Raw genomic sequence first — 72,089 nt, 5'->3', positions numbered from 1 at the left:
GTGATAAAAATGTGCTCATCATTTTCATTATACCTATATTTTTTTCCATTTTGTAAGTATTTAACACTGGCAAGCAATTGAATTTGCAACAAAAACGATCAAGAATAGCGGTTTTGTGAAAATTATTTATTATTTTTATTAGATTATTTTACAGAAAGTATGGCCAACAATTAGGTTATAGAAAGTATTCCCAACAATTATCTTCTCTCTCATAAAGTGAAATTTAATGCAATCATCATCTCCATCAAATGAATTGTCCGAAGGTGGAATTTGGCCCTAGTTGCCGATTTTAACACTTTTGATCTTTCAATGGTCTTAAGTTCCAAATTTCACTCCACTAAAACCTGAACCCTTAGTAATGATGAGAAAGTTTTAAATGGGGGAGAAAGCATAGTATGAATTCTATAGAAAGTTTGGAATGATCCCTCATTACATTTTAATTGGGATGGAAAGAACATTAAACTAAGGAGATAACTCCCTATACTTTCATACAAAGGAGATAACTCCCTGTACTTTCATGGAATTGTTTTCAAAGTTTCAATTTTAATTTGAGAGCCACTCTTATAATCAATCACGTGCATTCTAAACTTCTCATTTAAACAAGACACAACTTTTCATTTAAACAAGACAATTTATACTTTTCATTTAAAGAAGACACTTTATTGTTTTTAAAGTTTCAATTTTAATTTGAGAGCCACTCTTATAATCAATCACATGCATTCTAAACTTTTCATTTAAACAAGACAATTTATACTTTTCATTTAAAAAAGACACTTTATACTTTTGTCAGTGAGTGTTGAACTTTTATCATAGTGAATGTGGAGAACTTTTATCATAGTGACTTTAAAACATTTAATGGAGTATGAAACTTTTTAAAAGAACATATTTAATTTTTGTGCCAAAAAAAATGTGTGCAAGTTCCTCCAATAGCTAAAGTGAAGTTTTAACTCTGGTAAAAATGAAAATTTACCTCAACTAGGTGAATTAGAAGATATTTTGAAGTTGATGTAGAATATCTTTTTTTATATTGAAAATTTTAATTTAAAAAAAAAAAAAAAAACAAACAAACAAAAAAAACAAAAAAAAAACCAAAAAAAAAAAACAAAAAAAAAACAAAACAAAACAAAACAAAACTTGTTAAATTGAATATTAGTTATAAAAACCACTCAAACCAATATTTTCATCATTATTCAAAAGGAAAAATTACACCAAAAAAAAAATTGGAAAAAATAATTAAATAAAAAATAAATTGCTTTTAAAGAACAAAAAGCCTATGTCTATTTTGTACATCTCTCATTTTTTCTTATATTTTTTTCCCTCTTTTGGGCATATTTGATGGTTAGATAGTAGAATTCTCAAATTCTTACTCATTGAAATATTAGGTAACTTTAAAAGTTTATAACTGCAAAATATTATGAATAAAATTGAGTTGGTTCATTGCATGAAGGAAAAAAACACATTAACAATTAGCCATCACTTATTATTAAGACCTATAAATAACAAGACCTATGAATTTTGACAAGTATAACATAGCTTGTTTGGTAGAAATGAGAATAAAATGTTGATGTGAATTGGCATAGTATTACTACATATAGAGGTCAGAACTAAAATAGAAACAAAAAAATGCAGATGTGAAACTCAAAATAATAGAATCAAAGCAGAAAAAAAAAAAAAAAAAAAAAGACAAATTAGTTAGAGGCACCTTACATCCAACTACACTTCCTGTACAAATCCAAGTTGTCTGGAATTCTCCAATATTACCTTGATTACCTTGTTGAAGTGACAAAAGTTACACAGGAAAAAGGGTAAACTCCATTTGTATATAACAAGTGAAAAATCATAACTGTCAAAGTCAGTCAAAGTCACTAATAAGAGTTATTGAACTCTTCTTAAGGACCTAAATATAGAATATTATCAGAAAATAATGAGCTTACATGGTAGCTCATAGTCTACTATATTGTATCTCTATATTGTACATTTATCCAGCTTGAGTTTTAGGGAAATGAAGATTTTTCTCCATTCTATTGTAAACCCAATATGACCAATGTCCAAAGCTCTAGTTAAGATATCTATTGGATGGAGTACTCTGAAACAAGTTTTACAAATGCAGAAAATTTGTCGCTGAGTAGTTTGGATGGAGTGTCATACTCAGCAATTTGTCCTGATTCAAAACAAATACAAAGTAAGTAAAAAATGAAATGTGTCCAAAAAAATAGTAACTGTAACAAAACACTAGAAAATAAACAACTTATAAATGTTATACCATCCTTTAATAGGAGAACCATATCACTCTCAATAACAGATGGAATCCGATGTGCTATAGTAATGACTGTGCAGGTAGAAAATCGGTGGCGAATTATTTGCTAAATAAACCCATCAATTACAGTGTCAACTGAGGCAGTTGCCTCATCAAGGACCAGTATCCGACTTTGTTTTAGTAGTGCCCGTCCCAAACAGACAAGCTGGCATTGACCCACACTCCAGTTTCCTCCATTCTCAGACACTGTACAAGAGATCATTCCATTAATTCAATTCTCAATTTTCATTTAAAAAAAAGGGGTCCTAGAGACCAGGTAGGTCTCAAGGACACCAAAAAATAAACAAAACATGAGCACTAAGATGGAAAGCAAATAGCAGAAATAGCTACTGTAAAAGGTTTTATTTTTCTCCTTCAGGACTTCCATTGAATGTGATAAAGACACACAGACCTGAGGAATCAAGTTTCTTTTCTTTTGCTCGTACAATCTCACCAAGTTGGCACTTGTCCAAAGCCTGAAAGCACAAGCAAAATCGAAGTAGATTCATAAACAATAAACTTAAAGCAAGATCCTCAGGGAAATATCTATATTCTTCAAGGCAAGAATAATTGGCGCTAAAATTGATACTAATGCTTATAGAATATGAAGTAGAACTAACCTCCCAAACCTCATCATCCAAGCAATCTTCGAGAGGATCCAAATTATTTCTTATAGTGCCTTCAAACATTGTTGGTTCTTGGGGAATAATGCTTAATTTGGATCTTAGGTCATGGAGGCCTATGGATGAGATGTCAACTCCATCAATGACAATTCTGCCCGTTGTTGGTTCCACAATGCGAAAAATGGATTGAATAAGAGTAGATTTTCCACTTCCTGTCTGCCCCACAACTCCCACCTTCGTGCCTCCAGGGAAAGTGCATGTAAGGCCTTTCAAGGCAAGCGAAAGATGTGGTCCATAACGCACCTGATTGTATGGATCAAATTTATAGATGAACTGACATGCAAATTACTAGCATTGAATGCGTGAAAAAGAGTCTATTTGTATTGAGTTCTGACCTGCAAATGAGTTAGATCTATCGTTCCTCTAGATGGCCAGTTGGACTTTGGTCTACAATTCTCTATAATCACTTGTGACTCACTGGGAATTCGTGAATACTGCATTATTCTCTCCGTTGAGATCATGTTTGTCTCCACATAACAAAGGCACCATATTACCCATGCTTGTACCATGTTCAGACTTAGACTATATGTTACTGCCAACCCTGCAGTGCCTGTTAAGGTGCCATTTCATTTACTTTCATATTTCATTATAAACAATATGTCTAGTCTACTGAGATCAGTTTAGGAAAAATAATTGTAAGCCAAGATAGTGCTTCTGTACCTACTTGGGCTAATTACATCTTGAGGCAAGCGAATGAGGAACACCAAAAAGAATGCAAACACAAGATTTGACAGAAAATCCATCCGAATGCCAAGCCACTCATTGGCTCCAACATTGTGGAGACTAGGTCTCATATATATATATATATATATATATATATATATATATATATATATATATATATATATATATATATATATATATATATATCAACTCGAGATTTCTTTCCATGAATCGAAATTCCTGGTCAAAACTTCTAATGGTGGCTGCTCCAGAGATTGATTCTCCAAAATGTTGTACGATTGGAGCTCTACAAACTGATGCCAGCCGAGCCAGTTCCCTAGCTGATGTTATGTAGTATTGTTGCATGCAAGGAAGGTCAGAGGAGTTACAAGAATTCTCTTATTACTATAAAAACCCAAAAGAATGGAAACAAAGAAATACAGATAAACTGTTGTCATGATAGAATCCTGATGCAACTTAATCTATTTGATAACATCCTTTTCAATCAGATTATTGGATCTACCTACAGCAAACCTTGAAGTAGAAATCAAACTCTCTTATCGCCAATTTATGTTCCTCTGAGAAAATTAAAATTTGCAAGTTCGTATTTATTATTATTGAGAAATATAGAGAATACCTGATACCATATACAACTTGCACCCACTGGTATAAACACAATGAAGACCTGCCAAGCAATATGAGACATGATTGCAATGATCCCAGAAAATTAAAATTTGCAAGTTCGTATTTATTATTATTGAGAAATACAGAGAATACCTGATACCATATACAACTTGCACCCACTGGTATAAACACAATGAAGACCTGCCAAGCAATATGAGACATGACTGCAATGATCCCCAAAAGTTGTATAAATGCAAAAGCCAATTCTCCTAGTTGAGAAGGAATCAATGTGTCCACTGCACTCTGATCAGTTGATGCCTGCCAAGAAACAGAGAGCTTGTTACTGACCCGATTTAGCTAACACCATGTTATGTGCAAAGAGAAAAATATGTGAAAGTCTGAAAGAATGTACAGAACATTTTGCCATAGTTTATACGATAGGAAATGCAGTAAACATCTCAACTTCACGTAGTTTTTTTTGGATAAATGTGGTCTTGTTATCAACTGACGCCGTTGAAGTGGGGCATTTTTAAGTCGATCACAGATTCCCAGAATATTCAGGAATTGGATAGACATGGTGTCCGTCCAATTCCCGAATATTCAGGGAATCTGCAATCTACTGAAGCTCAGGGGTTGAAGTGGGGATTCACATGTTGTTTGTAATGGATAGTCAGTAATAACTTGTGAGGGTCTTATTTACTTTTAGGATATATGGTATTGTTGTCATATATTGTTTTTTGGAATATATAATAAGTATACATAATAGGCAGGGAATTTATAAAGTAGTATAATTATATTAATAAATATAGTTGATATATGTTATATTGTTAATTTATTTGAATTTAAAATAATATAATTTGTTTTAAATTTAAATTTCTCAAATAAAATTATCAATCACATAAATTTTCTATTGAGCCATCAAAATTTCCATTCACAAATCTTAACTATCACATAAATCTTTCAATATAAATTTTCTATTTATCAATCAAAATTTCCATTCACAAATCCCAACTATCTTTAAGTCTTATTATATACCTTATTTTCAACAAACACTTATTAATTTATTGCCAGACTCAATTTAAAAAAAAAAAATATATAATAATTCCCGAATAAAATGGAATTCTTTGGCTTAATCACTGATATGTGAAAAAATGTAACACTTATGACTCTACATAATGCTTAAAATGATAAGTATTAAAAGCAAATAATCATCATCCAATTTTGACGTGACAACTTGAACATTTTGAAATTGTAGGACCTGTCGAAATATAAGATGCCATGAGCGTTTCCGACTGTTCATTTGATTGATAATTATATGCATGTTCCTGAACCTGAAGCCAAGCCCTGGTACGGATCCCGAGTTAAATCAGAGTTAAAAAAATGGTCACCAAACCAGTACTGCCATTAAATTATTCTTTCTCAATCGGTTAGCGAGAGCCGCTCCGGCAGAAGAAGCGTTCGAATCACCTGATTCAAAAGTCAACTAATCAACTCAATTAAGCGCTTAATGTAGTAAAATAAATTATTTTTAAATTAAATATGTTATGTTTTGATTTTAATGGAGTTGTCTATAATTTTTTGGACGGCCAATGAAGATGAACATGGTGATCATAAATTCACAATAGAACAAATATATGCAAAAACAATACATTCTTTCATAAAGGCTTACAGGTACCTACATTAACAATGGGCAAGAGAAATTTTGATGCAGTAGTAGACACAAGCAGAGATGAGCATCATCTCTAATCTCTGTTGGGAAGAGGTATTCAGAAAACCACCTCTAAAACCAAGAAAGATGATAAGATCCCTATAAGGGTGGCCAATCACATTATTTGCAAGACCATAGGTAAATTGATGGGAGTAAGAACACAGTGTTATGAGATCACTCCTCATAAAACATTTGAAGTCCTTAGATTACCTAGAAAAGCTTATTGGGCATTGCTTGGAAGATCTTGAATATATGCAACGAGAAGAACCAGATGTTTCGATAAGGAAGACTTCATTTTCAAAAACAGCCAAAGAAATGTAAAATCCCACTAGATAAAAGTAATGTGGTAGTGGAAAGTGAAATGGATACCACAAATATAGACAGGCCATCAGGACCAAAACCCAAATGGAACACACTTGTATATGATGTGGAACCCAGGCCATCAGGAATTTTTATTTTCTGAACAGGGTTTTCATCATTTTCATCTTTAGCTGGATTTTTTTACACTTTGCTAGAGGGTGGGATGACCACAGTGAAGAAATTTCTAATAGGAAAATGTAAACTGTTGTTAAATTACGTTGTTCTGAAGGTGAACATCTGTTTGATAATATATCAGTTTGTGGAGTGACTGATAATTTGTAACGCTGATAAGCCACTCATTTTGTACACACTGAACCTTAACAAGACTAAGGTTACAATCTTCAATACCAAAAATAGATTATGACAGTGAACCCTAACAAGACTAAGGTTATGATCTTCAATACCAAACATAGACTTATCATTGTAAACATTAACAAGACTAAGGTTATGATTTTTAGTACTTCTAAGAACAATCATACTTCCATTTCATATCTACAGGGGATGAAGTAGAGAATCGAGATCGCTACAGCATATACCTATGTGGGGTTCCAATTCACTGGCAAGGAAGAGGCCTCAAAAAGATACAAGCCTTGACCTAAGTGATAGAAACTCAAGGGACAGAAAAGTTAAAAGTAAAGGGGCCAAGTCTTGCTCAAGACAAGCATTCCGTGAAAATGGTATATGGATTCCTTGAACCCCTACTAAATGCCAATGAAGATGAACATGGTGATCATAAATTCACAATAGAACAAATATATGCAAAAAAAATACATTCTTTCATAAAGGCTTACAGGTACCTACATTAACAATGGGCAAGAGAAATTTTGATGCAGTAGTAGACACAAGCAGAGATGAGCATCATCTCTAATCTCTGTTGGGAAGAGGTATTCAGAAAACCACCTCTAAAACCAAGAAAGATGATAAGATCCCTATAAGGGTGGCCAATCACATTATTTGCAAGACCATAGGTAAATTGATGGCAGTAAGAACACAGTGTTATGAGATCACTCCTCATAAAACATTTGAAGTCCTTAGATTACCTAGAAAAGCTTATTGGGCATTGCTTGGAAGATCTTGAATATATGCAATGAGAAGAACCAGATGTTTCGATAAGGAAGAATTCATTTTCAAAAACAGCCAAAGAAATGTAAAATCCCACTAGATAAAAGTAATGTGGTAGTGGAAAGTGAAACAGATACCACAAATATAGATAGGCCATCAGGACCAAAACCCAAATGGAACACACTTGTATATGATGTGGAACCCAGGCCATCAGGAATTTTTGTTTTCTGAACAGGGTTTTCATAATTTTCATCTTTAGCTGGATTTTTTTACACTTTGCTGGAGGGTGGGCTGACCACGGTGAAGAAATTTCTAATTGGAAAATGTAAACTGCTGTTAAATTACGTTGTTCTGAAGGTGAACATATGTTTGATAATATATCAGTTTGTGGAGTGACTGATAATTTGTAACGCTGATAAGCCACTCATTTTGTACTGGCATCTTTATATTAACAGAATCCAAACTATTGAGTTAGTATTTTCTAATCTCCATGGCATTTGTTTTGCATAGCTTTTTTTTACATATATTTAGTATACTGTATATGTCATTACCCCTATCAAGTTGTATACTCTCTGGATCTTCTAAAATTGACATATTATATATATATATATATATATATATATATATATATATAATCTAATTTTAGGTCATGACTTAACCAGACATCAAATCTGAGATTTACGAGACCCCCTTGTTTCTGGGACAACCCATAGATGTATCCTGGTCTTTTTTCCAACTTCTAATACCTGAATATCACAACTCTTTGTTAGTATCTGTCCTCGAACAAAATTTCCAAGTAAGGTTTTCTTGGGAGTTAGGAGAATCCACCAACAACCAAGTAGAAGTGATGACATTTTAATATATTATCAAGGTCTAGAAAATATCTAATCAAGGGGAATCAGAAATTAATTGTAATTGGAGACTCCTCAATCATAATTAGGAAGAGATGTGAAACCCAAGTTAATCCAGATTGTTAACAGGAGGTTAAGGGATCTCAAACAGTTTTATGTTTATAGAATAATACCAGGTTTTGAGGGCCTGCGATAGCCTGAATAATACCATAGAAAAGGAGATTGTGAAAATAAGTGTTGGAATGCTGAGTATAAATGGTGGGGGTTCCTATCAAACTCTTACCTCCCATGATATTAAGTTCTACAAACCATAGGATATGAATGCTAATGAGATTATGGAAAAATGGTGTGTCACTTTTGAGTTCATCAGATGGGCAGTAAATTTAGCCAGACCTTATCTTTCATTCCTACGTGTGTGGGGGAGGAACGAATAATTAAATGAAATGATGGCTCTGAGCAGTGAAGGTGGGATTTTCTATTTACTTATGTTTGATATCTGCAGGCACTAAAGGAATGACAACTCAGTTTGATTTTTAGATTTAATATTACTTTCCTCAGGTCAGTAGTCTGGTAAGGTCCAGTGGTTTGGATTTAACCCATCTTTCCAAGTGAACTGGGCCTCCAATATTGGATTCCACCTCAGTGATATGACCTCGTTTGATCCATCAATGGTATGTCTAGAAGTCACCGAGTACTTTCATTGGCATTGGGAATTGGTTCAACATGAAGGTTATAAAAACAATGGAGGTCATAGGCACTATCTATTATGAAATTCTAGACTTGCTTCAAGATCAGAGGAGCACACGCCATATTGAGGATATAAAAGTGGCATTTTCTCACTACAGTAGCAAGATGACAAGCCCTATTGAATTTCAGCGATACAAGAACACTAACTTATCAAAATTCGTGGCTCATCAAGACAAGAAAATAGAGAAAACAAGTATAATTCAATATGATTGATGAATTAGTTTTGGGTCTTGCTAGGAGCTCACATCCTCTGACTTCTCTTCCAAAGATTCTATCGATTCTGTTAAAGATAAAGAAATAGTCCAGCAAGTGAAAAGAGATATTGCAAATGATAATGTAGCCCTAGCGTTCAACTTTTAGGTAGACTATGCCCTTAGTGAGCATGTTTTCTTCTAAATCCAAGTCTTACTACACATTGTAAGGAAGTTGTTACCAACTCAGTTTATCAAGATTGACCATATAAATCTTTTTATTTACGTTGCCATAAATGTAATAACTTTTGAGATGGTAGGCATTCATTTTGAAATTTCAGGTCATTTTGAAACCCCTAATATCAGACAGAAATTTTTCTTTATATTAATTCACCTTACAGTGTGACTACAACCTCCTTTTAATGAAAATGACAACAATTTTAGTTAACCAAAAAAAAGTGTATTGATGCTTAGAATACCAACTTAACGATTTCATAACACTTGAAAATAAAGAAGAAATGTATGGAAACTAGAGCACTAATCACTGACTTGTAGTAGCAATTCCAGGAATGCATTTTCACTTTACATGATAAGCTAGATAAAATATATTAAATCTTTTAATTTTTATTATAAATCATATTTATCCTCACATTCAAACACCATAGCTATAAGTTATAACCAATTATATTTAACCACATTGAAAAATTATATATAAATACTCTAAAAACACTATTCTAGTATTATATATAAATGATATACTAACATTGTTTTATTATAACATATAAATATTGTAATATTTATGATAAAGCATATTTAGCGTTGGATTCAAACACCATAAATGTATATTATAACGAATTATATTTAACCACGCTCAGAAGTTATATATAAATACTCTAAAAGCACTATTCTAGTATTATATATAAATGATATACTAACATTGTTTTATTATAATATATAAATATAAGTTTTCTTTATAAAATTTTATTAAAAAATAATTCAAAAACATATGATTATATTATATAAACAAATGAAAAATACATACTGAAATTTAAATTTTTATAAAACTATACTTATTAACCATTATTTTGTATTTAAATAGTTTAATTTTTTTTTAAATGAAACTCTTTAAATCCCTCTTAACCATGAAAAAAATGATTACCCAATCAAACCCGAACATTAATAATCAAAATGATTACCCAATCAAACCCGAACATTATAATCATTATTTTCATGTTTATTATTAAATATATTAAATCCTTTACATTTCTATTATAAATCACATTTCTTTAAAATTCAAATACTATAAATGTAAATTACAACGAATTATATTTAACAAACCTCAAAACTTATATATAAATACTCTAAAATCACTATTTTATTATTATATATAAATGATATACTTATCATAATATATAAATATTTAAAAATATAAATAATATAACATTGTTTTATTATAATAGGTAAATATTTATTATTATAAATGTTTGTGTAATTTTTTTTTAATTTAATGTAATTTTTCATAAAAAATAATTTTAAGATGATATAATTATATTATATAGAAAATTGAAAAATACTAATAACAAAAAATTAATTTTCTGAATAACATAATATTTTTACTTAAATTTTGTTAGTCACTATTCATTATAATAAAGGGGTCAATAAAAGGTTCAAACTAGTAATTAGTGCTTTCAATAATATGATTATGTTCTAAATCAAGTTTAATTTATTTTAAATTGTAATATTTATTTAAAATAAGATTTTAAGATAATTTTTTATTATTAAATTAATATTGATTTTATTTTTAAATTTTATAATATTTTTTGAATTGATTTTTTAAATAAATATGCATTATAAAATGATAGATGCATATATTTTTAAGTGTATTTAACTTAATAACATATTATTTTTAAAGAAAATATAAAATTTTATTTAAACTATTAAATTACTCTCCAGATATGATGTAACTTACATTGATAAGTGGCATATTAAATTATTAACTTTTCTTTAATATATTTACCCCACCCACTCAATCCTGGATTCAGAAAACTCATAGGCATTTGAAGCGGCAATAGAAATATTGGAGAAATAGGTCTTATTGTTTTGTCAAATTGCATAGAGAAGATCAAGAGGGTAAGAAATCGATACCGGATTTCTTGACTTAGACATGAGAAGGGATAGTGGTGAATAATTTGAGAAAAAGTGGCAATAGAAATATTGGAGAAATAGTTCTGGTTGTTTTGTCAAATTGCAGAAAGAAAATCTATAGGGGTTTTCGTGACTTGACATGAGAGGGGATAGTGGTGAATAATATGAGAAAATTGCAGAAAGAAAATCTATAGGGGTTTTCGTGACTTGACATGAGAGGGGATAGTGGTGAATAATATGAGAAAAAATGTAATGAGAAATATTAGAGAAATAAGTTTTGTTGTTTTGTCAAATTGCAGAGAGAAGATCAAGGGTAAGAAATTAATAAGGGATTTTTTGATTTTACATAAGAAAGATAGTGGTGAATAATTTGAAAAAAAAATGATTAAAAAAATGATCTCATTCAATAAAGAGAAAAAAAGATGAATTCATTCAATAAAGAGAGAAAAAATTGTTTTATTATAACCTATAAATATTTATTACTATAAATGTTTGTGTAATTTTTTTTAATATAATGATAATTTTTAATAAAAAATAATTTTAAGATAATATAATTATATTATATAGAAAAATGAAAAATACTAATAACAAAAAAATAATTTTCTGAATAGCATAATATTTTTACTTAAATTTTGTTAGTCACTATTCATTATAATAAAGGGGTCAAACTAGTAATTAGTGACTTCAATAATATGATTATGTTCTAAATCAAGTTTAATTTATTTTAAATTGTAATAATTATTTAAAATCAGATTTTAAGATAATTTTATTAAATTAATATTGATTTTATTTTTAAATTTTATAATAGTTTTTTGAATTGATTTTTTAAATAAATATGCATCATAAAATGATTTCAAGATACATATATTTTTAAGTGTATTTAACTTAATAATATACATTTTTAAAAGAAAATAAGAAATTTTATTTAAACTATTAAATTACCCTAAGATATAATCTAACTTACATTGATAAGTGGCATATTAAACTATTAACTTTTCTTTAATCTATTTACTCCACCCACTCAATCCTGGATTCACAAAACTCATGTTGAAAATAATACTGAGAGGGGGGGTGAATCAGTATTATCTAATTCTTTTAACAAATCTTCCTTATTTGTTCTTTGAATTATTTTTGCATGTCAGTACCATAAAATAATGAGCATGAACAAAGAAAAACAGATAGTCACACCAAAGAACACAAGATGTAAGGTGGAAACCCAATGTGGGTGAAAACCACCTGCTGCAATATGTCTCTATCTTCTTTCAAATTAGAAACTTCTTTTACAATGGTTTTGTACTGGTGCAGTCATTTACCAGTACGCAGGCTGCAACCTGCAGAGAGCTACAACTCTCTCTCTCTCTCGTTTTCCAGTCTCTCCTGGAAGGGAGCTACAACCCCCTACTTCTTTTCATAAAGCATCAAATGATCATCAAGTACATAAAAGTTACAGTCCACTACAGTTATCAGATCAGCAATAACAGAACTGACCCATAACACCTTATCAATAGAAAAATTCAATCAACAGAACAGATACGCAGTTTTCCCTTCTATGGCTTGCGTCGCTACGCAGTTCACCTTCTGCTTCCCTGCGTATACCCGCAGAGATCCTTCTGCCGCACTGCGTGCCCACGCACTGTTCCTTCAACCGCACTGCGTACTATTACTGCAGGGACACACCCAGAAACATTATCGCGCCGCGTACTGTTACTATGAGTACGCACCTGAACCTTAGACGCTCTGCGTACCCACGCAGTTCTCCTTCTTCTGATCTGCGTACCGACGTAGGTCTCCTTCTTCTGCTCTGCGTACCGACGCAGGTCTCCTGTTTCTGCTCTGCGTACCCACGCAGCTCTTCTGTTAAACACCTGCGTCCTTCTGATTAGGGCCGAATAGGCAGTCCACCAGAGTGGCACAGTTGCTCAGATCTGATCATGCGCTCGAGAGATCACCCTTCACAGATTCGCCTTCAACTTCCCTTTCATATAGATCAAGCTTTTAAGACCATAACCCAATATTTCAGATCTAAAGATATTCAAATGCAAAAAGATGCTTAGCCAAGTGATCTCCTTTGCTTTATATAGGCAAGCTCCTCCTAAAATCATGGAACAATACCACGAGCCGACACCATAATAACCCAATACCGTCGGCTAAATACCAAGAGTAACACATAAGAAAACCCCATATGTGAATTTCTTTGCCTTGAAATGTGTGCACTGGGGGTACGCACCTCCTGAACGGCTGGCCTGCGTATCTGGACGTGGTCCCTGCATGGTGTACCTGCGGGTACGCACCTTCTGAACTGATTTCCTGCGTACTTCTTAATTTTCAACAAATTGAGTGCCTTGCCACGGGAGTTGCCATCAAGTACAACATCTGTAACATATAGCCATACCAGAAACATAATGCCAACAATCTCCCCCTTTGGACTTGATGGCAACCTTACAAACTTCGGCTTCATTCTCCCCCTTTGACATCAAGGGCAAAGGGGTATGCTCCCCTTAAGATCATGCTCCCCCTGAAAATGAACCAGATCTGCAACAAAGAACCATAATCCACCATGAAAGAGATAGAGACATATTGCAGCTATTTCCAAGATCTCCTTCTGACCATCCTCCATAATGCCAACAATGCATTATATGCTCCCCCTGAACCTGTACCATCAATCAGAAAAGGTTCAACAATAAGATGATGCATCAACAACCCCCAGCTTTTGCCTGAGGTATTCAAAAGTGTCCCTGGGCAATGGTTTGGTGAGAATATCAGCAACTTGTTCCTTAGAAGGAACATACTCCAACTTGACCTTCTGTTCAAGTACTTGTTCCCGGAGAAAATGGTACTTGATTGGTATGTGCTTGGTTTTTGAATGCATAACAGGATTCTTTGAGATGCTGATTGCACTTGTGTTATCACATAAGATGGGGATTGGTGGTTTACAAGTGATTTGAAAATCCTGCAAAGTCTGCATCATCCAAAGGAGTTGGGTACAACAAGATGCAGCAGCAACATATTCCGCTTCAGCTGTAGACAAGGCAATTGAACTCTGTTTCTTGCTGATCCAAGATACCAGTCTGGAACCCATAAAGAACGCACCACCACTTGTGCTTTTCCTGTCATCCACGCTTCCGGCCCAATCTGCATCTGTATAAGCATGAAGTGTAAGATCTGTATCTCTAGGATACCATAAGCCATAATTTTGAGTCCCTTGAAGATATTTGAAAATTCTCTTCACTGCCTGAAGATGAGTCTCCTTCGGATTTGCCTGAAATCTTCCAACTATTCCAACTGCATTCATGATGTCCGGTCAGGTACCTGTCAAATAAAGTAAACTTCCAATCATAGATCTGTAGGTTGGTTGATGTACTGCTGCAGATTCATCATTTTCACTGAGGCTACATCCTGTGACCATGGGTGTACATACTGGTTTTGCATCTTCCATACCATATTTCTTCAAAATTTGTTTGAGATACTTGGTTTGAGATAAAAAGATTCCTCCTTCCTTTTGTTGGATTTGCAAACCAAGGAAATATGCCAGTTCTCCTAGTAAGGACATTTCAAATTCTTTCTACATGACCAAGGCAAATTTTTGACTCATAGCTTCTTCATTGCTCCCACAAATGATGTCATCTACATACACAACAAGTATTAGCAATTTGTCATTTTCAACTTTTATATAAAGATTGCTATCTGCCGATCCTTTTGAAAAACCTTGTTGATGAAGATATTTGTCCAAACGGTAGTACCAAGCCCTTGGAGCTTGTTTGAGACCATAGAGAGCCTTTTTCAATCTGCATACAAGATTTGGATCATTTCCAAGAATGAACCCATCTGGCTGTTCAATGTACACTTCTTCTTCCAAATCTCCATTCAAAAAGGCTGATTTCACGTCCATTTGAAATACTTTGAAGTTTTGAAAACTTGAGAGAGCAAGGAACATTCGGATGGCCTCAAGTCTTGCAACAGGAGCAAAGGTTTCTTCAAAGTCTATTCCTTCTTGCTGCGCATACCCTTTACAAACAAGTCTGGCCTTGTTTCTAATTACTTCTCCATTTTCATTCAATTTTTTTTTGAAGACCCATTTTGTTCCGATAACATTCTTATCCTTTGGTCTAGGAACCAGCTCCCAAGTGTTGTTCTTTTCGATTTGCTCAAGTTCTCCATCCATTGCTTTCACCCAACATTCATCTTTGCATGCCTCTTTCACATTTTGTGGTTCAGTGGAGGAGAGTAATGCCAAGTAGCTTGAGGCTTCTGCGACTGTTCTTCTTGTTTGTACACCTGCTCCTTTCTGCCCCACAATCTGAGATTCTGGATGATTCTTCTGAACATATATGGATGGGGTTTTCTCTTCTATTCTTGTCTGCTCCTCTGGTTCTTCTTGAGGTTCTTCTTCAGGTTCTTCCTCTTCATCATTCTGTCTTTGAGGGTAGCCTTCATCTTCTTCGATGTTTTCATGATGTATTTGCCTAGGAATGTATCCCTTCTCATCAACCACTACATCAATGCTGTCAACAATTCTGCCAAGTCTTTTATTGTAGCATTTGTATGCTTTGCTATGTGGAGAGTAACCAAGAAGAATGCCTTCATCTGCTCTAGGTTCAAGTTTGCCAAGCTGCTCATCAGTATTCTTGATATAGCATTTGCTCCCAAAGATTTTGAAGTGCTTTACCGAAGGAGTCTTACCACTCCAGAGCTCATGAGGAGTTTGAGTGCTGTTCACCTGGACATTTGTTTTGTTGAGAATAACAACCGCAGCATGTGCAGCTTCACCCCAGAAAGTTGCGGGAGTTCCTGATTCATCAAGCATAGCACGAGCCATTTGTTGGACTGTTCTGTTCATTCTTTCCACAACTCCATTTTGCTGAGGAGTTCTAACTGTAGAGAATTCTCTTCTTATCCCATGTTCTTCACAGAAATCGAAAAATTCATTTGAGGTAAACTCCCCACCTCTGTCGGATCTGAGGCACTTAATTTTGTGACCTGATTCATTTTCCACCAAGGCTTTGAAGGATTTGAATTTTTCGAATGCTTCATCTTTGTGCTTCATAAGTCCTAGCCAGACAAACCTGGAGAAATCGTCAATGAATAATATCAAGTATTCTTCTCCTCTAGGTGTTCTTTTCCTGAATGGACCGCATGTATCTGTATGAACTAGCTCAAGAGGCATGCTAGCTTATCCTTCCTTCTCTGGAAAGTTAGTTCTGGTTTGTTTTCCAAACTGACATGATTTGCATATGGTGTTGTCAGGAATTTTGATATCTGGAAGATCGCGAACTGCCTGATATTTTCATGCTTTCCTTATTTGTGAAAAGCTTAGATGCCCCAACCTCCGATGCCATAACCAGTGCTCATCATCCTTGCTCAGATAGCATTGTTGTTGTCCTTCTTCAAATATGTACAGATTATTTGGAGTTCTTTTGCCTTTGATCACTGTTTTACCTGTATCAAGATCACGAACAAGACATCCATTTGATCTGAATATAACCTCGGTTCTTTGATCACACATCTGGCTGACACTTAGAAGATTATGCTTTAATCCATCAACATACAAAACATTTCCAGCCTTGACCTTTTCTTTTAACTGAGCAATGCCTTTTCCTTTTATAGTTGCAGGAGTATCATTTCCAAAAGAGACTTTCTTTCCCTTTTCTAAAGCAGAGTAAGACTCAAGTTTTTCTTTATCACCTGTCATATGCTTCGAACATCCACTGTCAATGTACCATAGATTTTCCTGTCCCTCTGCATAAAATGCTATCCCACATCTTTCTGTTTGTGGTTCCTTTATTCTCCATGTTTTGGTGCTTGAGGCGTGTTCCTTTTTCTGCTGTAACCTGCTCCTGCATTCAGAGTCTTCATGACCAAAGTTATTGCAAATAGAGCATTCAACTTCATTTTCAAGAACCGAAAAGTTGTTATAGGTTCTTTTTGTAATTCCTGTCATACTTCTTTGTTTTTGCGCTTCCCTAGTCATGATTGTTTTATATGCAACACATTGAGCTGCTTTGTGACCAAAGTTATGGCAAGAAAAGCATTGTCCATTGAAGAAACTTCTACGGTTATCGAATCTACCAGCCAACTGATTGTAATTTCTATTTTCATCTATTCTTGAACCAAATTGAGAAGATTTTACCTGTGGCTGGTTGTAGCTTTTGTTCACCCTTAAGATGGATTGCCCCTGATAGTCTTTGTTTGTAATTCGTCCCTGCTTTACCTGATGATCTTCATTGTGCTTTTGCTCATTTCTTCTTGCTGCATCAAGATAACTTTTTGAGGTGGATGCTTGAGAAGTTTCTCCATTATAGCCCAGACCTGTCTTGTTTAGTGGAGACCGCTGCACATTGATAATCTCATCCAAAGTTTCAGATCCTTTGACAAACTTGAGATTAATAGGTTTTGTTTTCTCAATCTCTTTTCTAAGACCAACAATTTCACCTTCTAATTTTTCAAGATGTTTTTCCTTTTCATCAATTTGAAATTGTAGAGTATCAATGATCATGTTCTTTTCTTCTATACATCTCTTGAGTCTAGTAATTTCATCATAAAGGTTATCCACATCTATAGCATCCATATAATCATCATCTTCAAATGCCATTAACAACTTATATTCATTACCTTGTTCATCTTCATCACTGTTTGATAGACCATCACTATCTTCATGAGTGTAGTAGCTTTTCTTATTTGCGTTATGTTTCTTGTTCCATCTAGCAGGTTCCTTTCCTTTATCCTTATAAGGACATTTTGCAGCATAATAACCTACTCTTCCACAAGCAAAGCATTTAAAAGGTAACTTACCTCTGAACCTTCCAGAACCCCTTTGAAGATTTCTGACAAAATTTGATTCTTCTCCCTCTTCTTCTGGGACGTGGCTTGCTTCATAATAATCTCCTTTGCCTGATGCCTTGAAAGCAGCTTCTCTTCTGTCTGATGGACCTCCCTTTCTCATTTCATAAGCAGTTATAATTCCATGTAGCTGAGACATAGTAAGAATTCGTAGATTTTCCTTTTCTTCTATTGCAGATACTTTAGATTCAAACTTGGGGGACAATGATCTTAGGACCTTTTCAACCACAATAGCCTCTTTTATTTCTTCACCCAAATTTTTCATACAATTAACAACCTCATCTACCCGAAGAAAATAGTTAGCCACACTTTCATCATTATACATTTTGAGAGTCTCATACTGAATTCTGAGAGTTTGAAGCTTAGCACGTTTTACCTGATCGTCTCCTTCATAGCTTGTGACAATTTTGTCCCATATCTCTTTTGCGGATTTATAGTGCATTACCTTCATGAATTCTGATTGAGATATACATCCTAATAGAGTACTGACTGCTTTCGCATTTGTTTCATACTTCTTTTTCTCGGCTGCATCTGTAGGAGTAGCTGAAGGAAAAGCATAGCCTGTCTCTACGATGTCCCAAACTTCTGTACCAAGAGATTGAAGATAGGCAGTAACTCTTACCTTCCAATAATTGAAGTTTGTCCCATCAAAAACCGGTGGCCTGATTGATGCTTCTCTCTCGTAGTTGCTCATGATGAACGATCTACCTTCAAGCGATCAAGCTTCTTTGAAGGACCTGCTCTGATACCAATTGTTGAAAATAATACTGAGAGGGGGGGTGAATCAGTATTATCTAATTCTTTTAACAAATCTTCCTTATTTGTTCTTTGAATTATTTTTGCATGTCAGTACCATAAAATAATGAGCATGAGCAAAGAAAAACGGATAGTCACACCAAAGAACACAAGATGTAAGGTGGAAACCCAATGTGGGTGAAAACCACCTGCTGCAATATGTCTTTATCTTCTTTCAAATTAGAAACTTCTTTTACAATGGTTTTGTACTGGTGCAGTCCTTTACCAGTACGCAGGCTGCAACCTGCAGAGAGCTACAACTCTCTCTCTCTCTCGTTTTCCAGTCTCTCCTGGAAGGGAGCTACAACCCCCTACTTCTTTTCATAAAGCATCAAATGATCATCAAGTACATAAAAGTTACAGTCCACTACAGTTATCAGATCAGCAATAACAGAACTAACCCAGAACACCTTATCAATAGAAAAATTCAATCAACAGAACAGATACGCAGTTTTCCCTTCTGTGGCCTGCGTCGCTACGCAGTTCACCTTCTGCTTCCCTGCGTATACCCGCAGAGATCCTTCTGCCGCACTGCGTGCCCACGCACTGTTCCTTCAACCGCACTGCGTACTATTACTGCAGGGACGCACCCAGAAACATTATCGCGCCGCGTACTGTTACTATGAGTACGCACCTGAACCTTAGACGCTCTGCGTACCCACGCAGTTCTCCTTCTTCTGATCTGCGTACTGACGCAGGTCTCCTTCTTCTGCTCTGCGTACCGACGCATGTCTCCTGTTTCTGCTCTGCGTACCCACACAGCTCTTCTATTAAACACCTGCGTCCTTCTGATTAGGGTCGAATAGGCAGTCCACCAGAGTGGCACAGTTGCTCAGATCTGATCATGCGCTCGAGAGATCACCCTTCACAGATTCACCTTCAACTTCCCTTTCATATAGATCAAGCTTTTAAGACCATAACCCAATATTTCAGATCTAAAGATATTCAAATGCAAAAAGATGCTTAGCCAAGTGATCTCCTTTGCTTTATATAGGCAAGCTCCTCCTAAAATCATGGAACAATACCACGAGCCGACACCATAATAACCCAATACCGTCGGCTAAATACCAAGAGTAACACATAAGAAAACCCCACATGTGAATTTCTTTGCCTTGAAATGTGTGCACTGGGGGTACGCACCTCCTGAACGGCTGGCCTGCGTATCTAGACGCGGTCCCTGCATGGTGTACCTGCGGGTACGCACCTTCTGAACTGATTTCCTGCGTACTTCTTAATTTTCAACAAATTGAGTGCCTTGCCACGGGAGTTGCCATCAAGTACAACATCTGTAACATATAGCCATACCAGAAACATAATGCCAACAACTCATAGGCATTTGAAGTGGCAATAGAAATATTAGAGAAATAGGTCTTATTGTTTTGTCAAATTGCATAGAGAAGATCAAGAGGGTAAGAAATCGATAGCGGATTTCTTGACTTGACATGAGAAGGGATAGTGATGAATAATTTGACAAAAAGTAGCTATAGAAATATTGGAGAAATAGGTCTTGTTTTTGTTGTCAAATTGCAGAAAGAAGATCAAGAGAGTAAGAAATCTATGGGGGATTTCGTGATTTGACATGAGAGGGGATAGTGGTGAATAATATGAGAAAAAATGACATGAGAAATATTAGAGAAATAAGTCTGGTTGTTTTGGCAAATTGCAAAGAGAAAATCAAGAAAGTAAGAAATTAATAAGGGATTTCTTGACTTCACATAAGAAAGATAATGGTGAGTAATTTGAAAAAAAAAAAAATTAATAAAAAAATGATCTCATTCCATAAACAGGGAAAAAAAAGATGAATTCATTCCATAAAGAGAGAGAAAAATGATCTCCTACTCTGTAAAAGTCCTTGCATTATCAATATTAACTTCACTTGACTTCATTGTAAATATTTACCATTTGTACACGAGTAGCAAGGAAAACAAGTAGGACATAATCATATCATTTTGGTTACCTTGAAACGAGTTGGGTTATAATGTTTAATACAAATTAAATGTTTGTTAAAAGGGAAAACTGTCACATCGAGGTTGGATATTTTGGATACCATTGATAATGTGAACACGAAGGATTAGGATCGACTTTTTGAAACCCTTTGATAATAATATGAATGGGAATCATTTTCTTAAACATTTCACATCTCTTAATTGGCCGTTCTTTCATGTTTTTCTCGGCTATAATTTGGTTATTAATAACAGAAATGAAGGAAAGTATATTTAACCAATTGGGTTAGGTTTTATTAAAAAAACCATTTTTAATAATTAGTTTATTATATGAGGTTGAGTTTGTTGGATAGATAATGTTTCTAAAAGTTATTTTATTTTATTATCGATGAGGATTTTTTTAATTTTTTTACTTAGTTACTTTATATTACTAATTATCTTGGAGTGATATTAGATAATTGAATTGATTTCTATACAATTAAATCTGAATAAATATTTTAAACTATTTCGCATGCATTTTTTCCATATATCCATTTCACCTAAAAGTCCATATAAAAAAGTTATTTTTCCACTTGATATAGTAGCATAGGACATATAATTTGCTTGTTTGGAAACATGATCTACAATGAAATTCCTAGTTATTGAGCCATCTTTATTGGGATGTTTAAATTGGACATTGTTCACAAATTTCTCTCAACGTTTAGTTTCATTCTCATACAACTCAAAAATTGCAATAATTATAGAACCTTGTGATTCAATAAGTAAGTATATCATTGGATATGTATTAACTCACTCAGGAAGGAATGTCTTGAATTCTATGATTGCCTCATCCATAACATCAATAGTTAGCCAACCACTTGAATTGGAACTTCTAGGCATAGTGTCACCATCTCTACAATTTCTTGCACATCATCATTATCCATATATTCGCTACCCATTTTCTCAACATCTAGAGCCTTCATTGGCTATGTGATATAGCCTTGCAATTAATAACCTTCACGAACCTACATTTTTTTTTTGTTTCACCTATGAAATTTTCAAAATACTTCATCATCGAAACTATTTGCTTATTTTCTAAACCTAAACCTTCTAGCCTAGAAGTGGTACAATCCCATTCGATTGTAAAAACTCCACATATACTTGAAGATCATCATAAGTTGAATGCTTGCTATAAGGAACAATATGGACCTTGAAGAAACTTATACTTTTTCACTTCATACATCCAGCGAGTTGACACAAGATCAACAATTCAGTAACACTACCTCTCACTTATAATCCTCTCCATATTACTCCAATTTGGCTTGAAATAAGGCCATGCTTCCCCAAACACATTCTAGCCAACTACGTGAACATTTCTCACTACATTTTCCATAGTAAAAACCTCGGAAACATTCGCCACATTTAAGCACTGCAAAATTAGTTTTTTTGTCTCATATAAAGGTAAATTATAATACTTGGACATAACCATAAAAAAAATTCTCTTTCCCAACAAAATAGGCCAAGATAAGAAAAAAATAAATGAATCTTTTAAAATCTTTTTGTTGTTTTTTTTACAAGAATGATAAATATTTGTATAAATTCTATGCATGAATGAAGCAAAGTACACGAGAAATAATTACATGAGCTCCCAAATGCTAGTTTTTCAAAGAGGTACATGAGAGGAGATTGAAAATGTTCATCTATGAAACTTTGGCTGACGTACATACTACTAACCAAAATACTATAATAGATCTTACAAATTTGACCAAACATAAATATAATTTTACAAAAAGAGATCATTGCTCGGGCGGAGGATCAAAAGACATGTTATCAAACCGAGTTCCAGAGGTGCTGCTTGTTGAACTATGTTGATCACCAGTGTTCTATTGAGTTTGGGGCTAGGTTAGTTGGATTCTAATGGCTCCAACTTTGTCTTCTAGCTTGCTCACTTAAAATTTCAAACTTTGCAATTCTTTTGTCAGGAGTAGGATGGTGTTTTCTTCTTGTTGGATTTTATGATGAAGGTTCAAAATTTGAGATTGGGTGTCAATTGGAGGGTGCAGATAATTATGACAAGTATTGGCCCCTCTAGAAGAGACAAAGGGAGGATATCAATGCTCCATGGGTAGCGACTCAAAATTTAAAAAACAAATAAGCAAAGGGACTGAGGGCTTGATCGAAGGATGAGAAGAAGAACCCTGAACTGAGGGTGAGGCGGGAGGATGGATTTGAAGTTTAGGGTGCCTAAAACACAACTGACAAAGAATGAGGAGAGACCAACCACATTACAAAGACTAGAGTCGAGTCAATCCAACAATTCTTCTAAATAAAATATCAGAACTGGAAGATAATTACCTTCAAAACATCAATTCATCAAGTATTTCCATAAGAATCTCACGAGGCCAGCCCCCTACACCTCAACCATGGTTCCAAGTGTAGAGAAATGGAGAAGTCAATAAAGAGTCCCTAAATCCTTCAACGAATCTAGTTTCACAAGCTTTAAGGTACAAAGAAACAAAGAGATCAAGAGTTGGCCAACCCATGTCAAACTCCTAACTGAACCAAATCTAGGAAATTCAACACTCCACCTCGAAGGATATACCCCCCTTTCAAGTTAGGTTGACATGCTAAATCCAGAGAGAGCCTCTAAAACAACCCTAGCCTAGAGACTCCACCTACTCTTTATAGTAATACTTTGAGCCTTTTGCACATGAACCAGGTGAACTCCTCCACACCAATTGAGATTAACCAGGATCTCATGCAAATTGCAACTTCTAGAGACTCGGATGCATATCACCATGCCATGTCCCTACATTTTAATCTAAATTCCTGTAGGTTCACACATTGCAATAATATCAACCAAATTAAATTCTATTGATATCCACCACCCTAAAGAATTTAATGGAACAATGGAAATCGACAGTTGGTATAGTCCCAAAGAAAGAGGAGGCACATGTATAGTTCTGAGGGACATGGTGAGTGTGTGTCCAACATGCCTGATTCCTGCCACCTTAACCACTGTGTCAAGTGATTCGATCATTGTTTTCGCCTTTTAATTTCCATTGTTGTATCAAGCAAATGATTTTTAAAAAATTGATATGGATGGATGAAATAATGCCCCTGAAAATATACTTCCACTACCACTAATGAAGTTGGGATATTAAACTATGAGAGAGTGCCTTATGGGATCATCTTCCATCCTAATAAACCATTGTGATAATCTAATCAGACTCTAGACAATAGGTCATTTTGGCTTGCACATCTTCTTCCTTGTTTTGACTACTTATGATGTGGAAGAAAGACTTATGAGGAAAATTTTCCAGTAAGCTGAGGATTCTGTTGAAAAGAAGACTTAGTTTGTTGTTCCTAAGAATAATTTATTGTGTAAGTGTTGAATGGTAAGAAGGGAGTCTCATAATATAGTTACCTTGGAGGGGTTCCATTTTTTTTTTCCAATTGAAGGCCAAGTATAAGCCCATACATTTCCACCATGTTGTTTGTCCTTTTGTCGAGAACCCAATAGTACTTAATTTCATGATTTTCTTTGAGATTCAAAAGAATATCTTCCCCTCCTTCCCAAAAGAAGCTTAGTTACACCATTCCCAAACCCAATTTATAACATTTACTTCTTCAACCTCTAGTTTGACAGCATTTCCATCAATAAATTAGTTTGATATCACACTTTTTCTTTTTCTCTTGGTGATGATGAGTAAATGATACATAAAAAAACTTATTGAAAAATGGTCCATCTCTCCTTATGTTTTCTCATATATTAAGTTGTAGAATAGCTCATTTATAAATCCCCACGATTCATATAACTTTCTAATCATTATCATTAATCATTATAATCAATGAATTAATTTTTTTCCTAATCTCATTGTTGTTATAATTAGTTTTGTAATCAAAATAATTTGAATTCACATCCATCTATAGATAATGAAAAAAAAAAAAAAACCTTTCAAATGATAATTTGTAATTATATTAACTATAATAAAATAATAATTATTTTGTTATAATTTACATAGTTCCAACTTATCACTTTAAACTTTAATTTTATTATATTGAAACTATATAATTATGTGGCTCCAATCCAATGACCTATCATGACATTGCATTACCCTATGGCCTCAATGTTTCCAAGTAATTTATATGGTTCTAATGGAACCATGTAATTTGTATAGTTTCAATTTCTCACTTTATTGTGTTCTTCAAGATTTATACGAATCTAATCCATCGAACCTATATGATACAACTAGCATACCCCCGAAGCAGGGGAAGGAGACAACGAAGTGAATAGAGAATGGATATAATGTTAAAGGAAAGTAGAGTGTATTTTTTAGGATGAGTCAATGTGTCTCATGGAAGTATAAAGTTTGTTAAAAACAATAAGAAATACACTTACATAAAAGTAATATTGTGGCATCAATAATAAGAAATATGGTTAAATGCATCTCATTTAGCGGTCAAAACAATGAAACTAATATGTGATGGGTGCTTCCAAATTCTAAAGTATTAACACTTACCAACTTTCTTATATCTTGAATATACCAATGGATCACATTATCTAATAATCAAAGGGCTATATTTAGGTAGGAAAATTTTCTTCCCTTTTATCAGAATTATATATATGGTCACATGGACATAAAGATAGAATATTACATGAAAATTGATGTTGTTCACACACAGGGTGTTTTGTGAAGAAACATACATATGCCCACTTGCTAGTAGAGTTTGAAGTGGTCACAGACGCGAGAATTATAATCATCGACTTTCTTCACTCTTGATTACCTTACTAATTTATAATACTACATGGGGAGGAGAGATGCATTGAGTTTAAATTAGTGAAATGAAAATGGTTGATTCTAACATGTTGCAAGTGACATATTGTCATGTCAAAAATGCCAATTGTAAAGGAGAATAACATTTGTGTTGATTCCATATGCTCATGTAACATATTATCACACCACCAATGCAAATTCCATAATGCTTATGTAAAATATTGTCACACCACCAATGCCAACTCTAAAAGAGAATAGCATTTGTGTAGAATATTAAAACAAAGCTATTGAGTTATTCTCATGGTTGTGCACATTTTTGTCTCGGTTGACCAGAGTCTTCTTCGTCTTCCTCATAAGCATTTTGTTAACTTTGTTTCTTCCTCAAGGTTTACATCGTCAAGCAATTTTTCCTCACAATCATCTGCCTCCTTCTCTATTTGTTGGCAAGACAACTTCCAATAGCTTGTATTATTCAGAAGCAGATGAATCTATAAAATCTACAAAAAAAAATGAATATATAAAATTTTAAAATTTTATCTCTACATAATCTTGTGATAGTACATTGAAATTTTAAAAGTTATTAAGAAAATAATGAATAAATAAATATTTTATATTTTTTTAATATTAATTTTTTTTATGTTTTTAAATTAATATATTTGTGCCTTTTAACCTATTGTAACCTTGTTTGATCAGTGATTGAATTTGAAAATGGGCACCAAGGAAAAAAAACATAAGTGCTAAGTGCAAATTGTACTATAGAGATTATTGAGGAGATATCATGCAATTTCTTTGGTACTAACAAGATAACCACCATTTTCTTTGGTACTGAGATCATGCAATTTCTTTGGTACTGAAAGTTCTAAATGACAAATATTGAAAATTATTAACCATATCCATGGTCTGCAAGATGTCTACTAAGCGAATAAAAAATGCAAAGAGACATATGTATGTCTATTATCACTTCTCTTCTTTTATGTTCACTGCGTATAAATTGAAGTTAGCATGCCTTTGTCCAGTTTATCATACTCTGGCAACCTGTGATTTGATTTTCACGTGATGGATTCAACCTACAAGCAACTATTTGTATGCCCATGGGTGAAATTGCATATATATATATATATATATATATTTGAGCAATATGAGCCATGGAAAGATTATGCTAGTGTTATGTCTTGTCTGTGATTGGGTTTTTATAGTAAATAAAGGAAGAGTAGGTACCAACAACAATAGTAGGTGGTATGTATGGCGGTTGGTATGTTGTCAGCAGACAGTGTTGAAGAATAAAATGGTCCCGGTTTCAGACCTTCGCAGACCTGACGACGAAGCCCAAAGACAGAACCATGTGATAGATGATTCGTTGCTGACACAGAGATGACAAATGTGAGCAGGCTCGTGGCCTTTCTACATAGGCTATGGAGAGACGATGAAGATATTTCAGGTAATGTCCCTTAAAGAACACATTTTTAAACGATATGGTGAATCGGTAACTGCTATGCCTAATCTCTGGGAGATCTAAGATCAAACTTCATAGCTACCACTATAACACCAAGAGCATAACGAACCACCTGCAAATCTAAGATCAAACTTCATAGCTACCACTATAACACCAAGAGCATAACCAACCACCTGCAAATCGGGTATACTAAGTTCCTATGATCGGGTATACTAAGTTCTTCTCTCGGGAAAGGGGAATCCACCCCTCTAGCTGCCACCATAGCAGGTCATTGTACTCAATGAGATTTGAACTTCGGTCTGGCCGAGCTTCGCCCATGTGACTTACCGTCAAACCACAAAAACACCTTTGGTATAAAAAGAGAGAAAAATTTAGGGACATAGATTAAAAAATATAATAATATTTTATTAATTAAAAGATAAAAATCATGCCCAAACAAAAACATAAATTACAATACCTCACTAGAATACAGAAGAAACCCATGTCTAACCCGAGAATATCATCTAAGTTTTCAAAACCTTTTTCCAAATTTCAAGCTTTGATTTTGTTATACATTTTCCTTTTCTAGTTCTTTTCTTAAGGAAATAAATAAAATCTAAGTTTTCAGAACTTTTTCCAAATTTCAAGCTTTGATTTAGTCAAACATTTTCTTTTTCTAGTTCTTTCCTTAAGGAAATAGCTTTTGTTTCTAGCATCTTAAAAATTTATTCATTTTCTTTTCAGATGGTTTCTCACTACTTCTTCTACCATCTTTGACTCTTCTAGTTGTGTTTTCAAAATGGAAATTATTGTTTCATCTAGATCATGATCCTTTTTCTTCTCATTTTTCTACAAGATCTCTTTCTTCTTTTTCATATTGCCTTTAAGTTATTCTATTTCTTCTAGGGAACTAACGCTTTTTTCTTCTAAGGTTTATTGCCCCATCAATATCTTCGTCCTCTGAATATGTTTTGTCTTTTTTATTGTGTTTATTTTATTGATTAACAACCTAGATATCCATGGCTATGATATGAATTATTATTTGTCAACATTGGATGCATATCCATTATTTTATCTAAAGAGCTACTATCTTCTTTGGAGTAAAAATATTGTCTTCTTGTTATATCTTCCTTTTTTCGTGTCTATGGGATTTTCTTATATTTTTATGTTCTCCTTCGTCATAACTATTCTCTCTTTTGCATATGGACATTTAGTAGAAAAATGACCTACTCTACCACAATTAAAACATTTGAATGATGGCTTACCTCTATATTTTCTAGATCATATTTTCAACTTTCTCATGAATTTTTCTTCTTCTACATCTCATTCATTTCCATAATAACCACAAGTTTTAAGTTCTTTTGTCTTATTTGAAACTTTCAAAGCTACTTCCTTCATATTTGACTTTCCTTTTTCTACCCTTATTTCATATGCATTGAGAATCCCATGTAGCTCATCTTTCTTTATATTTCCCAGGTCCTTCATTTCTCAATAGCTTAGACCTTTGCATCAAACCCTAAAGGGGGAGATCTCAAAAAAAGTTTGTATAGTCATTGATTCCTTAAATTCTTCACCAAGTTCTTTGATAGTATTGACAATATCATCCACACGAAGGAAGAAGGTTGCAATATCTTCTTCATCATTCATCTTCAAGCTCTCAAATTGTCTTCTATGGGTTTGAAGATTTTCCCTCTTCACCTTGTCTTTTCCTTTGTAGCTCTTTTAAATTTTGTCCCAACTATCTTTTGCATATTCATAATGCATTATTTTGAAAATTCTTATTTTAATAGGCCACACAATATGAAATCATGGATTTTTACATTATTTACACACATCTTCTTACCATCTTGCTAAGATGGAGAATTTAGGGAGCTTTATAACCATGCATTAGATATTTCCAAATGTCAAAACAAAGAGATATTAGATAAGCCCTCATCCTTACCCTCCAAAGAATAATTTATTCAGTCAAATAATGGAGATCTCTTGCGAAATAACCTTCATGAGTGGCCATGCTCCCTTTGAGATCTCCCTTCCAATTGTTGGTTTGCTTCCAAAGGAACCTACTCTTATTCCATTTGTTCAATTCACATTCATATTGAGACAGGGTAGGGGTGAGTTAGTATAAGACGATTTCGCACCAACCTACAAATGCAAACTTTGTAGACATCAACCTATATGAGATACCAATCCCCTCTAATGCAAGATTTGTAGGCATGAGCCTACCAGAGACACCAATCCCCTATGTTATACACCAATATCAAGAGGTGTGTCTCCAAAAGGTAGTTAGTTATGCCCTTTTTTATTTTCAATTTAACTAAAAGAATTTTATAAAAGTAAATTAAATTAAAATTAGTACTATATATTTTTGTTGGCTTGACACATGGGAGATTAGAATCTTGAATCTCATGGTTTACATAATACCTCATAACACGTCATTGCCAATTGAGCTACCCCCATGGTAATCTAAAAAATATTTTGACTATGGAATGAGTTATGGTTTTTGGAGATGCCATATCGATAAGCCATGGTATTGGCCCTCGGGATTGTAACAAAGTTGTTAAGAATCTCTATAGTAAAGTGGGGAGAATATTGTTATAAGGTCTAGATTTATCTTAAAAGTAATTATGCTCTTTCAACCCTTTTGATCAAATTGATTAATTAAAAATAATGTCATATAAACATGTGCTATGATTTTTCGGGCATGCTGTATTAGTAAGCCATGGTCTTCTAACAAAGCTTATTTACAAGTTTTAAAATCTCCATAATAAAGTGGATGTGAATATTCATGGTCAAAAATTTTATTACATGCTTCTTTTCAAATGTATATATATTTATGGGTATATTAATTTTTCTATAATTAATGATATAATAATATTTCAAAATAAAATTATATTTTAGTTATTTTTTATAAATTTTCACTTTTGCTAGCGTAAAGTGTATTAAGAGATAAGTATTTTGATGTTTATGACTATTTAACCATCATCTAATTTATATCACTACATTAATAATTAATCATTAATAATTGAGTGGAGAGGCTCATTCTACAGCCAAGTAGGATGTGTAATGTTGTCCGTCTGTCATCAAAGTTGAAATTTTGCTTTTAAAAATCTAAAAATAAATAACTATACAAAACATTTAAATAATGTTAATTCAATTAAAAAAAAAATACACATGAAAAAATTGGATCTCTCTCCCCCTCTATTAGATCTGTATTTAAGATAAATTTATACTAATTTATAAAACCTTTCATATCTATTTTATAACATATTTTTCAAAATATATATATAAATGGATTATATATATATATATATATATAACTTCTTTGAAACTAAAAAGGAGCGATGGTTTTTCATTTATTTTTTAATAGCAAGTTTTCTCCTTTTATATGCGAACACTTTTTCATAATGAAAACGTGTTTGTAAGAACCGTTTCAAAACCATTTTCTATTTAAATAATGTTTAATAATTTTTTCATTTTTGTTTTTAAAAATGAAAAAAACGAAAACCATCTTCGTCTTCTGGACTGTCAAAACGAAATACCAAAAATAAGTCACAATTCAAATGACTCGTTTAGAAAGTTAAATTTATTTAATTTTGTTTTACTGGCCTTCTGGGATGTGATTTGCCCTTAAGGTAAAAATAAAAAATATAGCTATGAAAGGTATAATGAAAATGATATTCCTAGAAAAATTATCTCAAAGTCAACTAGTAAATATCACTTCTTTTGATGTGTACCTAAGAGGCACCAAAGAAAAAGATAGGGCTAATGGTATTCACCAATTCTTCATCATATTTATAAAGATGAATTGAAGTGTTTCACACATTTGCAACACTATTTGATTGGTTCATTACTGTGGCATCATATTTTCTTCCGTATTAGGTTTCCTCTAAGTATGCCTTAAGGGAGTGCATCCTAAAAGAGAGAAGGCATTGTATGCCTTAAAAGAAAATGTGCCAAGGAAAACACCTAAAAGAAAGAGCACAAAGTGAGTGTTCAAAGAAAATGTGCCAAGGAAAACACCTAAAAGAAAGAGCACAAAGTGAGTGTTCAAGAAATTGAGAAGGAAAAATATATTTTCAAATGAGGAATAGAAAAATGTAAACAATAATATCACTTTAAAGAGGTCTCATGTTTTAAAATGAAAATAAAATAATAAGGAGAGAAACAAGGACATGGAAGAAGTAATTATTAAAAATATGAAAACTATAAAAATGAATTATAGAGAAAATTTATATAGGAGAATGAAAAAAGAAAGAAGAGTCGTTTAGGAAAATTGATACAAGAAAGAACAGAAAAAATTGTCAAAGTAGAAGAAAAAGAAAATGCTAAAGAATAATAATAATAATAAATAAATAAGAAAGGAAATTGCTAAAAACATTGGAAGAGAAAAAGACAAAAGAAATGGACTATGAAGTTTCTATTAAGAATAAAAGAGCACATACCTAAATAAGATTAAGAAAAGAAATTTCTTAAGGAAAAAACTTAAAAGGCAATTGGAGAAGAAATAGATAAAGATACGATATGAAAATAGAATGGAAGAAAAAATTTCTAAACAATAATGGGAAAAGGAAAATGAATGAAAGAAGAAATTTCTAAACAATAATGGGAAAATGAAAATGAATGAAAGAAGAAATTTCCAAGAAAATTGATGATGAAAAGATAGGAAAATAAAGAAAGAGGGTCATCTAATAGTTTCATGATTTACCTCTTTACAAGAATCTACGTTGAAGGAAGGATCGTTCATTCTCCTTGGACTCCCCTGTGATGGGAGTAATATGCTCCAGGAAAGGGTCAATCAACCTTTCCACTTGATATTGTAAGAGAAGAATACCTTAATTCATTGAAAGAATAGGCCAAACCTTATATGATTCTTAATTATGAAATATTTATGTTTGAGGAAGGTTTTCTCATTATTTTTTTAATTTATTTATTTGTAAGGTGATTGGTTGAGGTCTTATTATGAGTTTTGTTTAGTAATTTCTATTAGTTATTAATTTTTTAATCCTTTTTTAATTAATTTTTTATTTTTATTTTCATTTTTCTATTATTTCCATTTTAATGACAAATTTTAAAGAGAAAAATAATTATAAAAATATTTTCCAATAATTTTTTTTATTTTTATTACTTTTTAATGGCTTATATTTTTTTTGTTTTTGTCTTTTTCTATGAATTTTTTTAAGATGACAAATTTAAAGAAGAAAAAATAATGAAAAAAACTTTTCCCAATTATAATTGTGTATAATTACCAATTTTTAAAATGGTGTGAGATTTTTTTTTCAAAACTTTGTTAAATTTGTTTTATTTAATCATAGTTTTTATAATCCCTACCTCTAAATTTATCCAAAAAAATAAGAAATTGATCTTATAACAAGAAATTGAATTCAAGATTTCAAATATTAATCTTCTTGAAATCAAGAAGTTTTTTGTGTTTGTGATTAACGTTTGTTGTTCTCACATCAAAAGATTTGAAACTCTACAGAGGGGTATTTTCAGGATCCCACTATGAAGTTCCATTTTATGTTTCAAGTCGCTGGAGATTGTTCAACGTTTATTGGGAGGCTAGTCTTCAATTCATCATGTGTTTCAAGTAATTGTTTAAAGTTGTTTTTATCTTCTTTGCTCACCAAAGCCAGAAGATTGGTGTGTGAATTTCATTATAGTCTTTTAATCTACTGCAACTTTTATTATAGTTGTATTCAAAGTGACGGTCTCAAATTCAGCCAATTTAATACTAAATCACAAATCATAGATAAATAGATAATATTTTGAAATTTTTATTGAAAATGGCGAATGATATATTTTATTTATTTTAACATGTTTTTTTAATGATTTTTTCACAATACTAAATGTTTTAGGAACTAAGTAAATTAATTTAATACTAAATCACAAATTATAGATCATCCCAAGTCAAATTTTTTTGTGCAAAAGAAAGATACGCCATTTGAGTGAGAACAATAAAAGTTTAGTTTCATATTCTCATTCCACAAACACAATTGCGTTCAACTCTATAGCAATCATTTTCAATTCCCACCAAATTTGTAGGAGACAAAAAAAATATATTTTAACACAACATTTTCACTTTTATTTCTATTTTTTTTAAACCATTAATTGGTCATTTCACATTTTGTCACCAGCTCATACTCCAATTAGCTATATTAAAACTAACTCGTTGGTACTAGCTACTATTCAACACTTATTTTTTATTATTTAAAATGCATTAAACAAAATAATATAGTTAAATCCTAAAAAAATATATTATATGATGTACAAGTAGGATAATTCCATATTCTGACGAAATAAAACAATCATGCATCCCGTCCTGTTCTAGTTTCCATTATCAAATTGAGATCAAATCGCGGGGAAATAGCTAGCGTGGAGAATGTCCAAAAGCTACAGGACTCCAGTTAAATTTAGTTCTTTAACTAAAAATTTCCGTATTCAATAGTTATCTAACACACGTTTCCAAAGTTTAGTTATACACTTAGAATTCAATTCTAGACGGCGCAATCCTATGTTCGTGACCCAATTTTAGCTGGCAGATTTAGAAAAAAAATTCCAGTGGCTTCCCCAACTTCAGATTCCTCTCTATATAAGTGGATCATGGGGAGTTTTGGAGCAGAAGATGAGTAGGTAGAGGCAGGCAGGGACGCAGAGGTGGTCAGATTTTAAGGACAAGTACCCCACAGTTTAATAGACTGTACGCACATTGCAGCACCATTTTTGCTCGCAACTGTCCTTTCTCAGGCTTTCAATATTTTGAATATTGAAGCGGCTGGAAGTTGGAATTATGGAGACACCAGTGAGGCTGGTTTGCTGGTTTGGGTTTTTGGCGTTGATTCATTATACCCATTGTGTGGTTGCCGAATATGTTTCAGTGCTGGGAGATCCGGGCATGACGAGCAACCGAGTGAGGGTGGCACTTGAAGCCTGGAACTTTTGCAACGAAGTGGGTCAAGAAGCGCCGGAAATGGGTAGTCCTCGATACGCAGATTGTACCGATTATGAATGTCGAGGTTTTCTACCAACTCTGGCTCATTTCTTAATATATTTTTTATTATTGTTGTTGTGGTGATCACTGCGTCGTTTTTGTCTCTGTTTTTTTAATATTCGAAATAATTGTGAAATTTTTTGAAGGACATAGTCTTATTCAGGATTGGATCATAAGAATTGTGGCTGTTTTTATTATGGATTGTTTCGTGATCAAATTATCTTATAATTAAGAAATATATAAATTTTTAGATATGAAAAAAAATAAAATGAATAATGTATTTGATAAATGTTTAATATTTGATGTTGTGGAGAAATTTTGTTAAATTGTGTGTTGTTTTGAGTAAAATGATGTGTCAGGTGAACACTTCATCAATATTTATAAATATGAAACTTCATAAACAATGCACAGTTTACCTAAAGTTTTCCATCACAATAAATCAAATTAAATCAAAATATTAATGGTAAAAGTATTAATATTTGTTTAGAGTTATATTATTATAGACAAAGTATGAGTTTGCATCATTAGAAAGTAATATATGATGAGGTATATTATTTTTAAGTAACTTGTTAATTTTGAAAGTTCTGAAAATAAAAATTGGTAAGTACTCGATTATTGGGCCTATGGTTTTTAGTAATTTATTAATTTTGAAAATTATATTGTTTTTATTAATTTTTAAATATAATTTATATTTGAGTATTTTCTTATTACAATAAATAAGAAAGAAAAAAAATTATAGTTATTGAGAAAGAAGAAAAAAAACATAAAACTTATTATTATTGATATTTCTATTTATTAATTATACGAAAAATTAAAAAACTTCAAAAATTTTAATTGTTGTGCATGTTTCTATGTTTACTTCCTCTAATACATAATCCAGTTAAAATGTTGTGCATGTTTCTATGTTTACTCCCTCTAATACATAATCCTATAGATCCAGTTTCTTTTAATCTGTTCTCATCTTTAATTTATTAAAAAAATATATTCCTGAAATGTGACTAACATTAATTTAACAATCTAATAATTTTTAACTGTTACATATAATTTAATAATATTTAGAGTTAATATTAATCTCATCTTTAATTTATTAAAAAAAATATTCCTGAAATGCGACTAGCGTTAATTTAACAATTTAATAATTTTGAACTGTTACATATAATCTAATAATGTTTAGAGTTAATAACTTAATATTTTGATAATTTTTAGGTTAGAAAACGTGCGAAACTTCATTGCCATGGTCACTGCACCGATTGGCTGGGAAGTCGTTGACATGTGTGTTACTGTTTTAGGGCAACATGCATATGATTGTGGTGAAAACATCTGGATAAATGAAGGAAACAAAACCATGTAATTCCAATTACTTTAGGTTCATTTTAATTTGAGTTGAATTTCAATACATAGTATATTTTTATAATTTAAATTTAAATTAAAAATATTATTAAAATTTAAAAATCTATTTCCCGATTAGGGTGTTAGCCGGAGGTATCGGGATTAGAAATTGTAATTTTGTAATGATCAAGGTGTTATAGGTGTTATTTTGTAATGATCTGGGTGAAGGTTTATCACTCTCCACATGCATAAGGTATATGGAGAGGTGGTGTCATGCCCCCAAGTCTACAGTTAATTTTTTTCCGTGTCCGGCGGGGTGCGGCACCACCGAACGTTCACTTTTTAACAAGTTCCCGTTTATGGACTACGCCTTAACCAACATAATCGTCTTTAAACCGATATATAAACAAGTCTTCACTTATAACCATAAACATTAATTCTCATAAAACATCATATCCATTCGTAACATTATCATATGCAATTTAAACCAAAATACAATTGCAACAATAATCTGGAATGGGAGGGGCAACTCCCGGTTGAAGTCTGCCCAAATATATTATGAATCTCTTTTTCAATAATACAATCATTCAAGTGTGCCGGGCAACCCCACGGCCAACACTTAGAATAAATACAATGAAGGCAAGAACGCCTTGTTACAATCTGATACCAAATTACCTCCGGTTGGAGCGAGCTCCCCCGAGCCTCTTAGAACTCCACCAAATCAACCTCTGCACCGAACTGCCTTTACCGTGAACTGTTCGACCTCCAAACTAATTCCGGTTTGAACTGCGCACTTATTCACTTTCTGCGCATGAGAGATGCGCACCTCTTCGTCCTCTTAACTCAAGATCGAAGTCCAAGAGGAGAGTGAAGTGCGTTGTTGCAAATGAGCTAACTGCGCCCTCAATATATAGCCAATTCAACTCATTCATGGAGGGGTGTCAGCTCTTAGGCCGACCCCCTAATTTCATGCGTTGAAGCCCCTTTAATTAATTATGGGCAGGTCGGCCCTTGCCCAAAGGAAAGGCCGCCCTCGCCCCTTATAAACTTTCGCACTTCCATCGCATTACTTTGTATGTAATTCGAAGAGCCTCCAAGAACGTCACAACTGACTCATGAGAACGTCGCATTGCTGTTTTTGTCCACCGCATTGCTGTTCGCCCGTCGCATTGCTATTCCTGTCCACCGCATTGTTGTTCGCCCATCGCATTGCTGCTCGTCCGCGCCCTTGTTCGCTGTCGTGTCTTGCCCGCCGTCGTATGGAGGGGCGCCCACCCAGGTCGCCCTTCCTTCGTCCACGTTCACACGCCCAACTGTCCACACATGCGTTCTGAACCAGCTCGTGCCAAGTCCGTGTCCACCAGCTCGTGCCTAAGTCGCCAACTCGCCGCTGTCCACTGTGCCACTGTTTGATGATTCGCCCGCCGGGTGTGGGTCACCCTTGGGTCGCCCGCCCGTTGGGCGCAGGTCGCCTTCGGGTCGACTCATGTCTCGGCTCACCCGATCCTTAACCAAATGTTGTTCCGCCGGTTTGGTAGTCGCCTCCGCGCTCAAGACCTGCTGCAGCTCGCCTTTCGTGCGCCGAATAGCATACTTGCCCAACCGGCTGTAGCTCGCCGTGCACGGGTCGCGGTGCCCGGGGCGCCCTCCCGTCATGCACGGGTCGCCCGCGGGTCGCCCACCCAGGTCGCCCGCCCGTCGTGCACGGGTCGCCCATGGGTTGCCCACCCGGGTCGCCCATCGGGTGAAGGTGCACTCCTGCCCGAAACGCTAGGGCGTTACAGGTGGCCTCTCACATGCAGTTCGTTAATGTGATTAAGGAAAGTGACACTAAGAGAGTAGCATTGAGGTTTTATGGTATATTTATTATGAGGGTAAGTAAATTTTTTATTCTAGAGGAAAATTGGTTCATGGATGGTTGCGGACTTGAGAAGGTGTTCTTCGTGGTTATCTATCTAGTTGTAGTCCGTTTTTAGTTTTTTTGGTGTTTGATGGAAGTTTCACCATGGTTTTTGGGAAGAGATTGATGATTCCATTGGGGGTTTGTCTGTATTCATTCTTTTCTCTCTATATTATGGAACTATGCTTTCCCACATGGGAATATACTGGGAGGGACAATTAAGGCAAATAATGTATTCTCTTTGTCTATTCCCTAGGGCATTGGTAGTGATATTTTAACGGTTGTATTCTATCATCTATTTTGGGTTTACATGGTTTTGGTTCGTTGTTGTTTGTCTCATGCCCACATCTCAAGTTGCTTATGGAAGGCCTCGTTGTATTTTTATGGGCTCAAGGATTTGCTCCAACCCATTTTCATTGCTCATTGCACGACAAGGTGTCGGTATACTTACTGTGTTCTACTCTCCTGCCTTGACAGGTTCTCCTATTCACAACGGGTTTTGGAATTGCAAGGTTGATGTACTTTGGTTAGCCAAGGGTCTGTCACTTTGGTTTCTGGTCGATATAGTCAAAGGTTTTAGCTATAATTATCTCATGGCTTGTGCGGCCTCAGTGAAGGGCCAGCAAGCCGGGTGTACCCGTGGCTGCGGAAAAAAACCTGATGAAGACACATGAGGAAAATCAATCCCACCCTCGTTCAGGAAGAAATAGAGGTCGAAAACCAACCTCTCATCTTATTAGAGATGCCGCCAATGCCTACTAGGAGGGAAGCTCACCTTAGGTGCGTCAGCTCATTGCAGGGTGGGAAGCTGAATTGAATCATCGAGTTGAAAATATAGAAATTGACATAGAAGATTAGCAGGACTTGGTGCCCAATCCTAGTCACCCCAACGATCGGTCCTCTCAGTATAAGCAATGATGCCGGTCACTCCAAAGGTCGGTCCTCTCAATATAAGCAAACAATTTATCTGTATTGGTTGATGAAAAACATAATAGCTAAAATAGTGGTAAACTCCCCTTCGGACTCCTCCAAGACTACTTAGGGATTCCTGGAATTCCATAAGGAATTTCAACTGATTCAGTTTAAGTTTAAACAACAGAATGGACGTCACAGTCACATCAAAAAGCATAGTCCATGCATCCCACAAACTGAGCTTCTAGGTTCCAATGGGAAGGATTTAGCTCTTGTGGATTCCTCTAATGATTAATAACATGATGGTTTCATCTTTGTTTTTTACTTTTTATATATGAAGAAGACTTTAATTTATGTTTTACCTTATTTAAGGTATGGGAAGTATAAGGATACTTAGACATAATATTTAGACTATAATTTATGTTTTAAGTTATTTAGAATATAGGAAATATAAGGATACTTAGACATAATATTTAACACTGCTTGTGTGTGAGGCTTCAATTATTTTATTTTTGGATGGCATATAAGCTTCAGATGTCAGAGAATATGTAGAGTGGCAGAGGACATCATAAATACTCTGCGTCAATGGAAAAAGAAACCATTCAAGAGTGAAATTCTTAACCATATATGGAAAATAATTCCAGGTCTGCTAGTTTGGGGAATTTGGAAAGAAAGGAACAAACGTATATTCAAAGATCAAAGTTCTCCTTTAGAAAACATATGGAGCAGATTCTGCACAAACCTCAAAGAAACTCTGCTGATACATACTTGGACTAAGGAGGACCTTCCCTCAATCGACAGTGAGAGAGCCATTTGGGAAAACTGGAATATACAACTCCCTAATGTAACTCTCAACAATGCCCCCTCAAGAACCATCAATTCAAAAAGAGATTCATGGACAACTCCTCCAGAGCACACTTTTAAGCTCAACTTTGACGGAGCCTCAAAGGGAAACCCTGGAAAAGCAGGCTATGGTGGAATATTCAAGAATCATGCAGGGAAGCCTCAACTGATTTACTTTGGAAATATTGGTTGGGACACCAACAAATCGGCAGAAATGGAAGGCTTATGGCAAGGTCTCCTCTTAGCAAGAACACACAATTACCATCCCCTGGAGGTAGAGGGAGACTCTCTGCTCCTTATCAATATGGTCAAACAACTCCTCAATGGTTCTCATGCTAGCAAGATTGCTACGAGTTGGAGACTGGAGGCCAGATTAGAAGCAATAGAACTCGAGCTTCTTAACAACAGAGCAATAATCTTCAGTCACGTTAAGAGGGATGGCAACAAAGTCGCTGACATCCTAGCCAATGTGGGGGTAGAAAGCAATCTCGCCTTACTCACAGGACCAATAAACATAATTTCGAACAATGATAAAATACAGGAATGCAATCAGCTGGTTCAAGAAGAAGCTACACCCCCGGATGCGGGTGATCTGTAATGCACTAACTGTGATGGGACGGAGGAGGGCGCAGCATGGAAGGCACCTGTCCAGCATGCTCGCCGGATAGAATACCATGTGGGAGGTTATGAACCCGCAGGTGGTTAACATTATGGTAGCTATTTTGTTTGGTCTCGGCATTAAATTGCTGTCCAGTTTTCACCTGCACTGGAGGATCTCTGCCTGCAACGATCTTGATTGCCATAGTAATGGCGGGTGAGGACCGAGGGGGTGGCACTCGTTTATTTAACAGCTTCAGCTTCAGCAACATGCTACTGTGTTTCATTCTGCTTGGGATGGTTCAGGGTTCTGATACAGATTGGGTTTGGGGGGGTCATGCTCCGGTTGCTGTCTTCGGATTGCGCCTGAGGTGGTGGAAGCACAGCCACTTTCCATAGGGCTCACGGTGCGTAATTTCCCCTCAGCTGTTGGCGGCAACCCCTGTGGTGTTCGCGGAATTCTCATTGCTGGTCGTGGAATATCCACTGGTATTCCGGAAATTCACACGGCTGTTAGTGGAAGTCTCGTTGGTGTTTGTGATATCCATACTGTAGTTTGTGTTAATGTTTCTCCCTCTGCTGATTACACCCGTAGAAATCCCTCTGCTGTGTTTAACTCTCCCTCGGCTGCTGGTAGTGCTCTCGCCGCTGTTCGTGGCTTTCTTCTTGCAGAAGGAGATTTCAACTTTGTTGTTCGAGATTTTCTGTCCGCTATGCCGAGACCCCGCCAGCGCATGCTCAGCCGCAGAGGCTCCGGCCGGGGTAATCCTTCTCGCCCTTCTGCTGGGTCTGGCTCCATGGGGCAGGCTCCTCCTCCTCTGGGAACAGAGAGCATTCTGAGACCAAGTCAATACCTGGACTCAAACTCTCCAAACTCCTCCAATACGTCATCCTTTGGCTCTGCTATATTTACGTTCAATTGTTCTCTCAATCGCCCTCGGATTACGGCTCATGTCTCTGTTCTCTTCTTAGAAGAAGCCCAAGAAGAGGGCGAGACCAGTGCCCCTTTGCCCCACACTGAGGATGATCTAAATCCCAACTCTCCGAGGCCTTCTACTGATATGCAACATGGGACATCTCAGCCAGCCAGCGCTGTCAATATAGTTCCAGTTGCTCATGCTCAGCCGAACAGGCAGGAACATGAAGAGGGATGGTGCAGGATTCTGGAGGAGCCACCCAACGAGTAAACTTGTGTTTCAGCTATCCATTAGTTTTTGCGGTCCTGTGGAAAAGGAGGAAAAGGTTCTTTTTGGCTCTGTTTGTCAAATTCTATCTATGTTCTTGTGTCGGGTCTATTGTCTAGTATCTGTTGTGTTCACTAGTTATTTGTATCTCTCTGATTCCCCTACGCGGGATATCTCTCTGATTCCCCTGCGCGGGATAGCTCAAACAACGTATCTCTCAGACATGATGGCTTTCTTTGCTCAAACGATGTAACAATACTCTTTTTTATAATTAATAGATTAATCATACTTAGCAAAAAAGAGTAGCCATGGTTTTTTTTTTAAGCAAGTTTTCTCTTTTTATATGTGAAGACTTTTCATAATGCAAACGTGTTTGTAAGAACCGTTTCAAAACCATTTTCTCTTTAAATAATGTTTAATAAGTTTTTTCATTTTTGTTTTTAAATCTTATATTTTTATTTGTACATCCCATCATAGCAGCCAGTGTTAAGATATTGGCGAATCGTTTTTCTCACAGTTTACAATTTAGAGAAATCACGGTAGGAATTTCAAAAGTCAAACACCTGATTGTTTCTGCACAATTTTAGAATCCGTTTTAACCATTTCAACTTAGAAATCAGAAAGGTTAAAAGAATTGCTTTAGATATATTTGAGAGACAAATTGCACCTTCACGAAGAATTTGCCAAATTACCGGGAGGACAAACTCTGTTAATTTTTTTTATCTCAAACCCATTGTGGCCATTCAAATTGCGTACATCGTAGAGCATTGTAAAATGTAATAATCAAGATTTCAATTTCTCAACCTTTAAGCCTTATCTAGGGACGAAAACCATCTTCATCTCCTGGACTGTCAAAACGAAATACCAAAAATAAGCCACAGTTCAAATGACTAGTTTAGAAAGTTAAATTTATTGAATTTTGTTTTATTGGCCTTTTGGGTTGTCATTTTAATTTTAAGCTAAAAATATAGCTATGAAAGGTATAATGAAAATGATATTCCTACAAAAAAATATCTCAAAATCAACTAGTAAATATCACTTCTTTTGATAGGTAGCTAAGAGGCACCAAAGAAGAAGATAGGGCTAATGGTATTCACCAATTCTTCTACATATTTATAAAAATGAATTGAAGTGTTTCACACATTTGCAACACTATTTGATTGGTCCATTATTGTGGCATCATATTTTCTTCCGTATTAGATTTCCTCGAAGTATGCCTTAAGGGAGTGCATCCTAAAAGAGAGAGAGCGCATTGTAAAGTAGTGTGCTTTAAGGGGAGAACATGCCTTAAAAGAAAATGTGCTAAGAAAAACACCTGAAGGGAGAGAGTGTGTCTTAAGGAAGAGCACCCTAAGAGAAAGAGTACAAAGGGAGTGTTCAAGAAATTGAATAAGGAAAAATATATTTTTAAATGAGGAATAGAAAAATGTAAACCATTATATCACTTTTAAAACGATGTCAGGTTTAAAAGGAAAAGAAAATAACAAGGAGAGAAAAAAGATATGGAAGAGGTAATTATTAAAAATATGAAAATAATAAAAACTAATTAAAAGAAAATTTATATAGGAAAACGAAAAAAGAAAGATGGTTTAGCATTTTCTTTTTTTTTAACTTTGACAATTTTTTCTCTTCTTTCTTGTAACAATGATACGAGAAAGGAAATTGCAAAAAACATTGGAATAAAAAAAGACAAAATCATTGGATTAAAAAGTTTTTATTAAGAATAAAAGAGGAAATTGCTAAATAATATCAAGAAAGGAAATTTCTTAAGGAAAAAAACTAAAAGGGAAGTCTAGAGAAAATAGATAAAGATATGATATGAAAATTGAATGGAAGAGGAAATTTTTAAACAAATAATGGGAAAAGGAAAATGAATGAAATAGGAAATTTCCAAGAAAAGTGAGAGATGAAAAAAATAAGAAAATAAAGCAAAATAGTAAGCCAAAAAAGGGTCATCTAATAATTCCATGATTTACCTTCTTACAAAAATCTACGTTGGAGGAAGGATCATTCAACATTCTCCTTGGACTCCTCTTTGATGGGAGTAATATGCTCCAAGAAAGGGTCAATCAACCCTTCCACTTGATATTGTGAGAGACCTATACCGTAATTCATTGAAAGTATAGGCCAAATCTTTTATATGCTTCCTAATCATGAAAATTCTATGTTTGAGGAAGGTTCGCTCATTATTTTTTTAATTTATTTATTTGTAACATGATCAGTTGAGGTTTTATTATGAGTTTGGTTACTAATTTCTATTAGTTATTAATTTTTTAATTCTTTTTTTTTTTCATTTTAATGACAAATTTTAAAGAGGAAAAAATAATTAAAAAAATGTTTTCCAATAAAAAAATTTAGTTTTATTACTTTTTAATGACTTATATTTTTTTGTCTTTTTCTATGAATTTCTTAAAACGACGAATTTTAAAGAGGAAAAAATAATGAAAAAAACTTTTCCTAATTAAAATTGTGTATATTTACCAATTTTTAAATGTCGTGAGTTTTTTTCAAAACTTTGTTAAATTTGTTTTATTTAATCATAGTTTTTATAATCTTTGCCTCTAAATATATAAAAAAAAATAAGCAATTAATCTTATAACAAGAAATTGAATTCAAGATTTCAGAAATTAATCTTCTTGAAATCAAGAAGTTTTTTGTGTTTGTGATTAATGTATGTTGTTCTCACATCAAAAGATTTGAAACTCTAGAGGGGGTATTTTCACGATCCCACTATGAAGTTCCATATTATGTTTCAAGTCGCTGGAGATTGTTCAGCATTTATTGGGAGGCTAGTCTTCAATTCCTCATGTGTTTCAAGTAATTGTTTAAAGTTGTTTTTATCTTCTTTACTCACCAAACCCAGAAGATTGGTGTGTGAATTTTATTATAGTCTTTTAATCTACTGCAACTTTTATTATAGTTGTATTCAAAGTGACTGTCTCAAATTCAGCCAATTTAATACTAAATCACAAATCATAGACAAATAGATAATATTTTGAAATTTTTATTGAAAAGGGCTAATGATATATTTTATTTATTTTAAAAAAAAATTAATGATTTTTTTTCACAATACGAAATGTTTTAGGAACTAAGTAAATTAATTTAATACTAAATCACAAATTATAGATCATCCCAAGTCAAATTTTTTTATGCAAAAGAAAGATACGCCATTTGAGTGAGAACAATAAAAGTTTAGTTTCATATTCTCATTCCACAAACACAATTGCGTTCAACTCTCTAGCCGTCATTTTCAATTCCCACCAAATTTGTAGGAGACAAAAAAAAATATTTTAACACAACATTTTCATTTTCATATCTATTTTTTTTTAATTCATTAATTGATCATTTCACACCTTGTCAGCAACTCAGACTCCAATAAGTTATATTGAAACTAAGTCGTTGGTACTAACTACTATATAGCACTTGTTTTTTTATTATTTAAAATGCATTAAACAAAGTAATATAGTTAAATCTTAAATAAATATATTAGATTTTAATTCATAATTTAATATTAAAAAAATATTAATTATATAAATAAGGAAATTTTGTTTTTCATATTAAAAAAAAATCAACTTAAATTAATATTTAAATTCCGTCATCAAAGTTGAAATTTTGCGACAAAAATAAAAAATTTTAAAAATCTCAAAAAATAACATTTAAATAATCTCTGCACATAAAGAAATTTGCAAGTGTAGAAATTGGATCCCTCTCAACTCATGTCAGGTCCGTGATTAAGATGTAATTAAGATGGATCTACGCTAGTATATAGGTCTGTGATTAAGATGTAATTAAGATGGATCTATGCTAGTATATATAGAAACTAATTAATTAACTTTTTTTTTTTTTTCTTCTGTAAAGTCGAAAAACTTATTATAATTTAGTTGTCAATTCAGCATTAGGAACAATTAACAAATGTAGATTGCCTTATCATTGTATTCAAGTTAAAACACACTACTTTGAATGTCCAGACTAGCAACTAGCAAGAAGCAAATTTTCACTCCTACCAAATGCTTTGGTGTCTTATGCAACTAATCTTTCTTATATATAAAATAACAAACTACTTCTTAACCCACCAAAAATAATTTTAAAACATTAATTAAACACAAAAATGATCAAACGTGATAATATTATAAAGCTGCCAAATAATACAGAACTCTATAAATCCGACTTAAAATAAATTTATTCTAATTAATCTCTGTGGAATCAATTAACAGTAGTCCTAGCCAATGACCCATGTTATATGATGTACCAGTAGCATAATTCCATATTCAGACAAAATAAAACAATCATGCATCCCGTCCTGTTCTAGTTTCCATTCTCAAATTGAGATCAAATCGCGGGGAAATAGCTAGCGTGAAGAATGTCCAAAAGCTGCAGGACTCCAGTTAAATTTAGTTCTTCTTTAACTAAAAATTACCGTATTCAATAGTTATCTAACACACGTTTCCAAAATTTAGTTATACACTTCGAATTCAATTCTAGACCCCGCAATCCTCTGTTCGTGACCCAATTTTAGCTGGCAGATTTAGAAAAAAAAATTCCAGTGGCTTCGCCAACTTCAGATTCCTCTCTGTATAACTGGATCATGGGGAGTTTTGGTGTAGAAGATGAGTAGGTAGAGGCAGGCAGCGACGCAGAGGTGGTCAGATTTTAAGGACAAGTACCCCACAGTTTAATAGACTGTACGCACATTGCAGCACCATTTTTGCTCGCAACTGTCCTTTCTCAGGCTTTCAATATTTTGAATATTGAAGCGGCTGGAAGTTGGAATTATGGAGACACCAGTGAGGCTGTTTTGCTGGTTTGGGTTTTTGGCGTTGATTCATTATACCCATTATGCGGTTGCCGAATATGTTTCAGTGCTGGGAGATCCGGGCATGACGAGCAACCGAGTGAGGGTGGCACTTGAAGCCTGGAACTTTTGCAACGAAGTGGGTCAAGAAGCGCCGGAAATGGGTAGTCCTCGATACGCAGATTGTACCGACTATGAATGTCGAGGTTTTCTACCAACTCTGGCTCATTTCTTAATATGTTTTTTATTATTGTTGTTGTTGTGATCACTCAGTCGCTTTTGTGTCTGTTTTTTTAATATTCGAAATAATTGTGAAATTTTTGTGAAGGACATAGTCTTATTCAGGATTGGATCATAAGACATGTGGTTGTTTTTATTATGGATTGTTTCGTGATCAAATTATCTTATAATTAAGAAATATATAAATTTTTAGATATGAAAAAAATAAAATGAATAATGTATTTGATAAATGTTTAATATTTGATGTTGTGGAGAAATTTTGTTAAATTGTGTGTTGTTTTGAGTAAAATGATGTGTCAGGTGAACACTTCATCAATATTTATAAATATGAAACTTCATAAACAATGCACAGTTTACCTAAAGTTTTCCATCACAATAAATCAAATTAAATCAAAATATTAATGGTAAAAGTATTAATATTTGTTTAGAGTTATATTATTATAGACAAAGTATGAGTTTGCATCATTAGAAAGTAATATATGATGAGGTATATTATTTTTAAGTAACTTGTTAATTTTGAAAGTTCTGAAAATAAAAATTGGTAAGTACTCGATTATTGGGCCTATGGTTTTTAGTAATTTATTAATTTTGAAAATTATATTGTTTTTATTAATTTTTAAATATAATTTATATTTGAGTATTTTCTTATTACAATAAATAAGAAAGAAAAAAAATTATAGTTATTGAGAAAGAAGAAAAAAAACATAAAACTTATTATTATTGATATTTCTATTTATTAATTATACGAAAAATTAAAAAACTTCAAAAATTTTAATTGTTGTGCATGTTTCTATGTTTACTTCCTCTAATACATAATCCAGTTAAAATGTTGTGCATGTTTCTATGTTTACTCCCTCTAATACATAATCCTATAGATCCAGTTTCTTTTAATCTGTTCTCATCTTTAATTTATTAAAAAAATATATTCCTGAAATGTGACTAACATTAATTTAACAATCTAATAATTTTTAACTGTTACATATAATTTAATAATATTTAGAGTTAATATTAATCTCATCTTTAATTTATTAAAAAAAATATTCCTGAAATGCGACTAGCGTTAATTTAACAATTTAATAATTTTGAACTGTTACATATAATCTAATAATGTTTAGAGTTAATAACTTAATATTTTGATAATTTTTAGGTTAGAAAACGTGCGAAACTTCATTGCCATGGTCACTGCACCGATTGGCTGGGAAGTCGTTGACATGTGTGTTACTGTTTTAGGGCAACATGCATATGATTGTGGTGAAAACATCTGGATAAATGAAGGAAACAAAACCATGTAATTCCAATTACTTTAGGTTCATTTTAATTTGAGTTGAATTTCAATACATAGTATATTTTTATAATTTAAATTTAAATTAAAAATATTATTAAAATTTAAAAATCTATTTCCCGATTAGGGTGTTAGCCGGAGGTATCGGGATTAGAAATTGTAATTTTGTAATGATCAAGGTGTTATAGGTGTTATTTTGTAATGATCTGGGTGAAGGTTTATCACTCTCCACATGCATAAGGCATATGGAGAGGTGGTGTCATGCCCCCAAGTCTACAGTTAATTTTTTTCCGTGTCCGGCGGGGTGCGGCACCACCGAACGTTCACTTTTTAACAAGTTCCCGTTTATGGACTACGCCTTAACCAACATAATTGTCTTTAAACCGATATATAAACAAGTCTTCACTTACAACCATAACATTAATACTCATAATACATTATATCCATTCATAACATTATCATATGCAATTTAAACCAAGACACAATTGCAATAATAATCTGAACGGGAGGGGCAACTCCCGGTTGAAGTCTGCCCAAATATATTATGAAACTCTTTTTCAATATTACAATCGTTCAAGTGTGCCGGGCAATCCCACGGCCAACACTTAGAAGAATTACAATGAAGGCAAGAACGCCTTGTTACAACCCGATACCAAATTACCTCCGGTTAGAGCGAGCTACCCGAGCTACTCTTAAAACTCCACCGAATTAACTTCTGCACCGAACTGCCTTTACCGTGAACTGTTCGACCCCCAAACAAATTCCGGTTTGAACTGCGCACTTATTTACTTGCTGCGCACGAGAGATGCGCACCTCTTGTCCTCTTAACTCAAGATCGAAGTCCTAGAGGAGAGCGAAGTGCGTTGTTGCAAATGAGCTAACTGCGTCCTCCATATATAGCCAATTCAACTCATTCGTGGAGGGGTGTCAGCTCTTAGGCCGACCCCCTAATTTCATGCGTTGAAGCCCCTTTAATTAATTATGGGCAGGTCGGCCCTTGCCTAAAGGCAAGGCCGCCCTCGCCCCTTATAAACTTTCGCACTTCCATCGCATTACTTTGTAATTCGCAGAGCCTCCAAGAATGTCACAACCGACTCATGTCGCATTGCTGTTTCTGTCCACCGCATTGCTGTTCGCCCGTCGCATTGCTGTTCCTGTCCACCGCATTGTTGTTCGCCCATCGCATTGTTGCTCGTCCGCGCCCTTGTTCGCTGTCGTGTCTTGCCCGCCGTCGTATGGAGGGGCGCCCGCCCAGGTCGCCCTTCCTTCGTCCACGTTCACACGCCCAACTGTCCACACATGTGTTCTGAACCAGCTCGTGCCAAGTCCGTGTCCACCAGCTCGTGCCTAAGTCGCCAACTCGCCGCTGTCCACTGTGCCACTGTTTGATGATTCACCCGCCGGGTGTGGGTCACCCTTGGGTCGCCCGCCCGTTGGGCGCAGGTCGCCTTCGGGTCGACTCATGTCTCGGCTCACCCGATCCTTAACCAAATGTTGTTCCGCCGGTTTGGTAGTCGCCTCCGCGCTCAAGACCTGCTGCAGCTCGCCTTTCGTGCGCCGAATAGCATACTTGCCCAACCGGCTGTAGCTCGCCGTGCACGGGTCGCGGTGCCCGGGGCGCCCTCCCGTCATGCACGGGTCGCCCGCGGGTCGCCCACCCAGGTCGCCCGCCCGTCGTGCACGGGTCGCCCACGGGTTGCCCACCCGGGTCGCCCATCGGGTGAAGGTGCACTCCTGCCCGAAACGCTAGGGCGTTACAGGTGGCCTCTCACATGCAGTTCGTTAATGTGATTAAGGAAAGTGACACTAAGAGAGTATCATTGAGGTTTTATGGTATATTTATTATAAGGGTAAGTAAATTTTTTATTCTAGAGGAAAATTTGGTTACAGATTGGTTCATGGATGGTTGCGGACTTGAGAAGGTGTTCTTCGTGGTTATCTATCTAGTTGTAGTCCGTTTTTAGTTTTTTTGGTGTTTGATGGAAGTTTCACCATGGTTTTTGGGAAGAAATTGATGATTCCATTGGGGGTTTGTCTGTATTCATTCTTTTCTCTCTATATTATGGAACTATGCTTTCCCACATGGGAATATACTGGGAGGGACAATTAAGGCAAATAATGTATTCTCTTTGTCTATTCCCTAGGGCATTGGTAGTGATATTTTAACGGTTGTATTCTATCATCTATTTTGGGTTTACATGGTTTTGGTTCGTTGTTGTTTGTCTCATGCCCACATCTCAAGTTGCTTATGGAAGGCCTCGTTGTATTTTTATGGGCTCAAGGATTTGCTCCAACCCATTTTCATTGCTCATTGCACGACAAGGTGTCGGTATACTTGCTGTGTTCTACTCTCCTGCCTTGACAGGTTCTCCTATTCACAACGGGTTTTGGAATTGCAAGGTTGATGTACTTTGGTTAGCCAAGGGTCTGTCACTTTGGTTTCTGGTCGATATAGTCAAAGGTTTTAGCTATAATTATCTCATGGCTTGTGCGGCCTCAGTGAAGGGCCAGCAAGCCGGGTGTACCCGTGGCTGCGGAAAAAAACCTGATGAAGACACATGAGGGAAATCAATCCCACCCTCGTTCAGGAAGAAATAGAGGTCGAAAAACAACCTCTCATCTTATTAGAGATGCCGCCAATGCCTACTAGGAGGGAAGCTCACCTCAGGTGCGTCAGCTCATTGCAGGGTGGGAAGCTGAATTGAATCATCGAGTTGCAGATATAGAAATTGACATAGAAGATTAGCAGGACTTGGTGCCCAATCCTAGTCACCCCAACGATTGGTCCTCTCAGTATAAGCAATGATGCCGGTCACTCCAAAGGTCGGTCCTCTCAATATAAGCAAACAATTTATCTATATTGGTTGATGAAAAACATAATAGCTAAAATAGTGGTAAACTCCCCTTCGGACTCCTCCAAGACTACTTAGGGATTCCTAGAATTCCATAAGGAATTTCAACTGATTCAGTTTAAGTTTAAACAACAGAATGGACGTCTCAGTCACATCAAAAAGCATAGTCCATGCATCCCACAAACTGAGCTTCTAGGTTCCAGTGGGAAGGATTTAGCTCTTGTGGATTCCTCTAATGATTAATAACATGATGGTTTCATCTTTGTTTTTTACTTTTTATATATGAAGAAGACTTTAATTTATGTTTTACCTTATTTAAGGTATAGGAAGTATAAGGATACTTAGACATAATATTTAGACTATAATTTATGTTTTAAGTTATTTAGAATATAGGAAATATAAGGATACTTAGACATAATATTTAACACTGCTTGTGTGTGAGGCTTCAATTATTTTATTTTTGGATGGCATATAATGCACTTAGGTAGTCAACATATCTGGTTTCCCTCTTGGCAGATTAAGGCCATCTAATCATCTGAGTTCTAGTTGCAACCTGCCATTTTTGAAAAAGAAATGAATGAAAAAGTCTTGTCAAACTTATAATATTTTTATTATTTAAAATCTATTATAAATATATGAAATAATTTAGTTTAATATTTAAATTTTTTAATTATTAAAATGTTGATATTTTAATAAATAATATTAAATAATATTAATTAGTGTTATTTATAAAAATTAATTAACATATAAATAATAGAAAAAAATACATTAGACATATATCAACCACATTTAATATAATTATATGAATATATTATTAATTTATATAAATTTATATATTAAAAATTAAATAATTTAATAATTCATTTATTTTTCAATTAACTAAATTTAAAATTCAAAATTTTCAAATAATTTCATTTCATGCTTATTATAAAATAATTTCTTCTTAATTCAGTCCAGCACTTCTCAATCTTAACCAAAAAAAAAATAGATCAACATTTATCTCATGTCATGAGAGTACCCAGAGATATATTATTTGCATTTTGTTCGGTTTCATTGAAGCGAAATGTGCATATGATTTGCAAACCATTTATACTCCTCCATCACTCACTTTTGAAATTTAAAAAGACTGGAAATCATACATAATCAGTTATAATATAAGTTTCCTCCCAAGTGATTTCCTAAGTTTTGCTAACCTTACGAAATGGGTAGTCCTTGCAAATATTTTTTATTTACTTAACAATACATTGATACTTATATATAGCGATGTGTGGTGAGACAGTTGGATTCTTTCGGTTACGAAGTCAAAGTTCAAATTATATTGAGTATATTGTTTGGTAAATAGATTTTTTTTAATGTGATTTTAGGTTACAAAGTTAAAGTTCAAATTACATTGAGTATATTATTTAGTAAGAAATAGACTTTTTCTAGATATGATTTTCGTGCTTGTCAAAATTATAAAAAATTAATATATCTAACTTACGAGTTATTGAATATATTCTTAATGTTTATTGATTTTGAGTGTACTTTAGTTCTAGATTTACCACATTGTTATGTCCTGATAGGTAGATTTATTTGCTCTAACCTTGTCTGCAAACATGCTCCTGATGGACATTTTATTCACATGCAGGAACCACACCGTGCAGCGTAAATAATAGGGTCCAAACTAGCGACAATTTATTACATGTAGGGCAACGATTCCCTAACCCGTGGTTCGAACCTTCCACTGATCCAGACCTATACGCAGTGGAAAAGGAGTTATACCTTGGCTCCTTGTGTGCAGTTCCTGACGCACCAAAACCATGGGAGTTTTGGATGATCATGTTAAAGAATGGGAACTATGATACAGAGTCAGCTTTATGTCCTGAAAATGGGAAAAGGACAGCTCCTTTTACACAGCCTGGAAGATTTCCCTGCTTCGGTAAAGGCTGCATGAACCAGCCTCTTGTGTTCCATAATATGTCGACTATTCAACCAAACTACCTGACAGGAAGCTTCTATGGATCATATGATTTGGATGCTGATTTAATTGCAGGAATACAAAATATATCCTATTATTCGGTTCTATGGGACAAGAATCCTGAAACAGGGAGTTGGGTATTTTACCATACATTAAAAACTTCCAGAAAGTATCCATGGTTGATGTTGTATCTGCGCGCTGATGCTACTCGAGGCTACTCTGGAGGATACCATTATGAAACTCGGGGGATGATGAGGCAGCTTCCAGAGTCACCGAATTTTAAGGTTCGTTTGACCCTCAATGTAACACAAGGGGGTGGTCCAAAGAGCCAGTTCTATCTCACTGATATTGGGAGTTGCTGGAAAAATAATGGAAGCCCATGTGATGGGGATGTACAGACTGATGTTACTAGATACAGTGAGATGATCATTAACCCAGATGTTCCCAGTTTTTGCAGCCCAACCACCCTTGTTAATTGTCCCCCTTATCACGTCACTGCCCAAGGCAACAAGATCTATAGAAACGATACAAATACCTTCCCATATACTGCATACCACTATTACTGCTCCCCAGGCAATGCACGGTATTTGGAGAAGCCTTCTGGTGTTTGTGATCCATACAGTAATCCACAGGCACAGGAAATTATGCAGTTATTGCCACATCCAGAATGGGGAGTCCATGGTTATCCCTCCACACCTGGAGAAGGATGGATTGGTGATCCTAGAACCTGGGAACTAGATCTTGGAGTCCTCTCCAGCCGATTATACTTCTATCAAGTAATTTCTTTCATTTATTGTACCAGTAGGTTTTAAGTGTTAATCAGTGTTATTAGCCATTTAAATGCCGTCCTCTGTTTCTGGCTGCAAGTTAAATACCCCATATTTGACTCATGAGTGCCTTGATGGGTGTGGTGTTGCAGGATCCAGGGACAGAACCTGCAAAGAGAATATGGACTTCGATTGATGTTGGCACTGAAGTATTTCTGAGTGACAAGGATGAAATCGCAGAATGGACTGTTAGTGACTTTGATGTTGTTATTCCCCTGGCAAATAAAAACTGAGAATCAGTTAAACTTCATGAAGATGAAGTATTCGGCTGTGATAAGTCCAACAAGTATCTGGACTCAGTCAAACTATTTCATTCAATCACTGAAGTAGCATTCGCTATGTTGCAAATTGATTGAAGCCATTTTTGTCCTTAAGGCTTTCGTAACCTCTCTCACTGTCAACAAATTCTGAATTATGCAGAATTTTGTGGGCCATTGATTCAGCAATGGACCATTCCAAGATAGCTGGAGTATAGTTTATCCCAATAAAATTGAAATGGCCTCAAGACGGATTAACAATTGAAAATTGAAATCCAATTACAATGAAATTCACAATCTGTCATATGTATGGTATGTTAACTGATTACAACTAAGCTGTAATTCTATTTATATTTATGAAAAGACATAAAATATAGAGTAAAAGATAGATACGTTTTTTTATGTATATGTTTTATTGAAAATAGAATATGTCATGATTTTTAGAGTTGTAAGAGTTTCAAAATAATATTGTTTGGATATTTAATTTTTTTTTTTAATATGTAATTTAACATTTAAATCAAATCAAATAAATGTATGCAAATTGTAACTATAAAATTATATAAATTAATATTCAAATGATATGTATTTCATTATAATTCCAAAAGTTAAAATATCATGAGAAATCATTACTTAAGTTTTTATTAAAATCTTAAATATCTAAATTTAATGAGCACTTTACAATGTATTTCACTTTAGAAAAAAATAATATGGAAATTTTAAATCAAAGAGATAGCTACAAATATACAATGAATGATATCACTCGAAAAAATATCTAGTTATCTAGAGAACTATTATTTTGATGTGTATAATATCTTAAAAGACATCACAAAAGTATTGAAATATTGCACACATTTGCAAGACATGAATTATCCATCCTTATGGCATGATATTTTCTTTTATAATATATTTCTTTTAAATATGCTTTAGAGAGTGCATCTTAAAAGAGTGCATTGTAAAGGGGTGTGTTTTAATGGGAGAATGTGCTTTGAGGGAGAACACCTAAAAAAGGTGTGCATTAAGGGAGAGGAGAGAGCACTAAGAGAGAGTCCTTAAAAAGAGAGCAAACTAATGGTATTAGTTATGAAAAATTATATTTTGAAATGGGTAATAAAATAATTGTAAACAATTATATCAATTTAGAAATATTCTCATTTAAGAGGAAATGAAAATAAGAATGAAAGAAAAAAAAATGGAATAGGTAATTATTGAAAATATAAAAATAATAAAATGAATTGAAAAGGAATTTTTATAGAAGAATGAAAGAAGAAAAATGAGTCAATTAGTAAATTTTCTTAAAGTAATGGAAGAAATAATTTTTGCTTAGAAGTTTTTATGTTGGTCCCAATTTGAAGATTGGAGTTTCATCCACAATGATCATTTTTAATGGATGTTTCAAGTCTAGACCAAAACCATCATCATGATGTAAATTATTGAAAGGAGAGGAGATAAAAATTGTCAAAGAACAATAGAAGAGGAAAATTGTAAACAATAATAGAAAAATATGAAAATGATAGAAAGGAATTGAATATAATTTTTTATAGAATAATGAAAGAAAAAACAGAGTGAATTAAGGATTTGGTAACAATATTGGAAGAAAAAATTGTCAAAGAGGAATAGAAGAGGAAAATGGTAAAAAAATAATAGAGACAAATGAGAAACTAAATTTCTAAAAAGATTGGATGAGGAAAAAGACAAAATAAGTGGACTATGAAGTTTCTATTAGGAATAAAAAAGGATATTGCTAAACAAGAAGAAAAATGAAAAAAAAAAAAAGAGAAAGGAATAGTAGAAAAAAATAGGAAATTTCTAAATAGTAATGGCAAAAGAAAAATTAGAGGAAATTTTCAATAAAATTTAGAGATGGAAGAATAGAAAAAATAAGTGAAATACTATGTGAAATGAAGGGTCATATAATACTTCCATAGTCTACTTCTCTATAATATTTTTTATTGGAGGAAAGGTCATTTAGTCCTCTCCTAGAATCCCATTTGATGGGAATAACATGCTCAAGGAAGGTTCTATCAACCCTTCCAATGGATACTATGAGACAAGAATACCATCATTGAATGGAAGGATAGGCCAGACCTTCTATGTGCTACCCATCCATGTAAATTCTATGTTGGTGGAAGGTTTGGTCAACTATTCCTAGGGATTCCCCTTTCATGAAAACATTTATGGAGGAAGAATCACTTGACCACTCCCTCATATCCTCTCCGATATGAATTCTATGGTGGAGAAAGGATTGATTTATCCTTCTCTAGACATCGTATGGCTAAAATACTATTTTGTAGGAATTTTTATATTACCCTTACCTAGTCTCACCCTTGATGAGAATTATGTGCTTCATAGAGGATCAACTATCCCTCCTCAGGTCATTCTTTGATGATAATAGTATTCTAGAGGAAGTGTTAGCCAACATTTCCTTGGGATTACCCTCAATGAGAATTCTATATTAGAGAGAGGATCATTTGATCATTATAGGCACCCACTTTGAATAAAATTATAATCTAAGGAAGAGTTAAGCTCCTTGTGATATGAACTTAAACATGAACACAACAACTTACAAATATAATCATAAACACAGAGATACAGCCAGCAGAAAAACACTTCATTGCATTAATAGAAAAATATTGAACTATGCTTACAAACAAAATGGAAATAAGATAGCTCGGACAATGGTAACTTATGAAGAGATGTGGCGACTAGATGCCTTTGAACTAAGTTACAATGAAGCTCAAGGGCCTATTTATTATTGGAAAACATGAGAAAATCCTAAACAACCAAAACCCTAACCCTAGGAGATGTAACACGAAAAGTTTGTGGACCCTGTTGGGGTTAGTTGGGCAGCCAACTTCCTAGAGTCGTAACTTGGTCATATTATCTTCTTTTGGGAGGTACGATACCTTGTTGAAAAGGTCTCTTCGACTAAGTCTACAGGTTTCGTAGTATGCCCCTTCTTATGGCTACAGGCCTGCTGCAAACCCCAAAAAAAATGTCGTTTAGGGGGTAAAAACTGCTCTAATAGTTCAGGACCTGAAAAACTACTAAAAATAGTAAATACTGAAATGAACAAGGAAACAGATGAAACCAACTAGGGGGGCTAGGTGGAATAGGCAGGTGGCCACCAATATCCACCGAGATCACCTTGTCAATGTAGGTTTCAACCATGTACAAAAAATACCTACAAACGAAATCTTAAAAAATATATATATATATATCCAATGGTGAGAACATAAAACAAATATACACATAGGTTTTCCCCTAGATTCCAAAACCTAGACTACTAGATTGGTTTTTAATTATGTTCCTTTCAATGTTACAATACATATATATACATGTCGAAGCATTCATAAATCCCAATCCATTAACCCTATATCAGAACATAACTATAGTTCCCTTGACCGGATCTAAAAACTACCATGGACAGAAAACCATCATGTCCAAAACCATGTTCAAACCCCATGCACAAAACCATGGGTAGGTTTGCTCACCATCCTTGGGTATGCCCCCTATCCTTGGGCCTGCCCAACTATTATTGGGTACACAAAATAAAATAAAATATGGGGTGATGCCCTAGACCCCATGATGTGTGGAAAGAATATAACACACATCCAACATTCTCCCACTTGTTGTTTTCTTTCCACACATGGGGTTGCGGGAGCGCTTAGTCATTGGTCCAAGGCTGCAATGCCCATTATTTCTCTACAACAAGAAAAATTTTCAATGCTCACATACTTTGTTAATGCATATGTAACATTCTTCAGACTATCCACCTTTACCAAAAACACCTGTTAATCTTCAACCATATCCCACAAAAAGTGATAGTGAACATTAATTTGTTTTGTATTTGAATGATAAGCATGGTTCTTTGCCAATAAAATTACACTTTGGCTATCACAATCTATCCTTATATCTCGTTGTACTAACCCCATACTTGAACACAATATCTAAAACCAAACAAATTCCTTGCTTGCATGAGTGGCTACCATGTATTTAACATTTGTAGTTGAAAGTGCTACTACAGACTATCTCTTGCTCATCCAATTGACTACTCCTCCAAATAGGTTAAACACATACCCACTTGTATATCTTCTCTGATTTAGATCTCCAGCCTATTCTGCATCAATATGTCCAAAACTTTTTCCTATCTTGGTCTTCCTTGGTAGCACAAACCATAATCACTAGTTCCACACAAATACCTGAAAACCCTCTTCATTGTTGTCCAATGCTCCTTCCTTGATTTCGACATAAACCTACTCAATACACCCACTGTATGTGCAAGGTATGGTTTGGTGAAAACCATTGCATACATTAGGCTACCAACTACACTCGTGTATGGAACATGGGACATGTCCTCTTCCTCTTATTGTGTCTTGGGACACTGTTCAATGGATAGTTTTACACCTACAAGAATAGGAACCTTGACCGGTTTACTATCCTTCATATTAAACCTATGGAATATTGTATCGCCATACTTTATCTAGTTTAACCAGAGCTTCTTTTATTCCCGAACTAATTTAATTTCCATACCCAAAATATAGTTTGTAACACCAAGATCATTCATGTCGAACTTGGAGGAAAATTGGGTCTTCAAATCCTAGATAATTTCTTTATCATTTCTAATCAGCAACATATCATCCACATATAATACCAAATAAATAACATTGTCACCAATTAATTTAAAATACATACAGTGATACACTTTGCTCTTGGTGAAGCCAAGTTCTCGTATGTATGTATCAAACTTTATAACACATCCTTGGAGACTGATTTAACCCATACACAGACTTTTTTAACCTGCATACCAGTCCGTTCTTCCCTTCACTTCAAAGCCTTCTAGTTTCTTCATGTAGATCTCTTATTCCAAATCCCCATGAAGAAATTTTGTCTTCCCATCCATATGTTCTACCTCAAAATCAAAAGCAACAACAACAGATAAAAGTAATTTAATAGAAGCTAACTTGGCAATAGGAGAAAAAAATCAGCAAAATAAATTCTTAACACCTGGGAATAACCTTTTGCGACCAACTGAGCTTTGTATTTATCCACCTTTCCTTTTGCATTCATATTCTTCTTAAACACCCATTTTCTCCCAATGGGTTTCCTTCCAGCTGAAAACTCCACTAGATCCCAAGCCTCATTTTTGTCCAAAGATTTCATTTCATCAACCATGGCCTCTTTCTGTAGTTTTCCATCCTCTCAATCCACTGCCTCCCTAACAGTTCTGGGATCATCATTAGTAATAGATAAAGAAAAATTTGAAAATACTGCAGATGGACTATACTTATCTAGATGCCTTCTCTCTCGATCTAATCTCCTTAAAATTGGAGTGTGCAGCTCTTCCTCTTCTATTTTATGTTCTGTTGTAGAGTTTGATTCTTCCTGTTTAGCTCAAACTCTATCTTCTTTGGTTCCTTTGGTAGTACTTCATGTTTAATAACATATTTAACCTCTCTAAACACCACATCTTGGTTGTACACAACCTTCCTTGTTTTTGGGTTCCAAAACTTGTAACCTTTTAAACCACCCTTATACCCAATAAATATGCACCTTTCATATTTATTATCCAAGTTGGTTCTTTTCTTCTTTGGAACATGTACATATGCATCATCGCCAAATACCCTCATATGTGAAAGAGTGGGTTTCTTACCAGTCCATACCTCATGTGGAGTCTTTTCCTCCAACGTTGATGAAGTCGATCCATTAAACAAGTAACATGCAATATCCACTGCCTCTTCCCAGAATTCCTACCCTAATCTAGTGCCATTGAGCATGCTTCTTACATTTTCTATCAACGTCTTATTCATTCTTTTTGCAACTCCATTTTGCTAGGGTGATCCAAGTGGATATTGGTGGCCACTTGCCTATTCCACTTGGACCCCCAACATTGTCTCTTTTAGTTTTTCGGTTTCCTTCATTGTAGCACAATTTACTATTTTTGGCAGTTTTTCGGGTCGTAAACTTCCAGAGCCGTTTTGAGGCCCTAAATGACATTTTTAGGGAAAAAGGAGAGACCAAAATTATCACAAATCAACTTTCCTGTTTGTTTTCGGCCTTCTCTTTGAGATCTTTGAAATGAGGTATTATGATAGTGAAACAGAGATCACATGCCAAAATTATGAACCTGAGAATTTGATGTACCAATTTACCCAAACGGGGCCCACAATTTTGGTGCTTCATCTCCTACGGTTAAGTTTTTGGATGTTTAGGGTTTTCCATTGTTTCTCAATAATAAATAGGCCTTTGAGACTCATTTTAACACAGTTCAGAGGCATGTAGCCACCACATCTCTTCTCAGAGATAAGCTACCATTGCTCGAGCTAGTCTTATTTCCATTCAGTTTGTAAGCATATCTTAGTATTTGATATTTATGAAATGAAGTGTTATTTCTATTGCATCTTTGTATTTATGGTTATATCTATAATTTGTTATGTTCCCTTTTAAATACAAATCATAAGGTGTGTCTAGAGTAGTCTTTTGTCGTGTTATACCACACTTCTTACATAACTCTTCGAATTCCTTCTTGTAGAACTCTCCACCATTATAAGTCCTCAACACCTTAATCTTCTTCTCTATTTGATTTTCCACCAGAGCCTTAAATTCTTTAACCTATCAAAGACTTCAGATTTCTTCTAGAGGAAATATATCCATGTATTCCCCGAGAAGTGATCTATAAATGAAATGTAGTACACAGACTAACCCAGTGATGGAATCGATATAGGTCCAAACACATCATTGTGCACAAGCTCTAATATCCCTTTCGCCCTTTTATTGCTTGAGGGGAAACTCACCTGATTTTGCTTCCCATATATGCAATGTTCGCAGAAATAGAAATCTAGAGAGAAATTAGACATACCTTCTAGCATACCATTACCATGCATTATTCGAAGGCCCTTCTCTCTAATATGTCCAAGTATTTAATTCCACAACATATTCTTTTCTCTAGAGTCCACTTGATTTTCCACTCCACCTTCATGAACCACATAATTGTTGCACCCATCAATAACAATGTTACCCAGAAGCTTATACAGAGTTCCAATCCAAACTCCCCACAACAATACCAGTGCTCCCCAGACCATATTACAGGTATCTTTCTCGAACATTGTTTTTACACTTGCATCATCCATCTTGTTTACATAAATCATATTTTTGGCCAATGCAGGAATATGCAGAACACCAGGAACTATTCTAATCCTTCCACCTTGCAACTTTAGCTTGAATTTTCCACATCCCATTATTTTGGCCTTCTTGTCATCACCTAGGAAGACATCACCACCATCATATGTCTTATACTCGCATAACCACTCCCTATGGGGAGTAAAGTGAAAGGATGCACCTGAGTCAATCAACCATGCCTCACGATATACATGTGTACTTAAAGAAGAAGCCAAGTACACATCCCCATCTTCATATGTGGTGGATTTTTCCTCTACAGAAGGAGCATCATCAGTTCCATTTCCTTTCTTAGGAACTTTATATCTACAGTCCTTTTTGTAGTGCCCTTCCTTTTCACATTTCTAGCATACCTTCACAAATTTTCCTAGAGATTTATATCTCCCTCTAGATTTAGATCTCCCACTTGAGGACTTATTTTTACTTTTGTTTTGGGACCTTCCTCTCACAGACAAGACATCTCCATTCTGGCTCTCCATATTTTTCCGTCTCATCTCCTCCAACAAAAATAATGAGACTATTTCAACAAACTTCAAGGTAGTTGTATTGCTACCTATAGCAACAACCAGACTATCCCACAAATATGGTAGAGAACACAACAAACTGATGCACTTATCTTTTTCTGAAATTTGATATCAACAGATAACAGCTGACTTACCATAGTATTAAAGGCATTCATATGCTCTGTCACCGAGTCTCCATTCTTCATTCTCAAATTATATAATTTTTTTCTGCTGGAATAGTTTTCTCACTAGATAGTTAGATTGATACAAAGTCCCTACCTTGTCCCAAAAATCCTTTGTCGTAGCTTCCCCTGATACATTCAACAATATTGAATCTGAGAGACAAAATTGTATTGTTCTCTTTGCTTTCCGATCTAACTTCGTTCATTCTTTTTTTGACATTCTTGTCGGTGTTGTACTTGGATCTATAGTGATCCACTGATATCTATCCACCAACAAATCCTCCATCTCAAGCTTCCATAACTCAAAACTTTGTCCATTGAATTTCTCGATCTTTATCTTTCCACTGTTCGCCATCTTTTTTCATTACAAGAATCAATCCCACAAATCTCCCACTATAACAGGATCTACCACAAGCTCGAGCAAAACCCCTCAACAATAAAGGCGTCCCCTTGAAGCCGAAACAACTCTGATACCAAATGTAGGTTTTAACCTCAAGTACAAAAATTACATGTAAACAAATTCTTAAAACAAAAAAATATACAATATTGGTGAGAACATAAAATAAATATACACAAATATTTTCCCCTGGATCCCAAAACTAGGACTACAATATTGATTTTTCATTATGTTCCTTTCAATGTTACAATACATATATATACATGTCAAAGCATTCATAAACCCAATCCATTAAACCCAGATTAGAACATAACCATAGTTCCCTTAACCGGATCTACAAAATACCATGGGAAGAAAACCATAATGCCCAAAACCATGTGCAAACCCCATGCACAAAAACATGGGTAAGTCTGCCCACCATATTTGGGTTTTCCCATGATCCTTGGGTCCACCCAACTATTATTGGGTTCGCATAAAAAAATTCCCATGACGCGTGGAAAGAATATAACACACACCCAATAGCCAAGATCATTGTGAATTATAATTCCAAGTTGGGGAAGGGTTGAAAAACCATTTCCATGGCTCACCCTCAATGATATTACTATGTTAGAGGAAGGGTCAAATTACCTTTCCATGGACTACCCATCTACAAGAATTTTATGACGAAGGGTTAGTTGAGAATCTCCTTGGATTCCTCTTTGACAAGAATAATATGATTGAGGAAGGGTTGGAAAACACTTCCATTGGATTTTCCATGACAAGAATACCATCATTAAGAAAGATTTGGCTTAGCCTTCTTCATTTCCCACTTTTGTGAGAATTCTATGTTAGAGAAAAGGTCATGAAACCCCTTTCTAAGAACCCTCTTTTAGAAAAGAAACATAGGAAGAAGTAGTTGACTCTTCCCTAAGGTTTTCCTTGATGATAATTCTATAGTGGATAAAGGATTTATATATCCTTCTCGGATCTTGGTGTACATCCACATTACTTATCGTACATTTCCCACCCTTTGGGATATTTTCTATTTTTAATAGTTATTATTTTTAATATGTCTATTTGTAGTAAGAGCTACCATGTATGATGACATGTGGCAGTGATGAGAGATTCACTAGGTAGTGACATGGATATAACTGATCTATTAATGCACACTTTCTTATTCCTAGTCTCCTTAACTTCAAACAAATCTTATCCAATACCCTATCCACTTATCTCTTTATCTTAGGAAACCTTGCTCTCTGATATTTCTATTCTTGGGGTTTTTCTATATTTTTGGAGTTAGGAGAGGAGTGTTGTGAGTTATCGAGTCTTATACATCGTACTTTGTAGACAATGTTACATTGTCAATATAATTTATGTTAACTATATAGTATTTTATATTTTGTAAAGCTTCAGAGGATTAAGCTAATTAGAAAATACTTTTTTTATTAAAATTACAATATAGCGAGAATTTTATTAAAAATTATAGATACATTTAATTATAATTGATTTGGATCATGAAACTTCGTCCTTAAGGGATTTGGCTCATTTTAAAATAACCCAAATCACCCAAATTTTGAAAATATGAGTAGATCAAAGTTAAACTTTTCCTAACTAGAAAATGTTAAATAACCTAACCAAAAAGGTTGATTTTTCTCATTTTCTAACACATTCAAAGAAAAAATAAAGAATGAAAATGTATTTTAAAGTTTAGAAACCTCAATGAATCTTACTAGTCCTTAATATGCAAATTGTAAAATACATGGTAAAATATTTGTAAAAATATTCAAATTGCTAATGGTTTTATATATTATCTATAAAATTTTGGTGGTTTTTAAGGTAAAATAATTTTATACTATAAAATTTGGGCAATCATTTTTAGAGAAAATGGAGATTGGTGAATCTTTATTTTTGGAAAAAATTATGGAAAATCAGCTCACTCGCGAATATTAGCCCATAAAAAGTTCCCCTAAATTTAGTCAAGAATTTGGAATATGTTCTTCGTTCTATCAGTTGCACTCAAAGATTAAGGTCTATCCAAGGAAAAATCATACAAAAATATATTTACTAAGAGTGTAATTGAGTTAAGTGGGGAGGATAGTTCACTCGGTAAACATGTGCTAGATTCAATAAACTAGACTCAATCATTTTTTGTTTGAAGTAGAAAAGTTCCAAGTATGACTAACAATTGAAGAGAGAAATATCACACTCCACTCATGACTCCAAAAATATAGAAAAAACCCAAGAACAAGACTATTAGAAGGTAAGGTTTCCTAGGATAAAAAGACAAGTGGATAGGGTATTGGATAATAATTGTCTCTAGAAATAGGAAGGAAGTTAATGAAACTAGGGATAAGAAAATGTGCATAATGGATAAGATATAACCATGTCACCACCCATTCAATGTCTATTCACTACCTCATGCCAACCTACATGGTATCTCCTACTAAAGATAGATAGATACTTTCTTTTTTGAAGTAGCAAAGTTATAAATATTTATAGATAAAAATTAAGTGACATTGAAATAAGGATTCACACACTCCACTCATAATTCAAAAAGTATAGAAAAAAATCCCAAGAATAGGACTAAAAACATTAAGGGAATTTTGAGGTAAAAAATGGGCCTCGAAACAAAAAATGTACTAACAATATAAACTTTAAAATAACCAATAAGATTCAAGATAACAATGTCATCCTCAGGTGTAAATATTTTTTGGATGGAAAGGATGAAACATTTTTTTTAATTGTATTCTCATGTTATCACCTCACGGGTTTACTTAAATATCAAGTGCACACCCATTGGATGTGCAATTAAAATCTATATCCAATGAGTATCCACTTTGTATACTTTTGAGTAGACCCACATAAAATAATTTGAAAATACATAAAAAAATGCATTTCTTGGAGTGTTATCCTCCCTACTTAGAGTCAAACCCACTCTTAGTAAATATATTTTTGTATTATTTTACCTTAGATACACCATACTTTTTGGGTGCCACTAATAGGTTGGAGAATAGATTCCAAATTCCTGACTAAGTGAGTAAATGGGCAAACTCAATCGTTTTGGTGAGGTTATTTAATTTTTTCTAAGTAGACAAAGTCAGTCCTTGATCTACTCATCTTTTCAAAAATAAAATTATTTGGTTTATTTTAAAATGAAGCAAATCCTTTAAGGTCAATGTTTCATAGTCAATATTTTCATCAATTAACTTTTAACAAAATTTTCACTATTAAATATGATTAAAAGAAATTAATATTATCCTGAGAGTCGAGGGAGAAGGTAGGGGCGGCTAAACCCTAGCTTCTTTGACCCTGGTTTGTGCCTCCATCTCTTTTGCCACCACGATTTTTCCTTGCAGGGATTGTATTTTTGGTTCATGGTTTCATTGCAATGCGTTGAATGAGATTTAGGAGGGGTCTACTATGGAGTTAGTTTGACTGTCGTTCTCTATCATGTCATTATCTAGCCACTCTGGAAGTTGAGAGGGTGCAAGTTTTGGTAGTTGCTGCTATTTAGCTCACACTTCATGACTTTCTTGCCATAGTTTTTATTGTCACCATGTGGAGTAGGCATTTTCTTAGGTGGGTTCTAATTGTGAGCATTTCTTCTTATATGTGCAATGGCTCACAACATCATTGACGATGGTATTTTTGGAGGTGTTGCTTATCAATTCCATATCAAATCGCTTCCATGGTCGACGTCATAGTTTCCTTATAAGGCTCTCTATCATTGGATCTCACTTAGATTTGTGGCCTAACACTTTCTCTTGATGCCTGGTGATGGGTCTCATTTTCTAGGCGGCTTCCTGAAGTTGTTGGGCATGGGTCGCAGGCTCAATTTTTTTTATTTTTTTATTTTGGGCATGGGTCGCATGATCAATTTTTTATTATTATTATTATTATTATTTTTATAAGTTGGTATTTGTGCTAATTTTTTCCCCTCCCTAATGGGTTTTCTCTCGGGCTTGTGTTCCTTGCATATCTTTTACTTCCAGTTAGATTTTTAATGGGCCTGGGTGCTTTGGTTTATATATTTGGTTGCGCATGTGTGCCTGGAGTTTCGATGCTTTGTGGTTTATGGTTTTATGAGTCTAAGGTTTCATTCCCTGCTCTTTTGATAGATATTTTCTTATCTCTCTGTCTAGTTTCTGCTCAAGATCGCATACACACATGGTGTGTCTACAAAATGTAAATTTTATTCACTATTTATACGTAAAGATTACAATTTTTTTATTTGGAAAAAAATTAATTAATATTATCCCCTAGATCCAAGTGTTACATTATGTAGTATTCCCTGTTAGGTAACGCATGACAGATATCATGCTTGCAATCAAAGGTGAGTCTAGGTAGAAGTCATGCACCATGGAGTTCAATCAATGGGGTTTTGTTGTAGATAATTTGGATTGTTTGAAACATTCCATCCAAATATATATTGTGATATGTCTTACATTGGCATTGATGCCCCTACTCAAATTTATGTTATTATACCTTCGTCACCTCCTTCATTATTTCCTGTAGGTGGCAGGCTCCAAAAAGAGTGGAATTGTTTGCATGTTCAACACTCATGAATTACCTAAGGATTTCATCAAGTTTTGGGTTGCCTAAAGGGTCAAAAACACACAAAAAATGACCTTTCTGCCACCTTTTGCACCCACAGGAAGCAGTGTTGGGAGATTGGATTTTTGGAGGGGCAAATGGACACCAAATCCAGAAATTCCACTTGGGTTGGAAAGTAGACAGGCAGGGCTTTCCAACAAGCTATCATGAGCTCAATTTGGACTTCAGGAAGGCCCTCAAAATTAGCCTCAAATTTTTGCTACACATACAGGTTTCAGGCGCGACGCATAGGGAAATTTGGCCTATTTTTCACTCAGCAGCTCAGAATTTCGCCTAGTTTTGACTAGTTTCACTTTTTCATGTAACTCTTGATTTATCTTGATGTAAATTCATGACTTTGATGTAATTTTGGCACATTTTTACTCATCCATGTAGATTCATTCACTAAAAAGTGAAAAGATAGTGAATGAATCAGTTTCCTTTTATATAGAGGCAAGTTGTTTCATTGCCTACTTTTTAGTTTCTTGTTTAGATATGGTTGAAACAGCTCCTAGAATTGATGAGATCGATCCCTAGAGGCATGGGAAGGAGTTAGGCTTGTCCATATCATGTAATTTCTCAGTCATTTTCATGGTTGGACACTTGGGATTGCTTGGCACTCCATTGTACATTTGATTTCTGCATTTTTGGCAAAGGAAAGACCTGGGTTTGCAGCACTTTTTGGGATCCCTGTGGCTCTGTGTTTTGATGGTGTTCTTCTCTATGTAATTTGTAAGCTCATTGATATTTGTGTGTACCACTTCCTTTCTCTTTTGCTTCTGAAATTAAACAAATGAGTGACAAATGTCGAATTCATTAGCTTGTTGTGCTCTGCCTTTCAGTTTTGTTTAATTTTCAATGTTTTCTCCAGCTTGAAGAGGATTCTTGATACCCTCTCGCCCTCTTTATCTTCTCACCAGTCTAAGCCCTCCATATTTACAAATTAAAGCATCAAAACGATTGCCTTTCTTGCCCCAATCAGAACTCTGCAAAACTGGCCTTCATCCCCGGACCCAAATTTGCCTTTCCCTTGATTCCAATAAAACCCCCAAAAAATCAAATCAAATCCTTGCACTTCATACCTAGCCTAAAATTAGAAGATATTTGAGTCATCTCAAGCCCCATAGATCATCATTTACTGAGATTGACTCGGAGAGAGCCCTCTCCTGTCCTCGTAGGGCTAGCTACGAGGCTGAGCGTGGTTTGATGTTGGTCTTGGATCCTACCTTTTCAGCCTGAGGTAAATCTAGGCACTAACATCGCATACATTACCCTGTTTTTCACTAATGGTTGTCGTTGCAGTGACTCTCTTCAAATGCTTCATTTTCCTTCAGTTTGATTAATTCTTGCACTTGTTTTACTTGCATGCATCATCACTCAGTCATATCTGCACTCACTATCACACCATCCTTTAGATCTGATCAATTTCACACTTCCCTTGGGCAGATCTAGCCTCCCCTCACCCAGATCACACTTTCCCTTGCATTCACTACACATTTTGGGAGCTCAAGGCCTCTAACTTGGCTTTTGGAATTGCATAGAGGCTACTTTTCTCTGTCTCCAACTGTGCAGTATGAAGTTCTAGGAGCCTGCCTCCCAGTATTGGCCACTGAGACTGCGTAATGCACAATATCTCCTGACCTGTGCCCAAACTGAGCAACACATTGCACAGTTCTAGTCAGCAAGCCTCCCCCACTGACTTTTGGGACTACACAATGCGTTTTTCCAGTAGGAAGCCAATCAAATTTGTGAACTAGAATTACACAGTCTGTCCCATCATGAGCCTGTTTTTTTGCTTTGCCTTGTCTTGAAGTTGCTTTTGGTTTTAAGCTAACATTTTCCTGCCATGAGTGTCCTCCTTGTCTCCAGGTACAACAATTTTTTAGCATCTTTCTAGAAGTTACAGTTAACATGGCCTCCAAGAAAGATGCATCAAAGGAAACCATCGAGAGCGGTACTAGGAAAGCAGTTGAGTAGACGTTAGTTAATCTACTAGTTTATGCAAACAGTCAATTGTTCATTGAGAAAGGCATAAAGTTGACATGGTAGCAAATCAAGGATATTTTTGCAGAGGACTTCAAGGAAGACTTAGAGGACCAACAGGTATATATCAGTATCCAGCAGGCAGGATTATACAAGGTTGCATGCAAGTACCCTGACTTACCATGTGTGGAGATTATCAGCTGGATTGTCTCACACCTAGATCCAAAGGCTATGACATTGAGCAGTGCGAGTGGGATAGAGCTTTCCACCTTCAGGGTAGAGAAATTTCATCAGATGTATCATTTACCTTAACCAACAAGGTGCATGGACACACTTTTCTATGCCACTCATAGCTAGGTGGACATGGGAGATATAATCAAGCGTTGAGTGAAAGAGCTATCAAAGTTCAAACAAACACCCACTCATGTTTACAATACAAAGTCTCCTAGGAAAAGCCTACCAGTTCTTGATCATCTTTGCATGCAAAATATACGGTCAAGAGAGCACAAAGACCTTTCCTGAAAGTTGGGTAGTTGTACTAGACCAGTTGGTGAGTGATGGAAGGCCATTCAACTGGTCGAACTTGTTGGCTCATCAATTAAAAATCTAGGTGACTAATGCCCAGAATCTACCCAAGGATGAGCAAGCGAGATTCTACATGTCCGCATACTTGCTGGATGCAATTTGTGCCCAACAGTAGTTTCCTGGCATGAGTTGGACATGGACAATGAAAGAGACTTTCATCAATATTTATTGCAAGTTTCTTTCCAACTACAGCTATCGAGGAGTAATGGCAAGGATGACTGACCATTTCATCATTCTGTTGTATAAGATTACCTTTGAGCAGGATCCACCTTGCATGTCCCAAGAAGTAATGGAGGTGATACTTAACGTTGAAGATTGGTATGCCTCACTCCGTGACACCTTCATCAGAGTGTTTGGCGAAGAGAAGCCACCACATGTTCTAGGAAGGTATGCCACAGGCAAGTTGGTCATGCAAGAGGTCACATATCACCTTTACACAAGGTTATTGGTAGGACTGCGTAGGAAGAAGAAAGCGTCATGGCCCTCTCTTCCTTTCCGGACCAGATTATATGAGATTAAGAGCTTGAAAGATGCAGATGCCAAAGCTAAAGAGATATTGAAGTTCAAGTTCGGCACCAAAGGCTTTAATCCATATGATCCCTACAATATTTGCAAGAAAAACTATGAGGTGTACTATCTATGGATCCACGAGGCATTTCACTGGAACGAGAAGGACCCTTGCAGGTACTGCTACAATGACTCCAAGCTCCATGGGTTGTTTAGTATAGCCATATCTTGGAAGGCTTCTTGGTGAGCACCAATATTGTAGCAATAATGCTGCAACTCCTGGGCTGCCTACTTTACTCTTATCAACCCGGTAGTTCGTAACAAACTTGGAAGTGTCGGTGCTGTATGCACAAGTACTAGTTCTCACTGCAAGTTGTCACTTGGTCAGCCGGCGCAAGATCACTAGGAGCTCGAGCCAACTTCTATGGATTCCAGAAGAAGCTCTATATGTGATGAAAGGAAAGAAAGATAGATGTTATTCTAACTGTAGAAAGGAGAAAGACTGAAATATAAAGCAAGACTAGTGAACCCTAATTAGCCAACTAATTCTAATTTTGCAGAAAGCTATGAAAACCATGAAAGGAATGCCATTACCTATTCAAGGAAGTAAACAACATCTAACTATGCTATTTCTGGAAGTAAATAAGCAAAAAACATATTTTTGGATTTTTATGTATTTTTATGTGAATTTGACATGCATGTAATTTATTGTGTGTGAATGTGGCAGCGAATAGGTGGTGTTGAAGGGTGGTTTTAGGACTTGAGAGGATGTAGGATGGTGTGGATGGGTCCTAGGAGGTCTCAAGTGACCTTCTGAGGCTTTTCCCACACTCGGCCTTCGAAAGGAAACCTACAGGAAAATCTACAGGAGGACACAAGAAATCTACAGGAGGAAAAACAACGTTCTACAGGAGGCCTACAGGAGGAGGCCGAGAGCAGTTTTCACTATTTTGAGGGTGTGAGAGTGGGTGAAAGAGGTGGATGAAGGTTGGAATGAGGTGTTAGGGTGCCTATGGTCTACCATGAACCACCAGGAGAGAGAAAGATGATTGGATTTGCTCAAGGAGAGAGGAAGAAGTTCTATGGAAAATGCAGGAAACTAAGGCAGAATTGAGGTGAGACTTGGGCGACCTGTAGGGCATGGATCAGATGGAGGATGGGATGGCTGATAGGCTAGCCTACTGCTAGAAGAGATCTGCTGCAAAGGAACTAACAGTCAACCAATAAGATCAAACAAGCAATGAAATGAGTGCATCTAGAAAAACAAAGTTTTGCATCAAACTAGTTTAAACTATGATCTATGAAAGGAAATGTTGAGGAATGTTGCAAGAAAGGAAAGCATGAAACAAAACTATTAAAGAAGTGAGCATGATGAAGAAGATCTGAAGCAAAGCAAAGCTGGAATATTAACATACTAAAAATCTGCAAACACTAGAAGTCTTTTGAATGAGGAAAATTTGTGTTTTTGGGGCAGCAAGAGGGTCTTTGCCTCAAATCATGATCCCAAAGGGAGGAAGAGAGGCCAAGGCACTGTTTCTAGCCTTTTTAATCTTCTTTTTATCACTACTTAACCTGCTATAGAGAGAACAAATGGAAGGAAACTACTGAATCATCAAAAGCAACCTATTCTCAACCATAAAAGAAATACATTTAACAGCAACCTAATCTAGAAACTGAAATAAAACATACAAATACAAGTAAAGAGGAGCTTGGCTACTTGGATTGGGCCCTAACCCAAGAAATTCAGCCCTCTGAGGTAACTTAGTGCTAACTCAAAAAGGATTCCATCTTTATTTCCAAAACAATAGCAAGATTACATGAAACTGTCACAAAATAATATGCTCGAAGTTGAGCAGAGTTTACATAAGAAAAAATCCAACAAAAATCCGAGCCTAGTGAGGCACTAAGCCTTTCTACTTATACAAATGAAGCTACCAATAGCTTCCTTAAAATAAGGGATGCTTGGCTCCCAAAACTTGAGATAATCATCAGTCATCCTCCACTTGCTTGGCTGCCTTCTAGTGCATGATTTGGCTGCTTGTACTCCAAGCTGAATGAAGGGGAATTCGAAGTGAGGAGTAATAAATTAGGGGGATCCCCTCCTATAATTCCTATCATTTGTCCACTTTGAGTTATTGCTACCATTTTTCCACTGGATCCTTGACTTTGACCTCAAATTCATCAATAAACTGCATTAAACACATGTTAGACCACATGGCATCATAACTAACTCAACTCACTCCATAAGCATAAATATAATAAGAAAATCATACAATAAGCTAAGAGAATGGTTGATTTGACTAGGTTAGGAGGTAAATGAGCCCATATAATTACCCATTTATGAGGCTCATCGTCACCCCCCTAATGAAGGTGTTGCTCATCCTCTAAGCAACTTAGTCCATCTCCTCATCTTTTATGGCCCTGGTGGCCTCCCTAGCATCCCAAGCTTCTGATGTGGTCTCCTCTTCCTTGTCATAGAATCTTGCCTTCCTTTTTATCTCTTCCCACTACTCCTCCTCTTCTTCTTCTCTTCTGCCTTCCAGCATGCCTAACATCAGTGGGGGGCTTAGCTTGAGGCCAATCCAATTGACCTTCAGACTCTGCGTGGAGCGCTTGTACATTGGCACTCTTCTTAATGCCTCCTTCATCCTCATGGGGGAATGATATTCCCTGATCTGCAGACTATGTGGTAAGGTTTTCCATCTCCTCATGCATGCATGCACATAGTCATCCCCAAGTAGCCTTTGCATATCCTCAAAGTGTGCAATGGCTTGTGCCTAATCACCTATATATCTAGGGGCAATTTGAGGATTATTTGCAAGCAGGTTGTGTGTGCTGATGAGTGCCATGGGATCTGATGGCTCAACTCTTATCATTAATGGCTCATTCTGCTCTTTTATCATCAATCTTCGTATTTTTGCTGCCCTCAACTCTTCATGGTTCATCCATGAGGCCATGGCCATGAGTTGCAGGTCCCCTAGCCTGGCATTGGGGTCCCACACATTCATGTCTGTGAGGGCCATGTTATGTAGGTAGAATTATACCATCTTTGCCTTATCCTCTGATGTGCTTTGGTCACACAGATCCATAAACTTCCTGTAATCTTGGAAAGGCATTATGCCTCTTTGTGCCA

General features: G+C 35.0%; 1 protein-coding gene across 1 annotated transcript; it reads left to right on the top strand.

Annotated features, from left to right (window-relative positions):
• The first annotated feature begins 45,619 nt into the window (after positions 1–45,619).
• Positions 45,620–53,030, top strand: LOC149169312 (uncharacterized). Its single transcript, XM_089425153.1, has 3 exons — positions 45,620–45,845; positions 51,641–52,746; positions 52,890–53,030. The coding sequence occupies exons 1-3, from the start codon at positions 45,620–45,622 to the stop codon at positions 53,028–53,030; spliced, it is 1,473 nt and encodes a 490-aa protein (XP_089281279.1).
• Positions 53,031–72,089: the final 19,059 nt, after the last annotated feature.

This window comes from Pinus tabuliformis, chromosome 4_2 (assembly GCF_031772625.1).
Source record: "Pinus tabuliformis cultivar Carrire ecotype Pingquan chromosome 4_2, CPIR1, whole genome shotgun sequence".
Lineage (NCBI taxonomy): Eukaryota > Viridiplantae > Streptophyta > Pinopsida > Pinales > Pinaceae > Pinus > Pinus tabuliformis.
The sequence above is the reverse complement of the archived record's forward strand: the minus strand, read 5'-3'. Positions and strand labels throughout refer to the sequence as shown.

What these genes read in the sequence shown, in the direction of transcription:
- LOC149169312 (XM_089425153.1), top strand. Translation starts at nt 45,620, where the DNA reads ATGGAGACACCAGTGAGGCTGTTTTGCTGGTTTGGGTTTTTGGCGTTG. An exon ending in TACCGACTATGAATGTCGAG is followed by an intron (nt 45,846 to 51,640) that starts GTTTTCTACCAA and finishes ATTCACATGCAG; the next exon opens with GAACCACACCGTGCAGCGTA. An exon ending in GCCGATTATACTTCTATCAA is followed by an intron (nt 52,747 to 52,889) that starts GTAATTTCTTTC and finishes GTGGTGTTGCAG; the next exon opens with GATCCAGGGACAGAACCTGC.